This window comes from Mercenaria mercenaria, chromosome 3 (genome assembly GCF_021730395.1).
Source record: "Mercenaria mercenaria strain notata chromosome 3, MADL_Memer_1, whole genome shotgun sequence".
NCBI classification, from domain to species: Eukaryota; Metazoa; Mollusca; class Bivalvia; order Venerida; family Veneridae; genus Mercenaria; species Mercenaria mercenaria.
Window position 1 is genome coordinate 93,926,067 of NC_069363.1, and position 72,089 is coordinate 93,998,155.

At 34.1% G+C, this 72,089-nt stretch overlaps 1 protein-coding gene across 1 annotated transcript; it reads left to right on the plus strand.

Moving 5' to 3' along the window:
* Positions 1 to 32,845: 32,845 nt before the first annotated feature.
* LOC123525587 (endothelin receptor type B-like) lies at positions 32,846 to 51,696 on the plus strand. The gene is made up of 6 exons (XM_053539841.1): positions 32,846 to 33,499; positions 39,788 to 39,911; positions 43,041 to 43,261; positions 43,975 to 44,158; positions 50,633 to 50,758; positions 51,209 to 51,696. Exons 1-6 carry the CDS (start codon positions 33,078 to 33,080, stop codon positions 51,443 to 51,445), a joined length of 1,314 nt encoding a protein of 437 aa, XP_053395816.1. The 5' UTR covers positions 32,846 to 33,077; the 3' UTR covers positions 51,446 to 51,696.
* Positions 51,697 to 72,089: the final 20,393 nt, after the last annotated feature.

A 72,089-nucleotide genomic window follows, 5' to 3' on the forward strand; every position in this document is an offset into this window, starting at 1 on the left:
GTTCTTTCTTAACATTTGGTAAATGTCAAGTGAGTATCAAATAAATATATCGAATACAAATTAATGATTTCTCAATATTTTCAAAATCTGATATACTTTCAGACCTTGATTGCAACAAAATCTGCCGTGTATGATACATTAATGTGTTCCATTGTGACTTAGAAATGACATCAGGATATAGATGTCTATCTTTACCGGCATGAATGGCACAGGCGATATATGTACGCAAGGAATCCAGCTTGACACAGAATCAACACACATACTTCTGTTTGACCGTTGGATTCTCAGGTAATTCCGGGGGAAGAACTGTTACACGGGACTCTGTTATGGAGGATATCATGTTACCGAGTTAGGATACTGCTGCTACAGTTTTCCCGGACAACAGTTCAGTATTAGCCTGAGAATACAGTCTGACAATTTCTAATAAAATCTGAAAAGTAGATCCCTCGGAAGCACCGAAAACAAAGCAAACAGTGAAAATTGCAGACTCGGTTTGATTGAGTCTGTTCATGAGCAGTAATGGAAAATGCAACACTGCCCACGCCCTCTAACCTGTTTTCTACCTGCAAATTTACAATAATCAGAAACTCGACGAATGCCAATTAACACTAATTAGCGCAAATTAAGTAGGATCTTTACTGCATAGATACAGGTATGAGCACGAATATTATCAACGGCTTCCCAGGCTAGTACAGTATATGAAGGATAATAATCGCCTGGGGTGGTTTGTTCACAAAAGAAATTGTTAAAATTTATCTCTTTTTTTTGCGACTATATAAATTGAATTTCTAGAATAATGGTATGTACGTCATTTGAGACATGACTTAACATGCGAAAGACAGTATATTGAAGTCAGTCAAGCGTTTTATGACAAAACACGAAAATTTGATATAAAATTATCAAAAACGAATTGATTAAAATTTATTTTAACCATATTTTATGCTCATTTGTATCGACAAAAAAAAACAAAAAACATTCAGGCATGCACTTACAATACCAAGTAAAAAAATTACTGTGGATCTGTTTTCCTGGGTTTATAAAATGTTACAGTTTAACATGATATGTTACAGTTGTGGGGTGCTACTTCTGGATGTGTTACAGAGTTGGGATGATACTTTTTGGAATATGTTTAGGCAACATACAACACCAGAATAGTAAATACAATTTAACCATCATTAATAGTGTGTTTATATTTCTAATATGTAACAAATATATTATACAAAGTGCATTTTTTTCGAAATTCCAAATCAACATCTGTATAAGCTAAAATGATATAAATATTTTCAATGGAAAGCTGGTGTTCTATATCCAATATGCATGGTACCATAACCACCAATTCGCGTTGAATCGTCGTTTGCACTTTAATCAACTGATCCTATATGAAAATACCTGATAGTCTACCAAACATCGATATGTCCTAGCTTCAGTAGAGATCTATATATGTTTCTGTGCGTGTCTTTTATAACGATTTTTGTTAATAATATGCTTAAAAATCCCCTCAGAATCGGTAATGGAGAACTTTAGAAATTAATTGACTTTTAAAGGAAGATTCGTACATGTGCAATAAAACTTGATTTCAAATAAGAAAAGATACTCTTTTGTGTGAAAATAATTATACATATTTACTGTTAGAACACCTTCAGTTTGTTGAATTAAACTTGACCTACTTATATCCAATATTACGTCAGAGCCTCGGTGTGTAAAACGGTGCACCTGCAGGATATTCCAAAAAATTAAAAAAAACAAAAAGGTATTAATCATTTCCAATCAAAACCTATTTCTCTCGGACATCAGGTCCACAGAACTGATACTTCTGTCTAGAATACAAGGAATGCGGGCAACAAAAGCCAACGTAATGTTTTTAAGAGGAGGTTTCATTTTTCCTTCTGTATTTTCGTAAGACACTTTTACCTTTACCAAATCACAAGCCATAAAAAACATAGTAAAGCATTTTTATGTTTGGACTTTTGAAGATTGACACCAGCGTCTATATCTAAACAAGGCCGTGTGACATTGTTTCCGCGCACCTGTCAATTAGGCAATATCAGTGTCTGAAAGGTGTGCATGTCTCATTTCCGATATTGTGAAAGTAAGTCAAACTCGGATAATCGACTGTTGTTTCGTGTAATTCAGAATATTTGTAGCAATAATATTTTATTTTCAAGTTAAGAAAGATGACTGTACCTTTATTGACCTGATGCCATTAATGAAATATTTATTGCAATTAAGTAAACATCTGGGCCAAGTAGGAGGTCTTTCAGCAAAATACAGAAGTAAAAAATACCATTAGCATTGACCTTTCGACCTGGTCCGTGCATTTTGTAAATTATCTTATCGCCACTTACCCATATGTCAATATTAAAGAAAATACCATGAACTGTTAATAGGTTATACCCGTACACGAAATATAACAGACAAATTTTGTCTTGCGCACAATTTGTGATCTTGACCTTTGACCTATTGACCTAAAACATGCGCTATGCACGTTGTCGTACCGCCACCTACTTAAATTCAACGTTTGAAGTCAATGTCTTAGAATGTAAGTAAGGTCAAGAATTTGTTGACCGTAGAGCTCCTTTTGTGACCTTGGCCTTTTGCATACGGACACGGTTTTTCCCCTTTGCACATCTTCTCATCACCAAGTTTAAAGTCAATATTTCGAATTGTTATTAAGTTCTGCTCCTTACACGAAATATGACCCAAGGATATACAGATTACATACGGACGGACGAATGCACTATCTCATAATATGTTTGTTCCTCCAAATGGGCGTAGACAAATATAAAATGCAAGTTCCTATTCGACAATTCCACATTTCATAAAATTAATTTGAATATAACAATTCAAGCTGAGAAAGTCTAATTGTTCAAGATGGCACCAAAGTTGTTGGCGGTATTATTCTAATGTTTTGCCAATGTATTCAAAAGTTGCTGGTGTTTTGCAAAGCTGTAGTATTATATTCCAGTTGATATATTTTGATAACTTTTGACTTTACAAATATTAAATATACCATTACTAGTTAGAAAGTTTCGAAAATTGTATCTAACATGTTTTAAAAATAAAGGTAATGTTGTAACTGTTGGAAAGGGAATTAATGGTGAATGTCTCATTAATTATAGTAAGGACATGATTAAAAAGACATTAATATATTGTATCCGTTATGGGCCCTTAAATATGCCTTGGTTTTCCAATCAAACAATGTCACTTAACAACTTTTTTCAATACTACATATAAATATTTACTTGGATGACTTTTTCATTTTCGAGCGATAATTCAATACCAACTGAGCAGTTTTAGAATAGTTTCTAGTCAATATATTTTTATCAGGCAAATCAGCACAGAAACCTGGTAATCTAAAACTTCGTTAATTATCTATCATTAAACAAGAGTCACGATTTCAAACCAGTAATTTGCTTATGACACGCAGTAATACAACGTGGACTTTGTTCTATTAATGTGATAAAGGTTATTTAAAAATGTCCAAAGTCCGAAATTCGTCTTTCAAAAATATATTTGAACCAATGTTGACAGGCCTTCTACAGGACTTTGTGTATTGTTTACTCCCCCTTGGATATGGTGCCTGCTTTTTAATTTTGTCTTTTGACAGTTTCTGTCATATGGAGGCTCCATAGCCACAGATTCCCTCTCTAAATTTCGGTTTGTTTAGTTCTGCCCATTGTTTTCTCGTTTAGGAAAAAGCCATTATTTTTATCTGGGGACCATGCGCCGTTTTTCAGGAATTGCACTCTGTGCATCATTGAAGGTTCCATGTGCACTGCCGTATGAATACATCTGCGATGTCTCTAAATTGTATTCTGGAACTTGTAACATGTGTGTAAATGTTGAGTTTTTCTTAACCCGTTGCTACAGGGCGTGGACGGTAGCTTCCATTTCCACTACCGTCTATGAGCAGGCTCGATCAAACCGAGCCTGCAACATTTTCGTTTATGTCGTGTTGGGCGACCTGTAGTTTTCCTTTTTTATTTCAGTTTTACGAGACAACTGTATCAACAAAATAAGAAAGTTTTTTTACAGTTACTGCGGTTTTGCAACATTGAATATTTTTTTGGCATAAAAAAGCATGATCTAAACAGTAAACATCTGAAACAAGTAAGGTAGTTTGAATATCTGCCTCTTTCCTGTATTCCGTGTTTACTTTTATATTACACTCTGACTCCTGTTCTATCCTTATTTTTGAAAGGTTTAGTCGTGATAAAAATCCATTTGGATGATTGTATACCCATATGTCACTCATTGGAAATGGTGATGATAAAATAGCGTTAATAGTGAATAAAGTAGATAGTGGTCACGGAAACTTTTTCTAGAAACATAATGTACTTTTAGTCCAATTAAGTCCAATCATTTTGGTAAAAATTGGAGATAATTTATCATTATTATAGGTGTCGCTTCATACTTTTCATATAATTGCAACATATTAAAACGAAAAGTGAAAAAAGAACTATCCAAATGTTTTTTTTTTATAAAAAGCTGTTGTATTTCAGGTGAATCCCGGAATAACGTAGCAGTACTATCTAGACCAGATTGCTACACATAATTTAATAAACTTCGTATAAGTGACGTAGGCTGGTTTCTGTGTTATAGACCAATGATAAGCAAACATGTTTGGTTTCAGACGTAGCTACTCAAAAGAAAAATGTAGAGAACAATTTTGAGTATATATTTTAAAAATAAATGACTGCCAATATCAGTATTCACAAATGTTTGATGTTTCTGACATAGAATGAATATTTATTTTATAATTTCCCACTTCATAGGCCATTGCTCCGAAAAAAATTGAACGAAATTAATAGAAGAACGAACGTCTAAAATAATAAATAAGATAAATACTATAACACACGTAATATGAATAATTAATGACAGCACATATCTGTCACTGATTACAAGTAGTGTTCTAATAAAAACAACATTGCAAAGTTGAATGGTTGAAACGGGCTCCTTTTTGTTTGAAGAAGAAAGCAGTCCATTACATTACAACGTGCAAAATAAGAACCAAGTCAAAATGGCAAATTCTAATATAACGCTACATTTTTATTTCCATGAGACTATCCCATTTACAGGGGAAATACACTAATTAGACATTACATTATTTAAGAAAAGCTTTCGTGACCATTATGTACATTATTCGGTCTTAATGCAAATCCATTTCCTAAATGGTAAATTCTGATTATTGCCCTCTGAGTAAATAAACTTTCAAGCAGCAGTATCCATTTGTAACTACGTATACGATTTGTAACTGTAGCTTGTAGCTTCAGGATGTATTGTATCTGTTGAGCTATTTTTTAGTTTGACATATACTTGTGTCATAGTTTTAACAGATCCTGTGTACATTGTGTATAGTTTACAAAGTACAGCTTGGATAGAAACCTGTTCATATATAATCAAACGGGTTACATGTCGTATCTTACTCGTTCCACGAAAGTGAATTTGAATAAGTACTAATGAAAACGCCTTTTATTTAAATGCACCAATCTGAAAGGAAAACTTTCAGCAACAATAAGGAACCCGTTATTTGAAGAAGTGTGGTATCATTGGATGAACACACGATCTATAAAGCGAACATTAAGATAAGCAACGACAGAATGCAACTGCTCTGCAATGGATTTACTGTCCCTTTGTCCTGTCTCCTCGTTATGCAAACAGGAACAACGTCAGAAATACCATTATGGCTTCGTTTTATCTTTTCAGATCCCTTGACATACAAACAAATGTTTCTTTAATGAAAACATCCCATAATTTTATAGTTTGTGAAGTCTCCATACACTTGAATATAATATAGTTTAGCTGTAACCAGTTAAGCCTCTTATTTAAGAAACTCTTAGCACTGAATTAAATTTTACATTTCATTTTTATTTATGATTAAAAACTATAGCAATCTGATTATAGGCAACGAATGTCGGGGATTATGCCAAAACCATAAATTTCTGTCACATTGACGTTGATGTCTGCCAATTAGGACAAGGATGAATATAAATTGCGTAAATATTTAGGACTAGAAACATGACAAGGTTGTCTCCAGTAATGGCACAGTAAAACTTTAAATAGAGCTCATACCAACCTGTATTTATCGAAGACATATCTAAGGCAATGATTAGTACAACGATACTACCTCTGTTTACGATCAGTGTAATGGCAAAAGATCTCATTAAGCACAACAGTAAAAGAAATTTCTGATTTAGCTACTTCAGCAGCTCAGGATGTCTATTTTTAATCGAATCTACCATGAAATATGGACTGCCTTTCTCCCGAATACAATTATTTTCGTCGGGTTAAGAGGGGGAGATAAATGTATTGGGGATGTGTAAGGGGGCATAAATATGTTAAGATAGCTTTTGGCCCGACCCATTTGTATGTATTTGATTGAATGCTTTTATAAATGTGATGTATGCTTGTGTGTGTATATACAATTAATTATGATTAAATGAAAACTAATAAAAAAAAGCAAACATGTATTTTATTACCATTTAGTGCTTTCAGGCTTACGATGGCAAGTAAAACTATCTATATATTTTCTTTACCATATTTTGTTTCCAAAAGCAGGGCCTCCGTGGCCGAGAAGTTAAGGTCACTGACTTCGAATCAGTTGCCCCTCGATGCGAGTTCGAACCTCTCTCGCAGCGGCGTTGAATTCTTCGTGTGGGGACATCAACCAGCTGGCGTACAGATGGTCGGTCGTTCTGATGAAATAATACATTGAGGGACATCTGGGGTCTTCATCCACCAACAAAAGCAGCACAGTAGCCATATGACCTTCAATTGTATCGGCGTGACGTAAAACCTAATTAAAAATTCAAAAAGCAAACACTGGCATTTATGGTCTGTATCTTTATTCAGATTCATTATATACCTGTCTAGCTGCACTTTCAACTCATTTTATTATAAATGACTTATGCAGGCGTAAATCACCTACCAAAAATGATATTTCACTCATCCTTCTAATATCGAGACACAGCGACGATTTATCCGACAATAGTTGCGTTCGTCTAAATACTTTTGTTTACAATCAATGCATCGTAATAAATCAAACGTAATTAACCCTTCAGGAAATAATTTCGCATTGCAATACAGAAGAGAGCAATAGCCTCAATTCATCAAAGAATTAACTGTAAATATACCACTTCTTTTCAAAACTTAATTACCATAATATATTTTAGCCTATACTAGGATAAACAATGTTTCTAAATAAATATGGGAAAAAGGAATAACCACGTTTCCAATAATCCACACAAATCTAAAAACGAAATCCTGCAGTAGTATATAAATATATAGATGACTAATGTTTACACAAAATACATGGGCAAAAATTAGACAATACGGATAAAGCAAACATATAAAATAACACAGCGGGGTTTCACACTTGATCGGCCAGTTACTAAAACATGACCGCGGTGTTTAAAGTAGTTAATGGTCTGCAACATGCTTTACAAAAGCTTGAGAACAGTGTCTTAGAAATCGTATGAATTCTCATAATTATTCTAAGATAACGTAAGTGTCTACTAAGACTTCACATTATGACTTTAACTGAGACATACATGTAATAAAACTTACAGTATATCGAGATTTTTACTGTATTGTATTTCTGTACTACTATTTCAGGTTTAGGAGTATATATCATCAAAACACAGAAATATTTGATAAACGAACAACATCTTTACCAACAATCTTCCTGACCATTACATGTTTTGCCGTACTGTCCCGTACGATGGATACTTAAAATATTCTAAAAAGTTGTTCTCCTTTAAAAAAGAATGCCATTTGTAAAGACATAAAGATAAACAATTACTGAAAACTACGTTCCACCTAGTAATGTGAAATTTCAGCACTGGAGCATTATTGCAAATGCATCAAAACGAAGATTTGTAACAGTTCTTTGAAAACGGAGAGTTGAACTGTCCGAAAGTGTGGCCCTTTATGCAGTACTTTTCTGGAATTCAATGTATATATCAGTAAACTGACAATTGTTTTGTAGAGTAATATACATGATTTATCTGCTGTTTAATTTTCATGTGAATCAACCCTTTCTTTCTATGATTTGGTGTTGATTGATGTTTTTCTCTTAGAAAGAAGGCTAAGCGTAAAGAATCCTTCTTAAATACAAAGAAATTGCTTCTTTAAATAATCAGTTCGTGCGTGATCTATATTATTACACCACTGCTCCAATAAGCCAACGAAAATCGGATTTAGTCTATAGTATGATAAACAGACTTTCCCTTATAAGTTAAAGGTTATAAGTTTCTATACAGCTACAATAATTTCATCAAGGGATACTAATAAGGATTAAATAAATTCTGCATGATTTCTACAGAACAAATTAATTCTAGCAGGACAAAATCTCCATATAATAAGATATTTGATAAGGAAGAATTGGAAGAAAAAATAATATTAAATGGCTACCTTACTTAGACTTGAATAAACTTACATTAAATCAACTGCCCATTTCTTAGACACTTATGTGCTATGCGCAGTTTAAGTCGTGTATAATATCATTTGAAAAGTTGTATCACTGTTTATAAAAACAATTAAAAAAATACGTTATTAGCATTTGTAATTTGAAATGTCGTCATATACATCTATTAAGTCAGCTATTTTCCAGCGGATTTCACATGCTAACTATCCTAAAACAGGAAGTTTAACAAGTTTGACTTATTTGTTTCTGTCTGTGCAGGAAATAATCTGACTGGCAGATTCAGTGTGGTGGAAGAAGATTCATTTCTGTCTCGTATCGAAACAGTCTTCTGTTCTGTAATATTCCGAAAAAAATGCCTTTAAACCGGTTAAAGCTCCCCAGTGGTGGTTTTGCCACTGACCGTTCCAAGGCGGTGCCCCACTGTGTTCCTATGTTTGTTTTGTCATTGTGTGTTTACGTTGTGTGTGTGTGTGTGTGCGTTTGTGTGCGTGTGTGTGTGTGTGCGTGTCGTGTAGAGATAGTACCTAAGTTTTTCAGATAATAGGTTTGAAGTTAAAAAGCTTTGAAATGAAGACAAATGTCCATATATTTCTCAAAAAAAACAACAGAAATATACACAATATTTTAACCAGAAGTGTGGAGTTATGAGCATTTAATATTTTCATGTTAAAGAAAATTTTGTGATCAAGGAAATGTAACTCTTCTTGAACATGGATAGCATAAAGATCAAAGGGACATAATATAGTGAATATTTTCTAATTGGGTGCATTTAATTTAACATTCAATTTTGACCTGGATTGCTAAATAATGATCCATGATACTGTGTGCTAAAAAATGAGAACGTCTGGAGCAGTCTATTAACAGCAAAACTATGCTTTAGCAGAATGCAAATAGTGAAGCTCTAACTGGGCCTCCAACCCAGGACCTCTCACACCTAAGGCAGACACTCTACCACTTCCGTATAACAGCAGCAGCTAATAGCTATGCAGTTCAATTGCCTGGATTACATTGCGTGAACTGGAACAATAATCGGTGACTCCGGATTATCGGCGTATTCGCTTTGTTACCTAACGGCAATTTTCGTGTAAAGAAAAAAAATAATCTAAAGCTGCCAACATCATAATCGGTCAAATCTGCCCAAAATTCTCTGACGTGTTGTTCAGAGTATGAACTTACTAACTGGTAATACCAGTGAAATATAACTATGAATCTTTTATATTTGCTCTTTTAGCAGCTGTCGAACGGAAAAGACCGTGAGCTTTGTCCAAATATAAGTAATTATTTTACCAGTTTTGAGAGGATTTCAATTGACGGGAAATTACAGTTACAAACTAAATACCTTTCTGTAACACATGGAGTCATTAGCATTAACTGTCAATCAGTATTATGACTAAGACTGAGTGTCATTCATACATTCAAAGATTATAGACAGAGTCTTTGTTTACATCTTTTATCGTAACCGGTGCATTTATAAAAATCACTTTAGTTTGAAAAATCAAAGTATGCGAAGAGCTATGGTACGGTCTCTATGTCGTGTGCGCGTCCGCGTGCTGGGTTTACGTTTGGGGAAGCTGCGTTTTAGAACGTGGCTTTCCTTGTTGGATATTCATCCTTGTTTTTAAAGACATTTAAGAATCTTCTGATAGATTTTATCATCTGTGACTTGCAAGGACAATGTTCATCAAAATTAAAACCCGTCACTGCCTTTTAATAAGCTAATGCAAAATTTAAGACCCTTATAGATGTGACTCAGAAAAGAAATACAGTTGGCTTTTTGTTACATACTTGAAATTGTGTTACATACTTGCATGCAACACAAGATTAACAGGTATGAATAGTTATTAGGGAAAGTATGCATTTATCCGAACACGCGCCGGGGATAGATATTCCTGTCTTTCCCTAGGGAAAACCTTGTCTAAAATAGCGTGAACTAAGGTGACGTCACATAGTACTGGTACCATTGTGACGTCATAAACTTTATAAATAATGTCAGGGAATACCCAAACCTATTTGTCTCCGCGATCTATTTCGAACATGATAGGCAAGAAAAATGATCTAACATGTCTGCCTGTGTAAGGTAAGACAGCTGTTCTCTCTCTACCCTCGGGACAGCATAGATAAAAAACCCCGCTAACGCTCGGTTTTCCATTCCACACTATCCCTCGGGTAGGAAAAAACCCGTCTTACACAGGGAGGCATGTAAGATCCTTATAGTCTATTTTGGAAGCAATTAATATTATATGATTGCCAATTCCATCCTGTGTCATTAGAAAGTAGTAAAACATATTCATAATCATATTTTAGAAATTAGACGATTTTATTTGCAATAAATATGCAATTCTTTATAAACTCTTGAGCAACTTTAAAAAAGGCGGCAAAATATTTGCACCATTTTGAATAAGATTCTTTGGAAGCACAGAATGAATGCAACCAAGCAGAATAATACCAGACTCGGTTTGACTGAGCCTGTTCATGAGAGGTAACGAAATGTCAACACCTCTCATGCTTCCTAGCACCGGCTTAAGCGGAACTCTATTACACATCTATTGAATAGAATCCATGATCCCAAAGGACCAGAAAATATAACAACACCGAATCCAAGTACGGCACTTAAAGATTGCTGTTGTGATAGTTAATAGTATCTGTAAAAAGATCCTTTGGAAGCATAGAATGCACCAACCAAGCAGAATAATAACAGACTCTGTTTGTTTTAGTCTGTTCATGAGAGATAATGACATGTACAACACCTCTCACGCCCCCTAGCACCGACTGAAGTCCAGATGCCCAGAGATCTATGCAATAAAGACGGTGCATAAGGGTTTTATTGGATAAATGATTGTTATAGAACATGCACACATGGACTTGTTTTCCAATGAAATCATTGTACTATGCGATTAATAACAAAGGCATGTTTTATTTCATTTTACATCAAATGTGATTAAAATGTCAGAACATTAATTTAGGACGCAAATTAAAAGTAAATAAATTGGTATATTGTTTTCTGTTGAAAGCTTCAAGCCGATCTTCAAGTCCATTATAAATGGAATGATTTAAGATACAAAACAGTAAAAATAAGATTAGTCAAGAATGTCATTTACAAAGTCTTCAGGGTATTATATCTCAATATTCTGTCACTCGTTTTTAGAATCATTCAGCGACTTGGAACTGAAACAAACCGAAAATATATGTTTCTTATATGTGTCATTCCCTGTTTAATATTTATCCTTGTTTGTTGTTATAAATAATCTTTACAGGTTTCACGGTTACTAAGTGCTAATTTCAAAGAAATCGGGATAATGGTAATTAGATATGTTCTTAGGTATCAATCAATTAGGAAATATATAATATATATCGGTATATAAATAAACCGGCTAATTTAAAAGACACTGACTGCTGACTTGATGTCAGAAATTTCAAAATATTGGTTCTCTTACACAAATACTATACTTTAGTCTCATATTGGGTAATTGGGTATGTTAACATTATGCCGCATATCACATATTTGAATCGTAAAGTGAAAAATATAAAAACCTATTGCTGACTTTTGCTAATTATGGTTGATTGAACAGTCATGAAATGTTTTATATGTTCGAACGTATTAATTAGACAAACAGCTGAAAAGAAACTCAACATTCTGATATTATATCTACAAGTAAACAAATCGACTTGCATTTTAAACCGAAACCCTGCTATTTGTTACGTCAGGGCAATCAAGACGTAAGTTATCTGCAATGACTAGTGTCCTTGTTATTAATTCTAAGCTGAAAATTGGTTACGAGGAGAGGACAAAAATATCATTAGTTTGTCTGAGAAACGGATCGGATATTGAAGAATATTTCCAAGAAAAGGCAAATCGTTAATATCATTTCTGGTTGTATTAAAACATGAAATATTGTGTTCAATTATTCTGTTTCTTTGCACATTCCAATATTTAGTGACATATTATGTAACAAATAGTGAAAATCATTAACATTCAGAGAAAATACTATCAACTTGAGTTTTAGTTAAAGTTAGCAGAATCACAACACCTTCTGTAAAAATATTTCTAACTATTTGAGTCGGTAGTACTCTGCACGTATCTGATCCTGCAGTTTCCGGTTCATAGCCGTCAGGTGAACTTTGAACCATCGATGATGCACCGTCAGATGACCCAGGCGATGGAACATTTATATATCTTCTATTTATCTTCAATCAACTAAATTCTAGCCGTACATACTTCCTCTGACCTGTTTCATACACATGCGTGGCTGATATACAGGGATCTACTCTAGCGATCAAATTTACCTCAGGCGCGTAGCGTGGCATACTCGGTTACTCGGCTGAGTATCATTTAAAATCTAAAAATAAAAAAGGCTAAAAGCACCACAGAAGCAATAAAAAAACTTACCAGGAGTGGGTATGGAGGTAGGGACAATGTCATAGCAGACTGCTGTTTCTCTTTTATCAAAAATTCTAAATTTTGTTTTTCTTGCTCCACTTGCACTTGTTACTGTAAATACTTATTTAAATCTAAATATATTTAAAATTCTAAATATATATATGATTTCAGATGCATATATACTATAGCTTTCGACCATAAGAACAATCTGCTCAATGGCAATTGTCCATCACTAGTAAAATTTAGAAGGATAAACAACTGTGTCTGTAACAACTATGAATCCCCAAGCACTATTTCCTAATTCGCTACGCTCAAACAAAAATAAAATATCTATCCCATAATCAAAGAGAATCAACGGGAGCAAAAAGAACAGACTCATAATGTGTTATCCGCATTGCCATAGTAGGATAGTATAACACTCAAAATTCAGTCATATAAACTATCAATTCAATAATTTCTATGTTATAAATATACTTTCCGGGTCATTATGCTGCGAGCAGCTACTCAGCCCTACTTCACTCCGTCATGGGAGGGGGTAGTATAAAGAATATAATTTGAAAAGTAGATCCCTAGGAAGCACCGAGAACAATGCAAACAGTGAAAATTGCAGACACGGTTTGATTGAACCAAGTTTCAACACCAGTCACCTTCTTCTTATTCCCTGACACCCATTTCCCAAAATTTATTGCCGAAAAAATGCAGCAATCAAAAATATTTAACGCATGAAATAATTGTACATCCTACATCTCAATACCTTTGAAATACGGTAATACCTCGATTTCTTTAAACCTTGGATACACATATGTAATAAATGCTCATAACCATCATTTACGGTATATTCCCTGTTAAATATTGCAGTTATAGGAAAATGTTTTAAGCATTATATTGATTTCTAGACCACGGTAATTTTTGCTATCTGTTGCATGTTTGCATGTTGCATGTTGCATTTTAATATAACAAGCGTCCTTGACATGAACGTTAATTTTCAAAACTTACAATTTCCATGAAATGTATCTCTACATTCTTGGAAATCAAGTAAATAATGATATAGAGACAAAAGTCTTGTAACTGATGTGTAGGCTGAAATATAAAATCTAAGTTCACGAAACGATAATAAAGGATGTGTAGACGACATTAGTTATTAAATATTTGTACTTCAAGAAAGAAATAAGAATCTATTGAAATAGCTTCACCATTTTGTCTGTTTTGAAATTGTGCATAAGTCAAAGTTTATCCTCAGCAGTCTAATCAGTTCATAGGCGATCGAAGAAGACACACCGAGGAGTCAACTAATAATTTATCCCAGTACCTTGATAAGGAAGTTATTGCAACTACCCTGTCAGGGCGGATAAATTATTAAAAGGAAGACGTTTGAAGTTCATAGACTAAAGTAGAGTTGCAGAATTTCAACAAGGTTTCGAGCTATAGAGCCAGCGCATAGAAGTGTTTTACCTTAAGGGTAGCTGGATGCTACAGACGATAGCAAATATAGGCTGAACATCGGAAAGCTGAGACAGAGACCCAGAGTTTGGTAATCTGCTGAGATAGTAGGAGAGTTCCAGCTTATAGACGGTTCAGCGTTATTGGAGAAGTACAGCCAAGGCATCAATTATACCTATATGGTAGTTGAATGCTACACGTGATAGTATATAGGCGCTGAGCATCCAGGAGTCGAGCAATCATATAGAGTATATAGAGTTGCAACTTCAATTAAAAGGACAGGGACCGAGCATTCATGTGATAGGACTCGTTTGTTGTTTATTCAAAGACATTGTCTGACGGGAACTTCAACAAAAAGACCAGTTAATTACAGAGTCTCTAGCCTAAAGGGGTTTGAGCTAATTATTTTTAACTGAAGATTGTTAGTTTGAAACATTTAGTGATTTGCCTGATCCCTGAAATTATCTAGCTCATAATTGAAATCATTTACAAATCGTTGGTACACGAATCATTTAGGCAAGGTAGCCAGAGAAAAATTTATGTATGAGATATTTGGTCTCACCAGCTATACGTTTTAACAAGGGACATTCTATATCGTTTGTCAGCTAGTCACAGACATAATCACTGAAGCGATTGGACTCATTTCATTGTTCAAGATACTAAAGGCGTAGGCACTTCCCTGGGTCATATACCTCGTATCCTGACATTTATGTTAGCTTCAGTTTATTGTCAATTCAGAGGTTGTTACCCTTAGATTACTTAAGTAGGTACCATCTCTACATTCCAATTGTTTCTGGTACGTTAATAAAATATCTAAACAAGAACAGCGCAATGCGGAGCAATATACGAAGGTATGACCTTCGGCCCCTAAATGTGACCTTGATCTTGTAGCTGGCCATCCAGAACATACGCTCTGCACATCGTCTTGATGTGGGTGAACATTTCTGTCAAGTTTCTTTGAAATCCTTCAAGGGGTTCAAGAGTTACAGAGCGATGACCTTTGACTCCTAAGTGTGACCTTGACCTTAAAGCGAGACATCAAGAACACATTTTCTGCACGTTGTCTCGATATGGTGAACATTTTTGTCAAGTTTCTTTGAAAGCCTTCGATGGGTTCAAGAGGTACAGAGCGGACACGAAATTGCTAACGGACAGACGGACACCTGGGGTATAACATAATACGTCGCTTCGGGCGTTTAATAAAAGAGCTGATCACCCAACTTCTTTTAAATATTGCATGTTTATTGTTCAACACTGTTACAGTTAAACGCTACGCTTACCTTATCGATTGTGTCTGAAAAGTTGGGTTGAAGACGAACTGATAGGCAGTGGGACTACGGTGCTTTGATAGTTTTCTTTAGACCGTTTTGGCCGGGCCCTTTACGGTGTTTTCTTTTGTTTCTCTCCCTTCTGCAAAGGAGTACAGACATATACAGTCCCTCAGGCTTTTTACATATTTTTTACACCATCATTTTACTATATAATCTCATGAAAGAAAACCTGGTAGTTTTAATCGAGAAAACATTTACAAAGAAACATGCTAATTATCTGGCATGCAATGAAAGAAGATCATTTCTTTTAACAGTAAGCTAAACAGATGCATGCACTTTTGACCTGAGATAAGGTATGTTAAGCGTCACAGTTTCTACTGGATAAAATGTTATTCAATTCGGAACAACATAAAGACAAATAATAGAAGCAAATTGTAATTAATGAACTAAACTATGTGATTAAAGAGACGTTTGCACTTAGTAACAGGATTTCAATTATAGAAGTGTTTATATTACAAAAACGTTTCTATGACAAGGTTATCCCTGTAACAAACTAGATTTTACAACAGACCGGCCACACATTTAAAGAAATACAACACAAAGTTTAAAACATTTATACCCCGTATTCTAATGGAATGGGATGAAGATTATAAACTACGAGAGACTAAAAGGAATGTTAAATAGAATAGTATATATTACAGGTACTTGTAAACTTTATCAAAAAAGGATACAGTGTAAAACTTGGAAAGCACCGCAAGGACCAGCAGAAGACGGGAGCGAACAACTCAAACACACGCACGGACACATACAAAGCAAACACATGAGGACCAAGCAAGCAAACAAAAGAGTACATTAAGGCACCGCCTTGGTACTGTCAGTTGCAAAATCATCACTGCACTAGGGAGTTTAAACCGGTTTATGGTGCGCACCTAGCCTCACTTTTACCCCAAAATTTAGCATTTAACCTGTCATTTTGAACTTACCGCTAACAGTCCACACTGTATGACGTCGAACATTTGAAAGTTTTGTTTTTGAGAAACTAGTCCAATACATTTAGAATTCATATTTCGACAAGCGTATTTAATTCATATATTCTGTCGCATAACATTAATAAAATCACATTTCAGAAATGCTGATAACATTTATGTGCTATTTAACTATTCTATATCTTAACAGTTATAAGGAAACCAACACAGTGGCGTGATGAAGCCCATTGACCTATTTTAGATATATCTATGACGTAATCCGATAACTATCGAGACATAAAAAGTAAAATAATCTCCGTTTTATGCATGTAATTGTTTAATAACATGCAAAAATATACATGTGTAAATCTATTCACGTCTTCAGTTTCTGAATTAGCTTATTGTACGAAACACAAATAGCAACATAATGGTTTTAGTTCTCCGGAAAAAAGAGAAAGAAAAACTATAGAAAAGGGGTTGATTCGAAATAAAATCCGTAGTGTCTATTCGATATTTTGCAAGAATTTTGTTAAAGGAAAAATACTAACTTCAAGCTTGGGACGGGTGGCGAAAATGATAAACTATGTTTCGAGGTCTCAAATGTAATTAAATATGAAAATGTAAATGTCATTGTTTAAATTTCGATTTGGAACCGTTACGGCAAATTAAATAATTGATATGTCTATCAAAAAAACCAACATCAGTGTATGATTAAGCATCATACAGATAAACATAATACAAACATACAGATGTGCATATTTAGTTATCTTTATTTTATTGTTTTATATTCGTTACAGTAATTAATTATTCTGCTTCGCTTTGACCAAGACGTCAGTGATCTATCAGTAGTTCAGATGTCTCGTTATATAATAGGCTATAATGGCAGCGTACAGACATCTTGAAAGACATTCTTTGGAAAAAAAACTGACATTTCTATTTCTAAGTCTAAAGATTGTACAATGTCTGCTAAGTTGTATAGAAAGATGTGTTGTCATGTTGGAATTTGAAAGAGTAAAACGAAATCAATTGGAAACAGATGCTAGACACAGTTTCGTTATAACCTGGGTCAAGGTTAAATGCATGTTGCTAACATTTAAAGTATGCGTTAGATCAGTTGTTGAAAATTAGTAGCTCAGTATTTTCTTAGGACGAGACTTTTGCCTAAATAATAAAGAATGCAACAAAAGAACCAAGCTTAACAATATTCAGTATTTCATGTTCTTTGTCACGTTTTCGAACATGACACTGCCCACAGAATATACCAGAGTAGAACATATCATCAGTTCGAACTCCTTTTGCACGATTTCTTATAAAGCCTCCGGGAAGTTGTATGTCGTTTGTTGAATTGTGAAGTGTTGAGCTAATGACGCAGTTTTCCTTTTTTTTCATTAATTAAGAAATATAACAAAGTAGCTAATGATATCTTACTTCCACTAATACCTGTTTATTAGCCAGTAGACTGACTGTGGAGATCATACAAGCTAAATACTTCAGTTTGAAAACTCCATCTTTACTACTTTATTAAAGTTTACTCCAGTTATACAGCGGGTTTGGGGAATTATAATTATAGAAATGTTATGTTAGAGCTTATCTGCCATATTTCGAATGGAAACTCAATCACAGTGCGATCTATTTTTTCGTCATTTTTCGCGCACCACATAAAAAGTTTCGAATCAGAGTACATGCATCTATAAGATATTATAATCAAGGTATAACTATTATAAAATTGTAATGAAAACAACAATTAAATTGTCATGAAGATAACAATGCAGTGCATGTATTTCGCAGTGTTTGTGTCAAACACCTGTGTAAAAAGTTATTTGGACCATACTTACTTCGTAACTGTATGTTTACTTTTTATTACGGTGTAATATTAGGTTATTTAACATTGTTCTGTACAATACGAAGATATATTTGGACGAGTACCCGGATGTGAAAACCATATTGGACGAGCCGCTAGGCGAGTCTAATATGGTTTTCCATGCTGGGTACGAGTCCAAATATATCTCGTATTGTACAGAACAATGTTAAATAACCTTTTTATTCTATATCTATTTTAATTGAGTTTAAATTAAGATGATTCACTGAATATTGTATTCCTACCTCCAGCTCGGCATAAGTGCAAATATATATTATACAGACGCATAATCAAACTTTGTACATAAAGCGCCTACTTCTCCCGATTTACATTCGAAACATTTCCACGCGTTTCGGGTTTTATCATATGTTTAACATGGGACTGTTGAACCGTCCAAATACGGAAAAAACAGGGCTTTTTTGTGCACACGCGCGTCTAATAAAATAATTTATTACATGAGTACCTATAAATAGTAACAAATTTGTGCTGAAAAATATCCCATTATCGCATTGCGTCATGCATTATCACATTATCATAATAAGCCCCGGGGCCATTATCGATAATGGCCCTGGCGTTAGCGCGGGAAATTAACGTCTGTAAACAGAAATGACGTCATCGCGTTTCGTGGAGGTAAAACAGCGAATATTTCCGTTTTATTTTATCATCTTGAGCGTAACATCGTGTATTATTCGTGAAATATCGTATTTTTATCCCTAAATTATGGAATAAGCAAGAAAGTACAACTATCCAGGTATTTGATTTTATACAGTAAATAGACTCTTATTTATAGAAACTGAAAAGCTGAAATTTATTGTTCCAGAAGATGCAAGTACCCATAGAAATGACACAAAAATACATTTCTTACTATATTATAGGTAAACATGTAATAAACAGGTAAATACATGGGAGAGCGGTGCCTTTGAGTGATAATGGCCCTGGAAGAAGATAATAGCCCTCGGGCTATTATCACCTTGCCAGGGCCATTATCACTCAAAGGCACCGCTCTCCCATTTATTAACCTATACATATCATATGGTCACGTGTTGCAAATAAACGTACACGATATGTTAAATAAAATAGATATAGAATAAAGACAATTATGTAATGCTTAATTTACCAAGGGAAATGCTATAGAAAAATGCAATCAGGTTGCTTGTATAGCCGGGGATGCTTCATTGGATTGTTACAATTTGGATAATGTTTCAGAAATATAAACTTGATGGCACTTCCAACTTTTTTGATTATCTTACACTTTTGTACCACGAGTATGCATTGATTTTGTACAATGTCCTGGGTGAAGGGCATCGAACTCATGAACGTACCTTAAAAAATTATCCTCTTTGATAAGAAACGGAAAATAACCAAATAAAGGGAAATAATTTACCTAAAATCGTGGAATTTCCTTCGCCGTTATGATTTATGAAGAACATTTTTTGAGAATTCATTTTGTAGTGTGTCTATTAGAAATACATAATTTTTAGTCAGTTCAGTTTATACAGTAAATTATGATTCATTTACATTTTCATGCAATAGCTCCATTACATATTTCTTTAATGAACCAATTAATTAAAGAAAATTTAAGTGATTATGCAAAGTCACTTAAATATATGACAGATATCATACAATAGTTTCTGCAATGAATTTCTTTTATTCTAATGCAAGCAATTTTAAAAGGCAGCAACATCTAGTAAGAAAATTTGTATATTGTACTCCGAAACAAAGTCCTTGTGAAAAAAACAACAACCCTCAATAAGTACGTAGGTTTAGCATGTATTATGCCCCAATGATAACGTGATGTATTTTTACAAAATGACTTTTAATAGATTTAAATGTGTCATAGAGAATTCAACATTTTTGTAAATTATCAAAATCTAAATATTTCACTGTATTGTATCGATTACAAATAAGCTCAGAGGTAAAGTATACTATTTATGTTTAACAAATCGTTTGCCATGTGCGTTCGAAACCCAGCGAGGAAAATTAATGTTCTTTTCATTTTGCATAAAAAAGTTAGATTACTTCGTCTTCTCTCTGACACAACAGATAAATATCTACAGCCGATATGGCAGATGAGAAAGGTTTATGGAAATGAAATGAAAAATGAATAAGAAAACAAATCAAAATCAATCTGAAATTTTTTTTTTATTAGGATTCCAACTCATACAAAACAATTTGTTGAATTTCTGTTGTTAGCTGCATTTTACCCGGCTGTGCTATTTTGCTTTGTATTTACTGGGCAGTTAATGTACTGTAAATATGAATTGTTATTTTATCAGTTATCACATGAAATGGACGCGTCTTCGAGTTTGCCTTGGAATCACGTTATCATTGGGGATTAGTCTACGTTTTGACCATTCTTCAACCTAACTCTCCTTTTAGTAAATTAAGATAGTAAGAAGGCTCTAAGGTTACTCATTGTGTAGTCATGTTGAATACTTTTATAAACGTAATAAGTATGTTACTAAACCTGCTTCTGCTACCAACAACCTGTCGCTACAGTTGTCAACAACCGCAATTTTACTTTCAGAATTCAGATTTTGTTTTAATTTTCATAGTTCCACTACAATGTGTATAACAACGCGTCTTAAATAGAGCTTTGTACGATACTGGTTATGCAAGATTTCAAATTGTTTTTTGGCAAGATTATGAAACATTTGATTAAAGAGGTTATGAAAAAGCTATTTTGAGACACTGCATTATATGTTGTTCAGCCATTTTCGCCATTTCACACCGAACTTGTTTATGCTTTTGAACTCTATACTTATTTGTGTCTAACGGAACTGGTGGACACTTCAAGAAAGGCAGGGCTGAAATCACACTTAGGTCTTGAAGTCTTCCTTTTTATTCTGCATTTTGTTGCCTTTTTTCACCATTATGTGTCTAAGAGGTTAACCTGGCGGGAAAATATTTATTTACACCGTCCTGTAATGCCGGAACGTGGTGGTGATTTAAGAGTATGAGTTTTGCTCCATTAACAGGTTAAATCTCCCCAGTGGCGTTTTATTGCCAATGACCTTTCAAAAACGGTATCCTACTAGGTAGATGCTTTATGTCTTGAACATGTTATGTTCATTTTAGCTTATACATTTAAATTATCGGTTTAGCTTTTTAATTTAGGAATATAATAGGAGAGATCGCCGTGACGTCACGCATTTGTTTTGCCATCGTTTGTGTATGGGATAAGAATTTTTAAATTCTAATAACTTTTTCGCTCATCTATGGACTTTCAAAATTCAAGAAGTTTTGAAATACTTACAATTTTCATATTTTCATATTTAAATATCTTTTTAAAATGACTAACCGTTTCAAATGACATATAATTTTAATGGCTTCGAAGCGAAGTTTAAAACTTTTAGAAAAACTCTGTAAGTTACGCTTTCATAATTAATCCATTTTATTTTGAAATAATAATTAAAAGTAATTAATAAATTCCTTGTTTTATAACATTTCCATTGATCAAACAATTATTGATATAATTTGTATTTTAAGAAAGTTTAGGCCGTTGGAAAAACATCACTGTTTACAAAAAAAACATGGACGTTCGGCGTTTGCCCACCCGATCACTGTCTTATCAGTTCTAAAAATAGAAAATACAACGGATTTGTATACAAACAAGATCTCTCCTATAATCTATCATATTTGAATGATTAATAAACAGTCATATGCGGCAATTCATGACGAATACAACTTATTGATTTGTTTACAATTCTCAGCAGAAAAAGGCAGATATTAAACCCTATAGTGATAAATGATAATAAAGACAAAGGAGATTAGACTTTGTCTATTGCGTAATATTGTTTTATGTGCATGTCAAATCCCGCTTTGGCGAAAAGAGAGTTTTGTATGACAGTTACTTCTTGAGATTCGTATACACAATGGAGTCGAGATATTCGGCATACCTATACGTCTGTATGGAAAATAGATAACAAATGTAGATAATATAAAATATTTTGATAGTTTAAGACAAACGCTATCATATATTACGGCTACAGAGTAACCCCATGGAATACACTGGAGCACATGTACCTAAGTAAAGAGTTGCCTATTCAAAGCTTTTTGATCATCTGATTCTGTTGGATAGATTAACATTTAAATCAATAAATTTGTACCATATCCTTACAAGTATTGTTACAACACTCGTCGGATATGACACTTTGAAAAATTCTATCCTAAATTTATAAATGAAATCATGACTGCCACTCCTTAAAAGTGGCTTATATAAACGAACATAGAAAGTCGAAATAAATGATACTGTATTTGTCTCATTTGCAACATCTACCTTGTCATTACCAGTTAATTCTTTTATGATTTCTTTCTAACTGTGGAATCCAAAACCATACATTACAATGATGAAACTGCAGTGTCGTGGATTAGGCCTAGTTTAAGTTCAGTTTTCATTCTATCGTTTTTAGTGGAAGATTTAGATGAAAACTACTTGAATTTATATTGACTATTGAGAGAGCTAGTGAAAATCTAAACTAAACATGCGCTCCAGTACTAAACTACTGTAACAGTTACAGATAATATCAGCCAAAGGATGTTCCTGGGGATAAGATCAAACTGCCACAGCTCAGGTCATGTTGCCACTTTCCAGTATTAGATGCAGAGGAAGAAATGTGTACACCAGACATTTCAGGCTTTGGCTGGCACCCTGTAGGGGCCGGCCCCTTTGACTTTCTCACATGTCAATCCATAATCTATGTTGCCTAGGAAATCACATTTACTTAACACTGACGGCATACGTGATATACAAAACAGTTTTACTGGTTCGCCTTTTACCTTGAATAAACATAAATAAATGTTTATTTCAAATATAGTCTCATATGCATTTTTTCCTTTAAATCCTTAAAACACAATAATTGTTATTGTCAGAGAGAGTTTATTTTATTTATACAGATACAATAAATGAACCATAAAATCTCGCTATCAGTAATGACGTCAGTTCCGACTGTCTGTATGGAAATCCTACACTTAGTATGCGGAGAATGGATGGCAGTGTAATTCATACTACACACCTGCCGGCCTTATATATTTTGACTTCAGAATTGTTGAATATTGCAGATTACATCGAGAAGCATCCAAATGAATTCGTTCTGTGATTTCTAATCGAAACTGTCTTGGCTAAATGAATTTTGATTGTTATTTTTGTAACGTATCTTTAATTTAATGATCATATGAAATTGTGTCCAATTATTATTTGAGGTGGTCAATGTGTGACGCGAATACAATGTATCAAAAATAAAAAATTGTAGAGCTTGGAAAGTTGTAAAGTATGATTAGTGATTCGTATGTAATGTAACTCACGTATTTTCGTAAATATCACAGATATATCGCATATGATAAATGGAAATTCTTTACTGGTTCAAGAGTACATTCGTAAGTCATAAATTGCTCGGAAGGACATTGGCCATTCACATTACAATAACTTTATTTATCGATGTGTCTAGTGTTTACATTATTAACCTCAGAATTTTGTTTTGTACAATATATTAATGCTGAATATTTATGTACATTAGAATTTATTTATAATAATACTAGTTTAAATATCTTTTTGATATATCCTCTCCAAACTAAACGTTATTTTGAGGAGGGGATATGAGGTTGGTATATATAGAATTTACTTTGTCCCATCCCATCCTATCCAATCTGTGGAACCGACACATTTGTATTAGGTGTTTACTCATATGAAAAGTTGATACAACAAGTCCCGTAGCTTTGAATTCTTTTTTCAAAACAAAAATTCCCTTTTTTACACTTTGATAATGTCCAAAAATTGATATTTCTTTTAAAACTTTTGAAACGTTTTTAGTGCATTTAATTTCAGAGGTCAAACAAGCCTATAAAATCAATGGTAGATTACAAAACAAGTTCAATAAACAAATCTGTCTTTCATTTTTATGAAATCGGGCCTCATTTATTCAGAAATGTAGCAAACGTGTTGTGTTCTTTAAACATCTCTAAAATGAACAAAAATTGATAATCAAAATTAGTTGTAGAACTTATTAGGCAAACTTTAATACAGGATTCCCTACTTCTAACATTGATTTAAAAAAAATCCCTTTTTGCACTTACAAAATTAATACTTAAAAAAAATCAAGGCTCATTAAGTCAAGTTCTAAACATAACTTAAAAAATGTGTTTACTTATTTATATAAATTCTTTTAATATTTTTTTCGCAACTTCAATGTATGACTGGACTATTCATACTTTCCAGCAGGTTTTATTTATTACAACATAATCGTTTTAATGCACCTGATGTTGAAAGAACATTACTCGGATGTTTCAATGTCCTATGGAACACATTATAACCACAAGGCTGTGATCACTATTTACTTACAAAATAAAAAAGAAAGAGAAAACGAATAGCTTATTAAAGCAGCCGCAACCACATTATTAAAAAAATATTTAAAAGAAATTGATGCATAAGCAAATAAAGTACAACTAAATTTATTTATATTACACTGGCATTCGATTTTTACAAAATTAGTTTCCTTAATAGTCTGCTTTTAAAGATAGTACTTGTTTTAGATACTCACATTCAGGTCTTACAGGTCACCAGTTTAAAAGATTTTTTTTTTAAATCATTGACGTCATTTTTGTCGGTCAGGTGTCACTGTAACGTAAATATCGACTTATACGTAAACAATATCTTCCCAAATTTGATACCACTATAAAGGTCTTTGATTGGTAAATATTAAGAGTGATAAGCAACTCGATCAATAGATCCATTTACTAAAACATCCTGACAAATGTTTATCACGCTTCTTCTAAAATAAATGTCAATGTGCGTTTCTAAAGGTTTGCAGAAATATCAAAACAAAAAGTAAAACCTGCATTAAACTGGGGATAATTATGCTGAATTCAATATCAAAAATCTCGGAACGGAACAAAAGTCTCCTCTTACTTCGATTCACTGTTGTTAGATTTTCTGGTCCTTTGGGATCATGAAGTCCGTTCATTATATCTGTAATAGCATTCGCTTTAGCTGGTGCTAGTGGGCGTGAGGGGTGTTGTATTTTTCATTACCTGTCATGAACAGGCTCAATTAAACCTGGTCTGGTATTATCTTGCTTGGTAGCATTCTAGGCTTCCAAATGATTATTATTATTATTATATACCACATTTATATAGCACTCTTTTCATATAAAAATACGTTCAAAAGTGCTTTACATAAAAACATTTATATAATGTTCAATAAAAAAATGGGAATTGAACTATTATAGAAGAAATTAAATTTACATTACGGTAATAAGATACCAAGCATTTTAAATTGGAAGGTAGGCAGATCAAAACATGAAACAAAATACAATATCATAAAACATTAACTGACCTATCAAAGACACAGGTCAGAGCAGAATAGAACAGAAGATATCTTACATTTTGAACAGACAGAATTAAACGGTATGATGTCTGCGAAATGCATCACAGCATGCAAACCGTCCCGGATGACTGGGCCAATCCCTACCTAAACGGTCCGGAGAACATCCACGATACATCCCACAGAAAAAAAACACCGCCAATATTATTCTGTCACACTGGAGTTCTTAATTAAAGTAATTAATTGGCCGGCAAAGTACCTACATTATAAATCAGGTAATCAGTGAGATGTTAGTTGCCAAAGAATTGTATGAAATAATGCGTCTTTAGCGCTTTTTTGAAACTTTGCACGGTCTTGCACTCTCTTATGCCAGATGGGAGGGCATTCCATAACCTCGCAGCAGCTGTCTGAAAGCTCCTGTCACCAAATCGTATTGTTCGACATTTGGGCACCACTAGTTTTAATGCATTATTCTGCGATCTCAGATTTCTGGATGGTGTATATATTTGTAGCATGTTCGCTACATAAGCTGGTGATTGATCTTTGAGTGCCTTATATGTATGTGTTATAATTTTGTATTCTACCCTACATTGCACAGGAAGCCAATGGAGTTCACGCAGAACAGGCGTTATATGGTCGTATCTGGATGTTCTGGTTACGATTCTAGCTGCTGTGTTTTGGACATATTGCAGTTTGTTCATTGACCGTTTTGGAATTCCATATAGAAGAGAGTTGCAATAATCCAAACGTGATGTAACAAGAGAGTTGATTAGAGATTTGGTTGCGTTTGCGGTTATATATTGTCTGATGTGACTAATTTGCCGCAACTGTGCATAGGAATTCCTACACACACTATTCACATGTTGCTCCATCCTCATGTTTGAATCCAGGAAAGCACCGAGGTTCCTGACACTGCCTGATTGTTTGATTTCAGAGCCGTCCACTTTCACAGATATGTTTGAAACAGATTGTGTCTTGTGTTCAGATGAAAATATGATAAATTCTGTTTTTTCAGCATTGAGTTTCAACATGTTAGTATTCATCCAACTTACTATATCCTTTAAACAACTTTCAACGCGATGAATGGTCTCTTCAATAGACATTTTATTTATTGGTTTGAAGGATTGATATAACTGCGAATCGCCCGCATAGAAATGATTGTTCAGTCCGTGCTTTCTGCAGATAGCTCCGACTGGTTTTGTGTACATTGTGTAGTTCTTTGGCCCAGGACAGACCCTTGGGGTACACTGTACTTCATTAGCACTGGTTGTGATAGCTCGCCATCTATGCATACGGTCTGGTAGCGGTCACTAAGGTATGACATCATCCATGCGAGTGGCTTGCCTGTAACACCAAAGTGACGTTCAAGGCGATGAATCAACGTCCCGTGGTCAATAGTGTCAAATGCTGCAGAGAGATCAAGCATCACAAGAATAGTCACATTGTTCTTATCCAACGATTGAAGAATGTCATTTTGAACTTTTAATAGGGCGGTTTCGGTTGAGTGGAATTTTTTATAAGCAGATTGATTAACTTCATGAAGTACGTTGTTCCTCAGATGATTTTCAATTCGAACATCTACCACTTTTTCTAAGATTTTAGACAGAAACGGCAAGTTTGACACAGGTCTATAGTTTTTTAGGACATTAGAATCTAGGCTTGGCTTTTTTAGAAGAGGTCATATTCGTGAATGTTTGAACGCTTTGGGCACATACGCAGCATCTAGAGATGCATTCATAATTGTTGTTATCACTGGTGTTAGTTCGTCAAGACATTCTTTTAATAACCATGTTGGGATAGGATCTAGTTCGCATGATTTGTTCGCTGACTTTTTGATAATTGATTTCACTTCGTCTTCTGACGTTGAGTAAACTCTACATAATTGACACCTGTGTATTCAGTTTCTATGTCATCTAAATCAGATACAGATTGTGTTTTGCGATGCTATATCGTTTCTGATTGTTTCGATCTTTCCAATAAAGAAGTCACTGAAAACTTGTGCGAGATGCTGTGGAGATGATTGTGATGGTAAAATCACCTGATTTGTATCGCCAAGAAGATTTTTGGTAATCTTTGATAAACTCTTATGATCACTGCCACATGAGTCAATTTTGCCTGTATAGTATTCAACACGAGCTTGTTTTAGCATCTTATTCACTTCAGCACACTGTGTTCGGTAAATTTGGTGATCGATTGTGAGCTTACTTTCACGCCATTTCCGTTCTAATTTTCGTTTCTGATGTTTTGCTTTGTGGAGTTGCTCGGTATACCAAGGACATGAAGGTCTTAACACAATAGTCTTGGTAGTCAAAGGGGCGTGTTTGTCTACTATAGAAATTAACTGTTTTGAATATTCCTCACAAATTCATCGATATCAGTATCAGATGGAGTGCATTGTGTGTTAAAGAAATCTATTCTTCGTATGTCTTCTCGAAATGAGTCAATGTCGATCGAACGTAATTTCCTGTACGACACAGTTTTTCGTACTGGGGGTGGTTTGGAAGCTTTAGCGTCAAATATCACAGCAAAAATGATCACGTGACATCTTTCCATTTGAATCAGAGAGTCCAGGATCTATGACCTCGATATTTGAAACCGTGACATCATTATTTTTGGTTATCACTACATCCAACGTATGCCCAGCTACATGTGTTGGTTCTTGTACATGTTGACGCATGCCACATGCATCTAGACTGCTTGTAAACTTTTTTGTGTCACTATTTTCCGGTAAATCAAGATGGAAGTTAAGGTCCCCTACAATGATGGTGGTCTTGTCAATTGTAGCATATTTAGTTAAGAAATTGGGCCATTCTTGCTCCAGGAAAATATTTGTGTTTAAACCGTTTTCTTTGGAAGGGGGTGGCCGGTATATAATGGCAAGCCCTAGGCCTATGGAGTGTCCGCCTGTAACTACATTGCAATCCATATACTCAAATTGGGAAAATTCGTTGTCTTTGCTTGATGTGACAATGTTCACTTGTATGGCTCTCTTGTGAATAATTGCTACGCCCCCGCCGCGCCTACCACTACGAGGGACATGTTTCATTTTGTAACAGTCGGGCACGAGTTCGCCGATGCACGCTTTGTCAACAGAGCTACCGAGCCATGTTTCAGTTATGGCACAAATGTCGAATTCATTTGTAAGGATGAAGTCACATATGGAGAGTGTTTTATTTTTCACTGATCGTGTATTGACGGAGCAAATTTTGATGTTTTTCTGCCCCTGAACTAATGTACAGTTCAGGTTTTATCCGTATCAAGTTGTTATTATTTACCCCATTGTTAGTGTCCCATGCTCGTCTAATCTGGTTTTTCCCACCTCGAGTCCCTCTATATTGAATTAATCGAAACTCTTTCAATCTTTTGATAATCATGGGATTAGGTCTCTTTTGTGCACTTGGTAATTGTCCAATATTGTGCAACTCTGATCTTTTATAAATAATCCTCGGTGACATTCGCTCACTGAAACACATTATTGCTGCAGGCTATGCTGATATATGAATGTTTGGCAATTTAATTGCAATAATGATTTTTTTTTTAAAAATCAAAATAACTTCAAAATCACAATTATGATTCACCTTAAATTTACAACACTCCAACCACGACTAGATGATATCCAATATATCCAATTTTCAGAATTCTGAACAAAGTATAAATGTCAGAAAACTATCAATATTTGAGAGCACTGAAAAATGCAGCCTACACCTGGCGCATAAAACTTATAACATGTTATTATAATAGATTTTATTCAGATTAGATAAATTCCATCTTAATATGTAATAAAACTTTTATATAACAAATTTTGTATTAAAGTCTGTTCAAGAAAATACCCGACAAGAACACATAACTACGCAAATCTACTACAGTGTACCGTCTTCTTACATGGTCATAAAGGAAATTCATTGCGTTATCGGATTATGATAACATATCTTTAAACTATTCATTTGAGATATGATTAATACACTTTGTATGAATATCTTCTGACATATTACATAAGTGGCATTAATTATGGAACATCCCTCGGATATATCAAATCAACATTTGGAATGGTATGTGCTTACACCGAATATTTAAATAGCTTCAGTACCACTGGCACGTTTCTTAATGTATTAACTCTGTTTACATTAGGTAAAAAACAACGATAAATATCAATCAGGGAGCCATAGTTACCACATTTAATACTCAAGATTTTCTTTTATTTCATTAAATGTTGAAATGAATTAATTTCTATTGTATTACAATGCAGGAAAATATTGAAACGTGTTCAATATGGTAGGTAGATATTGAGAATATTTTACTCTATTTTCAAGTTTGTAATAACTGCATGTAAGCCATATTCTGTACCTGAAAGTAAACTACGGACCTAATGTTCATGCTTTCTTGATATCGAAGTTGTGTTGATTAGACTTTAATACACAATCGACACTTTCCTTTGAAGGTCAAAATATGTGTTGCTACTTTGCTAGGCACGAAGGACAAAGTATCATCAATTTCAAAGAATGTAGTATGTCTCTACATTGACTACTTTGCCACAATAACTGTAACATTACACGAAGTCGGAGTATATAGTCTTAATTGGCTGGTTCAACTTCAGAAGGGATTTTATCGATCATTCCCTTTTTCATTCGCTTAGCTGTACAAATAATCTAAAAGAAATAAGCAGCGTCAGTGGCACAAATACAATTATGCAAATTTTAACCTAGAGGGCATTTATCGGATATATCCTCTGTTCAGATGTATGTCTATAAACTAAGACAAGATGAAATGGATTGTTGTCATACAAATGATAACAAGACAACGCACTCAGTGCACTTTTCCATATGAACTATTTATAAGTCTTTCTTTAAACTCGGTAACTATGGTATCGTTGGTGTTCCAAATTGTTTAAATGGTTGTATCTTTGAATATGTACATGAGTATAACATTTGATATGCAAAAGCACTTAACTGGCCTGGATGGTGTACTTTTTATTGAAAAAATCCATGTTTCTTATTTTGAAATTTAAAATTTGGTTACAGTTATTTGTTTTTACTTTTGCGAATTTCAATAAAATCTTTATTCAGCTATAATTTTTCCTTTGATCCTTAGATTCCTTTACTTAAGCACTCGCCTCTACCAATCATTCAGTGTTTTCATTGCTTTCAATTCATAAACAAGTGATTATCCATTTGTTTCGATATAAAATGTTGTGTTATTAGCCTGAAAAACAAAATTCAGTAAAAGTAGATATTCTGACGATCTTACAGAAATTTGTATGGTGGGAGTCATTCATCTCCTAACTCTGACATTTGCGGGGAATTGTCTATTACTAGGCAAGAGTAGACCAAGGATTCATACATGAAGTTGTTAAATACTTGACACAGGCCACTGATTCTTTCATGGAGTTGTCAACAACTTTAGGAGGAGTCTTCAGATTTCTACGAGGCGTTATGAATGACTTAAGGAAAAGACGGGAAATCGTCAATGACTTAAATAGAGCAGACCAGTGTTGTTAACGGCTTGAGGAGAACAATTCACTCATACCTACAGGGAGTTGTAAATGACTTGAGTGCAGTATGTTCCGTTTTTATTTCATGCAACCCTTTCTCTTTCCTGGAAACCAGCTTCATTATTCTTGTCCAACTCTATAATTCCAGTTAGTTTACATATCGGCTTGGATAATTCAAATGGTTAATGAATTGGAAAACGATATATATGAAACAAAGTCCTTTCGAAATACGTCAACTTGGTAGCTTAAAACTGACAATTCGCTGGACCGTTAAATGCATTTTATATATATATCTTGTTACATTTAAACGCCGCGACTGTAAAAATACACTGTTATCGCTAGGTACAATTTCTGTCTATTTATATATATAGTAATAAATATCATGGCACAACATTTGCATTTAGTGTACAATTGTTTTTCTATATTGGAACCTCGCGTTTGTGTCTTTTGTTTCAATCTTAATTTAAAAAATCATTGCAGTTATTGTAGCATTAACGATTTTCAAAAATTAGCATAGTCCACTCTCGAGTCTAAAATGATTTTGTTAGATTTAACGTCGCACCGACACAAGTATAGGTCATATGGCGACTTTCCAAATTGATAGAGGAGGAAGACCCCAGGTGCCCCATCGTACATTAATTCATCACGAGCGGGTACCGTGGTAGAACCATCGATCTTTCGTAAGCCAGCTATATGGCTTCCTCACATGGAGAATTCAACGCCCCGAGTTCAACGCCCCGAGTAAGTCAGTGAAGGACAAGTGATTCTTGGTCAGCGACTTCAACCACTCGGGTAAGGTGGCGCCTATCAATGTAATATAATATATTACTTATATACTAGTATAGTCTTTTGTATTTCATATTTTTGTGTTTTTCTTATTTCAGTTTCCAGCATATTTTCATAATTTATTTGCATGTACATGTATTCTAATATAAACAGATAACGCCTTTTCATATTATCAAGTTTTCAAACAGATATAAAAAATATTTTAAACAGATGTTAAGATCGGCGCTATCTTTGGCCAGAATATCTCAAGTATGTCTTTTTTTATACAATGTACTGTTGACACTATCGCGTCAAGCTGGCCCAGTTTTCTGTCTGCAAGCTTAATTAAAATAAACAGGCTAATAATGAAACGTCTAAACCAGGCTGGCGAAGGACTGAAAACATTTGCCTAATTTTTAAAGAAAATATTTTTATAGTACTTTACATTTGCACTGTTTTATAACGTAACACCTTGTATAGTTTCGCCTTAGTTTCTTTTACGAGGATTAAAACTCATTTTGATTACTCGTATTGCTACCCATTTGATAAACGTATATACGATATACCCATAAACGTATTCAATGTATGCTTTTCCCTAATTATGTGTAAGGATTAATCAAAGAATATTCCATAAATTGTGTTCCGACATTACGTAAAAAAAAACACAAAAAAAACGACAAAAACTGCACAGTCACCTACGTTCAGTCAAAGAAATGTAATAATTAAACAAACAAATAGTGTTATTCACTCACAATGTTGTTTAACAATTAAAACAAAGCACTTAGATGAAGTGAGTGTAGGCGGATAAAATGTTATAACTCTCTGTATTGATAACTTTCGCGTTTCTAGCGCGCCGTTCTTTCAAATCTAAATATCAATATAGAAACAACAGAATCCACATCTTGCGACAGTGTCAATGCAGCAACATAGACAAGTGTACATGCGCACTCTCGCGTTATTAATTGGGAAAAGTTATATAAATAAACAGATGGAGATTCTATAAGATAACGCAGCTGTTTTTTTAGAGAAGGTTGGAACAAACTGTGACACGAATGTATAGTATGAACTAAAAAGTATAAACTATACATAGCATTTTTTTCGGGGAAAATATTACATATATATAAATAATCAAAAACGCCAGATTAAATGCTGGAAAGCTGAATAAAATAATGAATAAAACAAATAATACATTTGCGGACATTTATTCCTACGAAGATTTCAAAATGGATTATTATAATATTTATTATGATGGAGATATAGAAAATCTTAAGTCGCTATGGGTACGCGAACCTCATTTTATACCTTTGATAACAATTTACACGTGTGTGTTTCTGTGTGGGGTCGTCGGAAATGTGCTTGTACTGTTTGCTATACTGGGAAGCAAAAAGACTCGAAATGTAACGTTCCTGTTTATGATGAGTCTTGCTGCTGGAGACCTGCTCTTTGTCTTAGTATGTGTGCCTGTAGACAGCCTTGGGATGTTAATAGGACACTGGGCTGGAGGTCGCGTGTTCTGTAAACTGTCAGGATATGTGGAGATGCTGTCGGCAATGGCCTCAATATTAAACCTAACTATAATCAGCGTGGAAAGGTAACTAAGTAAATCATTTTGTGTATTGTTGTAGATTATTCTGATATATATTGAAATATTCAAATAGTGTTTGATGTGTTTTAAAACGAAATATCCTTAAGATATGTTATATAAAAGTTTTGAAAGTTTCTCTTTCATTCCTTCCTTTTTTGACAAGGAATCTTTTTCATTGAACTTAGTAATTCATAAGATTGCCTGCCGACACAAGGAGTATGACCCCTCCCCCCACCCCCCCATAAAAAACCCAACAAACAAAGAAATAGCAGTTTGGTATGATAAATCTGTTCACGAGAGGTAATGGTAATGATATATGCCGCATCCCTTAGCACCGGCTTAAGTGGAAATCTGTTATTGCATTAATTCCATAATCCCAACGCACAAAAATGAAAGAACACTTGTTTCAAGTACAGAGAGACTTTTGACGGAGGTCACAGGACAATTAAGACAATTAACTACTAATGTGATATTTTATGAAATTGTTTGGATTGATCCATAGAACGCAACCAAACAAAATGTTAGGAGATTGAAAAACGTGAATATTAAATAGATACCCCAACACACGAAAAAGTAGATAAACAAGAAAAGATAAAACTGCAACCAACCGCTCTTTATGGGTAAAACTGTATATGGTGCTTCTTTAAATTTTATTCTCTTTGATCTTCTCTCCGGGGTTATTTCTTCCGTTTAAAGAATGTACTTATTCGTTCGTTTGAAAACTTTGACTGATTTCAATTAAAGATACCACGTATATAGCTATATCTGACTTACACCTAATTCGTGTTCCATTGCCTTTCATCTCTGCAGGGCTTTATGATGTTATATTCTTGACGCCAGTCTGTCTTAAGTCGTTTGTGTCAAGTGTATATATATATATATAGATGACAGGAAAAAGACATTGATATTTTCATGAAGCACACAATTTTAAAATGAATGTCTTAAATTTTCTTACTGTTATTCTATTATGTTATTTATGTATGGAAGGCCGGTGCGTTAGTCTTATTGCCAACAACTAAATGATAAACTTTTAATACTAAATGCCAATTACTGCATATAGAGTATTACATTAAACTATGTAACGCTACATGCACTTACTTGATGATTATAGCCATAAATTTAGTTCCAAAAAAATAGCTAACGCTTATTGCCAGTTGAAAATACTAAATTCTTTTACTTTTTCTGTATTTCTTAAACTAATTAATGCAATTACTTCAAAACGTATAATATAATACCAGTCTGCTTTTATACAATAACATGTTCTTCCAGTCATGGTAACAATTGATCGAAACGGTTTAATTTAAAATTGTTTCGAAAAAAAGTTTTTAACAGAAACAAAATTTACTCAACGAAGTCAAACAACTATTCAAAGCATACATTCATCCACTCATACATTCAACTCTTTATTTGAACAGGCACTAAGCAAAAACTTAATGGCATTTAGCATTTGGCTATAAACATGTCGCACCGGCCTTCCTCATGTATGGAATGCGGGTTGGGTCTGCCAGTTGTCAATTGCTAAATGCTATTTTTGATTTGATAATTTTAATGCGCGGTTGGTAATAGTTATTTGCTTAGTCTGCGAGTTAAAACATGCTATTCGCCAGGTGCCAAATGCTCACTGGTTTTATTGCTTATTTCCAGTTGCTATTTTCTAACTGCATATTTTCAAATAGCAATTAGCAGATAGCAATTGTCAAAATGTATCTAGCAAATGACCAGTCGACAATTGGCAACTGAAAATTGCAAAACGCATATAGAAAATAAGCAATCAACCATTGACAAATAACATTTACCAAATAAGCATTCAGTCAATAGCAAACAGTAACTAGCGGTGTACAAATGTACACCTCATAGTTAGCAAAAAAAAAGTCCAATCGGAAAATGGCAATTGAATAAAAGCAAATAGTATTTAGAAATTAAGCAATAGACTATATTTAAAGATAAATGCCATTTAGCAAATGAGCAACCGGCAAATCGGAAAAAGCATTTAGCGAAAAGCAGTTGGCAAATGACATTTTGTATGTCACGACCCGCATTCCATAGTACTCATTTACATTTGCGAAAAAATGATGAAGGATGCGACATGACTCAAAACAAATTTTATTGGGGTATCTATCTTAGTTATATATCAAGTACAGCTTACTGAAAAATTAAACATTACTTTGAAAACGATACGAGTATGCCTATGGTTTAAGCGGTAATACACAAAATTTCACTCAGGATGAATGCTGCCGCAATCAGGTTGTTCGTTCTGTCAGACAATAACTGTTTCGAGTCGCTGTCCAATGTGTTATGTTTACAATACTTCTTTCGTAATCTACTAGTGACATATTTTATTGGTAATAGAACAGGAAAAGCAAATTTTGGTTCTTATAAAATGACTAGTTTTGACATATAGTGGTGATTTGAACCGCTCTTCGTGTTAATAGTTGAGACGAATATATGAGCCGCGCCATGAGAAAACCAACATAGTGGCTTTGCGACCAGCATGGATCCAGACCAGCCTGCGCATCCGCGCAGTCTGGTCAGGATCCATGCTGTTCGCTAACAGTTTCTCTAATTACTATAGGCTTTGAGAGCGAACAGCATGGATCCTGACCAATCTGGTCTGGATCCATGCTGGTCGCAAAGCCACTATGTTGGTTTTCTCATGGCGCGGCTCATATAAGCCCTATTACGTTGAAGTCTATTCATGCATATTACAGGGAAACAAGTCCTGCAGATTCGTTAAAATATGTTTTAACTTTACAAAAGAAAGTAATTGTTCTTACTGAAATCCCCCCAAAAATGAACTTTGTAGAGAGATTTTAAAATCGGTAAGATGACAGCGACAGTAGCTGTCGCCAGTTTGTAAAGCTAACATCACTGGAACTTTTGTTCGATATGAAAAATAGAAACGACACGTGACTTTGTCACTTTGTCAATTATATCCATTTGACAGTGAAAACAAATCACAACATGTACAACAATCAAAACTGATTAATTCACCTTTGCAGGTTTTATTACCGATTTTGTAAGTTTATAATACGTGTAGATGAATTACGTAAGTAACCGATTGTAATTGGGCCCCTGTCCAGTAAGACACACCGACGCAACTACCGATAAGCCTAATTGTGCATATTGTAAATTCATGTTTGTTACATTTAAATAGTAATAAGATAATCATTGAAAGAAAGATGACTGAATTTTCTTTTCCGCGATGTTATCTTTTTTTTTAACAAACACATGACGATAGCTGAAGATATATAAAATCAAGGGACCTTTCAAATGTCTAAATATTTTTCTGATTAACCTAAACAAACAGATAACACTTTTACTTCCTTCTGTTGAAACCAGTTATTGTTATCTGAGAAACCAGTTATTGTTATCTGATCATCCGGCAATAAAGGGAAAGTCTTTGATTCACAGCTCTTAATTTTTTTAGAGATTTTTTTTTTTGCCCCGCACATCCCGCACATTTGCAACGAAATGTTCCCCACACCGTGAAAGATTAAATCATATGGCATCTGTTGTCATTACGAAACATTTTAATGTTATGTAAAAATGCACACGTTTCCAGTGATCCATTCTATAATATAATCTATATGAAATAGTGAGCAGATGGTCTGTCATTTGCAAAACGGTTTTCTTTCCTACAATTTGTTTGCAAGACATAAAGAGCAGTTTGCAGTAAATGCAAGGTAATATAATTTGATACTTATAGAAACCAATAGAAAGGAAAGAAAAGTAAAAAATTCAAAACACTAAATATTTTTCACCTGTGTTTTAAAATGAATGCTTTCAATTTTACATTCTGTAGTGCGTAACCAGATGATCAAAATATAACATCATTATAGACATTGGCTTTATATGTACCAATTCATACTTTTACGCGCTATTTCATTAAAAAAATTTTTAATGCTGACTCAGTGGATCAATAAAAATGCTAGCGGCTATACTTTAAGTATCATTTTGATATTACACATATATAAACTGCATTCAGAAACAAAATCCGTTGCGTGTTTTAGTCGGGTTTTATTTCAGAAGTAATATATTCAAAACAGTGATTTGTCGTAGAATGAAATCATCGTTTTTGAGTTCAGGTGTGAAGGAATGATATCAGAAAGGCACAGCTCGAGTGATACTAGCAACACACATCTAACGACAGACAATGATTTTATTGAAGAGCAAAACAACAAATGAGATATATTATTTTGAGTCTATTCATCCTCGACGACGTTCACCAAATAATTGCCTCTTTTGTGTAGGTTTCTTTGACGGAGCGCCTCTATGACTTTTGCCACTATCACGTAATAAGTGTGACGTACAAAAAGTGAATTGTTGCATAATAATACAAAATGATAAGGAAAACAAATTGGGTCATGTTAGAATTAAAAATAATGGAAATTATGGAGCATTTCATCATTCGTTTCTCAGAGATATACACATCGTAAATAATATATAAAAATGGTTTTGCTCGTTATTAAATGTTGTTTATTTGCAAATTTATGACAGCTATGGACTATGAAATAAAAAGATTTTGTGATATGTCAAAGCCCAACTACTACTGTAAAAGCACATATTTTACGCTGGGTCAAAATTTCGCGAATTTGAAATTTTGAGTATATTCGTGAAAGTATAAAAATGGTGTCTTAGTTGAACTTGAATGATACTAATAGTGAATATTTACGGGAGGATTAATTTTCGCGATGTGTAGCGCCTCGTGAATATATCGAAAATTTAACGCTCGAGAAAATTTCTGCTTTTACAGTAAACTGATTGACGGAATAATTTTAAGACATAATGAAGGATTTACAAAAATCACACACAATTTGAATTTGCTATAGGTTCTACAAATTTAAAACGACTTTGGAGACATTTGAAAAGGCAAAGAATAATGTACACTTATTTTCCTCTTTATCAAGAACTAAATTTCAGAAAGTCTCAAAAGAAATTCTGTTTTTCTAATGCAGTCAGCACATTTGGGAATATGTTTTCTGCAACACATTTAGGCGTATTTTGTTATTTCTAAAACAAAGGCCCGTTGTTTGCAAATGCTTTATTTCTTTCTTGCTAATTACACTTCTCTTATTTGCGCAGTGGTTTTTGAGTCGCCAAATTTGCACTTATTAGGCAATATGTTGACAACAACTCTGTTTAAGGTTTGAACTGATAGGATACTTATGTACACAACAGGTAAAAGTTATTAATGAAAAACAATATTCGTCGAAAGACCCTTTTATTTGACAGTATTTCTAAAGTTTCCACTTGAATTATCATAATTATACTCTGATCCCACGACAATCAGCTCAAACCTAGTAAGTATGCTGCTGAGAGAAACGAAGACTTCAATCATTATATAATCATTATTAACGACACAAATATCAGTGACATGTTATCTTTCAATGTATTTTCATTTTATCGTTTAATGAATGCGTCATCAATCCTTCCATCTATCAATCCATCCATCAGGGAGACACTTCATTCATCCCTCTGTATGTCAAAAACAGGTACATTTTATTTTGCTATTTTGCAACACTTCCATAGAACTACAGCTTGCACTACCATATGGACGTCCTGTCACAGTCAAATTGCATTCATAGAGTAGAAGCTCCATGTACAGTTCAAAGTACTGGTATAGAATCCAGGAACACTGATTAAGTTAACTGCCCGCCGTTACATAACTGAAATACTGTTGAAAACCGGCGTTAAACCCAAAACAAACAAAAAACAAAGTCCTTACAAATTCCGCATGGTAATTCTTCAGCTTATAATAGGGATATAAATGGAAGTATAAAGACTAGCTCACAAGACAGTGTTTCATTTATACACTGTTATATGAAAGTTTGTGCCTTTAATTTTTTTCTAATAACCCGTTTCTGTGAACAAAATCTCACAAACCGAAATTTCTTGATATGAAAGTGTAGAACATTATTTTGTTCTTAAAGTCTTTTAATAATTTTATTTTTGTTTGGGTAAACAGCACATTTTATATCTGTTTTTTTTTATGTTGGTTAATCTAAAAATCTTGTTTTTAATTCGTTATAAGTGGCATTTTGGAATGTATTCTGTAAAGCCCTTTTGCATGTGTATATATACAAGAATTACACGAAATATTGTGCTATAGATAATTATAAGCGATAGTAATAATAGTGATAAAAGTAATAATGATTATCATGATTATTATTATTGTCCATAGTCTCATATAGAAACATTTTACTCTGTGTACGTTGTCAATGTTTCAGTGCTGAAGTTATTACATAATGCATATTAATTATATATTTTCAAGGAATTTATTTTACCTGTTTGTAGATATGTCGTGATAGTGATGCCTCTAAAGTCGCGACGAAATTGTACTGTTGGAAGGACCAGACGTTTACTCGTTCTGCTTTGGCTTGCTGCGATGGTATTGTCAGCACCCAGTGCGATTGTCAGGGTATGTGCATCTCTTCAATGTTTAAAGGCTCATAATGCTTTTGTCTATAATGTGGCTTCCACATTTTTTGTTATCAAATTGAATGCAAAACATTAAGTTTTTGGTAAATCCTATTTTCGTTAATTGTTTTCTCTAATATTTGACCAAGATTTGAATATTGGTTAACGTGATAGAAAGTTGTGTTTTGTCCATTGCTTTTAATTAAGGGAGTCAGTGGCGCAGTGGTTAGCAGGTTGGACTACAACGTCAGCGGTTCGGGTTCGATTCCTTGTCGCGACTGATATCCCGACTAATGTTCAGTGCTGGGTGATTTACTTAAATTAGTACTGTTTCCAGCAGTAAGTTGTTCCATCCATTCCAGGTGGGGACTTTCGTCGACTACCAACGTAAAACAAGAAACCTTTTTTTAATACCTCCCTTTATGACTCTAGCTTTAAAAGTTCATGTGCAGTATTAAAAGTAGTGTTTTTCTAACCGTGTAATTATGCATAACGTCTATTTGGACGGTATTTCATCCCTTTTTAACATATCATTTAAAACCTTATACCCCAGTCACACATACGGCGCGGATAGCTACGTCTAGCCACTGATAGAAACATAGTAATCCGTATCGATCCGTATCTGAGCCGTACCTTAAAGTAGTAATATGTATCAATCCGTACCAATCCGTACGGCTCAGGTACGGATCGATACGGATTACTATGTTTCTATCCGTGGCTAGACGTAGCTATCCGCGCCGTATGTGTGACTGGGGTATTATGGAACTTTAAAAGTGTAGGGTATACATGTGTACCTATACGTTTCCTTTTATGTCCAACAATAAAACTTCTAGGTCATACTATACATATCTCCACAGCAGCAAAATCAGCTTGTAATTACTCAACAAAAATGTTGCATGTGATGTCGAAATTGACATTAATCATTTACGACTAACCCTTCCTTCCCGTAAAAAAGTTATGCAGGACATTCTTATTTCACACGTTTGCTTTTATTCCAGAACAGAATTACTCGTAGCTTATGTTCAAAAGCAATTGTTGTATGAGACAAAGTGTACACGTAGGTTATCTTAATGTTATCTTAAGAACTTGAAATTGAGAACATATATCAGAATGTAATGTTGCTTAAAATGTGGATGAATAAGAATATAACAACTGACTTCTTATAAAATAAATTGATAAGCAAAAATAGAATTAATAGAAATTTTGTCGTGAATTAATTTGAAATTTGTCATTTTAATGACAATCTCTTGACGATATCTTTGTCATTTCATGCTCAACAAACAAATTTTAGAAATTAATTGCAAAACAAGTTACAATTTTAGAGATAAAAGCCTGTGGTATTTAAAGAATCTTTAGTGAAACAAAATTCGGATGTCAAATGCAGTCATGCCGTTTTGATATCAATATCTATTACAATATTCTTCCTGTTCTACATTGATGAAAATAAAACTAATCAAGAAAATGTGTTTCGGTTAAAATATTCTTTTTAAAACGAATGAGATAATTTTTATATCTAAATGCGTTCTAAACAAAGTGTTCAGTGTTCTGATTATAAATATAAGTACCGCCTATCGCAACTTTAAAAGCCCTAACTTCCAGTCTGTTGCTAATCACGGCCCTGGGTTCGAACCTTGCTAATGGTGTACATTTCTTTCATGTGAAGACGAAGTCCAAATGGCTTATGTAAGGTCGATGGTTCTAGCCAGGTACTAACCCGGTCTATAATTTTGTCAGGAGGGGCATCTATGATCTTTTTTACTACCATCAAAAGCTAAATATTTGCCTTATGACTTAAAAGTGTGTCGGAGTTATTACTTAAACCATAACTACAACAAAAATGACCCATACACATTATTTAAGTTCTAGTATGTACTATTTAAATAAAATAAAAGCTGTTAAAAAAGATTCTTTGGAAGCACAGAATGCAACCAAGCAAAATAATAGCAGACTGTTTGAGTTTGTTCACGAGTGGTATCGGAAAGTGCAACACCTCTCACGACCCTCCATGATCCCAAAGGACCAGAAGTTATAACAGCACTTGAACCAAGTACGGGGAATCTTTTTACGGCCGCCACACTGCACTTAAAGATTGCTGTTGTAATAGTTAATAAAATCTGTAAAAAGATCCTTTGGAAAACTAACTGAAAATGATTAAATCCTTAATTTCTGTCAATCCATATCTGACATATGCGGCGCACATGACAGAAGTTCCACCATTTAGAAATTATTACATATTGTTACATCACATTTAGACCGAAACAGTAGTAAAAATAACCAATGGTGACAAAAAGTGCCCTTAATTTTACAAAGAGGGAGGTCAAACATTTCAGTTATCTATGTGTCGACAGGTGACTAATTGACAACAAAAATGAAAATCATAGATCTTACAAAAATTTCGAAGACGTGTATTTTGATGTCTTTGGAGGTAAAATTATTTAAATTTGTTGAAAGGAAATCTTATTGTCTGAATACATGCTGTAAAAGTTTAGTAATGTATAACATAGCTTTAATTGTTAGATTTAAATGGGAAAACTTATATATAATTTTATAATAAAGACAAAATTCATATTTCCTATCCACATAATAAGATATTTTGTATAAAGTGTTTTGGCTTTTTGGCACTTTACTTAATTAAGCCAGATTATTGGCATTCGCAATAAAATAATTTATTAACCAGCTGCAATAAAAGCTCTTCTTGATAAGCATATCCGGTGAAATTGGTTGGATGTTTGTCGCTAGTTTGTTTTTGAGTTTTTCCTGTGCAAGTGATGCTAAAATAATTTTGAATACGTTTCCTCCAACACTGCCTAATTTTTATTTAATAATATAACTACGATAACATTGTACCCAGTCTGTCCTCCTATTATATTTCAGGACGCGGCTCCGAGTTTGTACTCATTTACATTTTAGGATATACTTACTGTATCCAGCATATACTACAGTCTGTTTTTTTTTGTTTCAGGACATAGTTGTGAAAGTGTTGCAACACAAGTCTGTACTAATTTTATATTTCAGGACATACCTATAGCTGAGACAACACTGTATGCAGCATGTAGTAATTTTGTGCTTCAGGACATATTTGTGATAATTTGCAACAATTTCACTAGTCTGTACTTATTTTTTATTTCAGGACATAGCTGTGACAACATTTTTCAACAACGAAACTGAAGTTCAGACGAGTATTTGTGGTGAACATGCCAGTGACGATATTCTACTTTCATTTGCTATATACCAACTTGTGGTTATGTTTGTCCTTCCGTCTCTTATAATGGCGTATTGTTACACCTTTGTGATACACGCATTATGGATAAGCAGACATACACTTTCTACATTAACATATAAACAAGATAGGTATGACATCATGTGACCCCTTATTCTTATGCTTTTATCAGTAAGGTCTCCTAAAAAGTATAAGTGTCCAAAGGCTGCGAACCCATATTAATTACAGTCAAATCAGTAATAAAAAATACAAAATTGATTAAATGTGACTTATCTCACATCTCATATCGACATTGCTTAAGAACGTGTAATTTGTTCTGGTTTCCTTTATAGTGCCACAATATCAATGAATTGCGAAACTCACCTTTTTTACAAACGATCTTCTCCAATAAAAGTAAATAAATATAATGCATGCAAAGAAAATATATTTCTTAATTAATTGAGAACTGCGAGTTTCGACAAGTACTTTGTGTTATGTAGCAACGACCTACCTCCATAGGTATTCTGCGAATATGTTTGTAAGACAATGTGAATGCTATTTTGCTAGATGCATTTTCATGCTACACCTGGTACCGGTTTTACTAAGATTATGTAAGTGTGCACAAAGATGTTCCTGAGTTAACCTAGTAAACGATGCTAAAACAAAGCTGTTCTCATATTGTTTCTGAATATTATCATCATTGACTTCAACGGCAAAACTGATACTTACTGTAAGAACTTGTATTGACACATTTCAAGATATTACTGAAACTTTCGGCAAACAGGTTATAAATATAGTGCACATATAACCACTCATTGGCAAACAATGCATATCAATAATTCTAATTGCATTTTATTACTTTCAGCAGAAGTAATTTGTACAGAAATAACAGGTTCACAATGAATTCCCAAAGTCTTAAAGTAAACACAAACGGATTATCCCCGACTCAGAGTAGGATGTCTGTAGCGGCTTCACCGTCTGGAAGTGTGAAGATAAAAATGTGTTTGGCAGTCGACAACAGAAACAAAGCCTTAAAGGCAAGAAAACAGGTAATAATAAAGATATTCTACCAAATCTCTTGTGTTTTTCTAAAATTGTTGCCTATCAGTTTCGGGTTTGGTTAATGGCTCGACACGCAATACATGTTATGCATTATTTTACTTAAAATAAGATTACACTGATTGAAAACGATCTTGATTTGAATTTCAACCTCTATTTGAAGATGCAATGTTGTTTCTGTTTGTTTGCTTTCCTTGATGTATGTTATTCCCGTAGTTTTGATACTAGTTCAGGTATATCTTTCATCTGATTTTCAGTTTCATATGAAATACAAATCTGATATGTATATGGAACTTGTATTACATCTATCAAATGGCAAGAAATACCTGACAATAAGTTAATTTTGTATAAAAGCCATTCATAATGCTGAAATAATTTTTAAAATCGGACCAATACTGAAAAAGATATGGAAGTTTGAAATTAAAGAAAATGGCTGATCATGGAGGCAGTTATTTTAGTGTGTTTATGACGTCATTTGCACAATGCTGATTTTTTTATTTAGCAAATAACCTTTTAAATAGATTACTTCCCAATGTTTTGAGTGTAAGATGTAAATGATAATTTCTATTATAATTGTTGGAAAAAGTAGAGAAATGAATTTATAGAAATAAATCAATACAGTTTATATATACATGTATATATAGAAATTTAATTAATCCGCCATACTGTTTGATGTTGCCATGGAAACTAAATGGCCGTCGTATTGATCAAATATTAAAATATGCATAACTTTCTCACTTTTATGGTAGTTCTGCACGTTTGGATCTATTTTTTTTCTAAAATGTAGAATTTGACTAAACTGGTTTTTTCAAAACTTCAGATATATATAGAAAGTTCAGCATATAAAATAGATAAGGTCGTGTGCTAGAATTTCTGCTAGACTGATTTGAAAAATATGGTCTATGGGAAAATCATCACTTTCATAACATTTTTGCAAATAGAAATGTTCCTACAAAGTAGATTTTGATGAAACTTCTCACAGTTATAAGTAAAGACATGGCCTATAATTTGATGAAATAAAATATATAGGTCCGTGTGCTTATTTTTAAAATATTTGACAATGATTAAAGCGTACCGGACATTTCACGCTAATTTTAAGACGTTATTTTGAATTATCTAACGTGTTATATGTTAAAACACCATATTTTGGCTTTAGAAATATAGCAACAGTGTCATTTTAATAAATTTAGTCACAAGTTTTGATTAATTCATAAAATGATTTTTCATTTCCGTACGCCGAATCCAGGCTTTATTCTACGTTTTCCGGATAAATGACGTTACGACATCACTTCCAATTTATCAAACGTGCAGAACTACCTTAAGCTGATATTGAAAATTCTTCCACTTCTTTAAATAGTTTAAGAAATCATAGCAGCAGATGGAATTTACTCTTAAAGATCCCATGAGATATTTAAACTGTTTAGCTTCAATAGCGCCTTTTAAATCAAATTTCTCGTTTTGAATAGAATGCTTTGCAAAAGGAATATTTGTGTCAATAAGAAACTCAAATTACACACTCAAACTGTCTTTAACTTCAAAAGTTCTTAACTTTTAAATAAATTCTGATTTTTTTTCCTGTTAGTGTTAAAATTCTATTTTATAACAGAAACTCTTTATGTTTCACAATTGTTTGCAAGTCACTTGTGCAATCACAAATCAGCCCATATTGTTCACGATACTCTCTAAACGGAAGTGATATCTCATACCTTTATCTTTAAAGAAACTGCCTCTATTTTTTATGGAATTGAACACTGAGTATCATTGAAAGTTCCATGTACACCGCCATATGAACACATCTGCGAATGTCTCTACATTGATTTTTGAAATTTGAAACGTATGCAAATGTTGAGTTCTGCTAAGCCCGGGGAAAGAGAGCATGCATTTTAACTCACTTGACCAGGCTCAATAAAACATTTTGAGAAACAGTTATTCTGTTTGTGACGAAATGTTCAGATTTTAAGTTTAATGATAAAGAAATAATTACACATTTGTAGCCATCAAAAATATGTTATATGACATTATTTTAATACTCGAAAAGATTACAACTAAACCGTGCTTTGTACCTTTTAATAACTACACGATAGGATTTTATATTGTAATGTTAATATTTCAATATGTTACAAATCAAACAAATAAAATATTTACTAAATGAATACAAGGGTGGGTAGTTATTGGCCGCTCAAAAACAAAGATGTACTTGACGAGGTATCTCGCCAAGTATGTGAATAAAGTAACCGGAAGGAGACCAGGCGCGTCTTGCTAAAATTTGCAAACTATTATAATGAAACTCTGCACTGTCACATAATTTACACTCTCATAACGTGGTAGCAACACCGGCTAATTTCAACATAACGTAACTCTGCACTGTCGGACATAACGAGGTAGCAATACTGACTAACTTAAACATAATGTGGCAATTCACGGCAACTTCGGTGCCAGTAGTCACGGTATGATAGTTACCGGACACGACCAGGTATCAGGGAATGACGGGTCAACACATATCAAAACCACTGCGTGATGGAAAGCAGTAAGTTGCATGCTAGAGGGTTGATAACGCAATACAAAGCAATACGCAATACAAAACTAGATTTCGCCAAGTACTATGGGCAAAACCTATTCAACCCTAGCCACATAACAACATAAGAGTAACCACATAAGAGTAACACACGCCGAAAATACAGTGCTTTGTAATTTCTCGCCAGACCATAGATGTATTTTTATGAAACAATATTTATTTCCAAATTATACTTATCAGTTTATTGTAAACTAATGTAAGTAGTGTCGCCCGATCACCTTCCGGTTTACAGAATTTTCCGCCACAATAAATTGAAACAATTTATCCCAAAAAATTCTATCTAATTAAATGTTTAATTTATACAATGCTTGAACACGGAATCTTCAGCATTTATGTTTACTAAATTGTCATACTTATATTAGCTTTCTAATTGAATCTCTTAAATAATCTAGGTAGAATTCTAACCCTACGAGATTTAAATGAACGCCGTCGTTTCTAAAAAAGGCTGTTTCTGCGTCAATATCAGGGCTTATGACGTCACTTTTCCCTGATTCTATTACTATTTTCCGCGCTATGCGGTTAAGGCGTTTTCTTTTCTTTTCAATTGGCCTTTTACCGCCTAATGCCCCTTGCCAGTTTTGTCTCTCTAATATATCTATCCAAACTATTGTTGTATTTGGGAATGCTTCACGTAAATAGTTTATCTCTGTCTCAATCATTCCTCTTAATTCACAAGTATTTTCATATACTAGGTCATTTCCGCCTAAATCAATGTTTATTATTGAAGGAGGAGATGAAAGTAAGACCTGAGTTTCAATTGTATGTCTGAAACCTCTCCAACGAAGACCTCTGACTGCCCACCAAGCAATAGAAATGTTCGGGATACTAAGATTTGGTTTCCTAGTCATCTTTGCATGTTCACTAGCCCAGAACGGGATAGAGTCACCCAGAACCCATACGTCTGAATAAAAAATAGTTTTTATTTATAGCTGGTAAAAAAAATTAATGAAAATATTACGTTTAGAATGGTAAATACGGTTGTGAAATAAAGTTGATAATGATGTACCGTATATGACCTGCAGATTAACATCATGTTCGAACATAAAGATTAACACAGTTGGATGTCCATCTACCAAGTTTCATTATGATTTCCGACGGGTATCCATCGGAAGCTAGGTCAGTGGCTCTACCAATCCTGAAACTGTGTGTTTTGTATTGTGCACCTAAAAATGTGTTTTACTGATGGCTTTTTCTTAGACTGCAGAAAATTGAGTCCTAGTTGTAACAGACCCATCCCGATGACAGAAAAGCGGGGCTTGGATGCCTGGCCTCACTGACAGAAATTCCTCAATTGCCTTAACTGGGCACAAATTACCAGCCTGTCTGGGCAACTTTAAGTATACTGGTTTACCCCTTTGATTAGTTTTAAAGTGGCGTAACCGAATGATTACACAATCGTCTTTTGTGAAGCGTAAATCGTTTCGTTGTAGGGGATTTTCTGACAGGTATTTGTTAACATTGACGAGTTCACTGACCCAAAACAAACCGAAATATGCTAAGGTAAAAAGTGAATGAAATAGCTTCACTTCGTAGTTGTCATAACATACTTCAGGGAGTGACCTACAAACAGCTTACAATACAGACTTGGTCAGCGGAGCACGCTTATCTCGTGTAGCGCCACTCCTGTGACAACCTTCAAGCAGTTTCTTAACTATAAAAATACTGTTATGATCATAAAATCCATGCAGTTTTTGATGATAATTGATGCCCGCTACATAAGTAGATATTGATTTTGGTGATAGTCCCTTCTCAAAGCAATAAGCTATAGTAGTCGCAACTTGACCGCGATGGTTGACCTAAGGCTGATTATTCATATCAATTATTTCATTATAGAAATCAAGGGTGCTTAGGATAGCCGTGTATATTTATACGGAATTAGTTTGTATATATTGAAGTATCAAAGTATATATATATTTTGATCAGTTAATACTTTCCAATACACTAATTTATATTTACGCAAATTTATATTTCCTTTTTCTCGTGCAGCTCGTGTTTCACATACACTCCTTTTCAATAATAGGTCGTGCCTCATTATGTATTATAATGCAAAGGTCAACCATCGGGGTCAAGTTGCGTCCACTATATAAACAGTGTAAGTTGTTGAACGGGAATAGGAAATTAATTTGTAAGCCCATAAATAGACCGAAAGTTTGTAAAAGCATTTATAGCTGTGCTGTATGTTGACCTGGAATTATATGCAATTCGTGATCGAATGAGCTGTCCAGCTCGGCGTCGAAGACTTTCCAAAGGAAGTGTGGAACGGGACATGGATCTTGATCCGCATCTGGGACTGTTTTTCTGAATCTGTTCAACGGCATCTATTTGTAGCAACCTCTCGTCTACAGCATCCTCAAGGTCAGCCGCAGGCCTTTTCTGCCCCCTTGTGCCCCTGACGTCCTCGTGACCTTGGTCATTCTGCTCCTCTCTGGCAGCGTTCCTTCTCAAGTTACGCCGGGCATTCTGCACATTCAGCTCCTCGTCCTGCTCAACGGCTCTCTCCTGCCTTTCCTGCTCAACGGCTCTCTCCTGCTCAACGGCTCTCTCCTGTCTCGGCATACGCCTAGCCTGTGCCTGTCTTCGGTGACCGCGTGGCATTTTCAAGCTTTTAAAGTCAAACTTGATCACTTGAATACAACTGTGTAGTATTATACATGTAAGTTTTCTCCTGATACAACCGTGTAGCAATACAAAGTGAACGAAGAGCACGGGTTTAGCGGTATTTATAGTAAACTACCTGTTCATGCGTATTAGCTTGAGACCGGTTTAAAGTACGCCGGTACCCAGAAGATAAAGAAGAGCTACGGAATTAGCTATTCATCGATATTATTTTGCTTAGCAACCAATAACGTGAATTCTCGAAAATAAATAAAATTATTTTTATTCAAAATAATTTACATTATTTCAACACATTTATTTTTATGTTTATCTAGATACATTTATAAAACTTGTGTAGAATGTGTAGTCATTTTTCAATAAACAGTAGTGAAACACATAAACCAGTATGCAATAAGGATAGATATATGCTTTGCTTCCAATTCAAAGTTATGACAAACATTTGGTCATTCATCAGTGCAAAAAATGAGTAAAAATATCATATATCATGATGCAACACTTGACATATGTAAACGTTTACAAGTAATTACATTTTACATTCAAAATATTGACAAAAGATTACAATTTATTTACTGTTATATTTCGTGGGGGATAATTTTACCTAATGGAACGACGTTGTAACGTAACATTATTGAAATCGCCACAGCATCTGATAATACTATATGATAAATGTGCTTTATATGCTAAATGTGCTTTTATTATTACTCCATGTCTCAAGCCAGTAAACAAATATCAAGTAGAATAAATTTCTCCCAGCCAGGAGTCATATAAATGATCTGATTTGGACTACATTTTGATACAATGGCAAGCCAGCACATTATATATTTGTTTAAAAATATCAAAATATAAATGATATGATTTGGACCATATTATGACACAATGGCAGGCCAGTGTATTATATATTTGTTAACAAAATCTAAATAAAAACGTTATATTCGTACTGCAAATCTTAACGCTAAAAATATACATGAGACATCAAACAAATATGTGGTAATGTAATAGTGATATGAAACTCCCCAGTGGTGTTTTTGCCACTAACAGTTCCAAGGCGGTGCCAACTGTGTTACTTTATTTGTTCGTTTTGTCCTCGTATGTTTGCTTTGTATGCGAGTGTGTGTGTGTGTGTGTGTGTGTGCGTGTGCGTGTGCGTGTGCGTGTGCGTGTGTGTTTACAGTGTGCACGTCTGCGTGCTGTTGGGTTTCGTTTTGAGGAGGCTGTATTTTTGAAACATGGCATTCTCTGTTTGATATTTGGACTTGTTTTTTTTTATAACCAGGTTGTGAAGATGTTGGTTACAGTCGTGGTGATGTTTCTACTATGTTGGGGACCAAAGCTCATATTACAGGTTCTGAAAAGTTTACAACTAGAAGCTCTGTACTACCCTGAAGTATTTCAAGCCCAGGTAAATAAGCTACATTTAGAATTAATTAGCAGCCTGACAATAAAGTGTGTGTAAAGAACAAGGTTTGCATTTATGAGAAATGCTTCAATTGTACTTTTAATGTTGTTTTCATATGATGTTGTTAAAAGGTTTAGTATAATCAGACTTCGAAAGTAGTAATGTACATAATGTAGCTAGCTATGGTAAAGTTAAAACGTTTTGTGATCGATTATAGTAAAATACATTTTTGAACGTAAACAATTGATGTATATTTGTACAATGTTTAGCTTGTCCCGCCCCTAGCCTCATCTCACTACCGCCTAGGAAGCATTTCACACTTGCCTCGGATGTTTGGTTGAAACAAATATTCCTAGTATAAAGTATTAATAACTGAACTCAGAAATTTAGTTAATCAGATAAATTTAAAATCGCAAGTTTATCACCAAATAATTATGTTTGTTTCTTTTTCAGATTGGCATATATTGCCTCACATATGTACAGTCTTGCGTAAATCCTATAATTTATGGACTTATGTGTAAGAACTTCCGCACATGTCTACGACATTACTGCAGTCGTATCTGTTGCTGTAGAAAATCTGAAGACATTAATGTATTGACTAATATGTCAGGGGAGATGGACTCTAGAAACAGTTCGGATTCTTGCTTCAAACAAAATCGTATTGTAATAACATCATTTCCTTCAAGCTAGTGGCTGGTTAAAACCATCATATGAAAAATAAGAGAGGTGCATTCAAAAGCACGCGTAAGAAAGTGTGATTCATATTCTTGAGGGCATTATCAGATAACGTTTCGTCCCTGGTGTCTTTATTTTGACACCCTATAAATGTTCAGTATAACAGTTTATGTAAGCCAAAAGGATATAAATGACCTCCTTTTAAGGCTCATTTATGAAATCAGTGTTTGAAAAAGCAGCCCTCAATCACGAAAGGAGTATGGCCATTGTAAATGGGTAGTGATGATTTAGATTATGGAAAGATAGACATTATTTATTCATTTTCAATAAAGTTTAAAAAACACAATGCGTTTGCATTTGCTTATCTGTACCATAACCTTATCCCGGTAGTTCGAAAGTACAGACTGCTAAAACGAATCTCCTGCAGTCCATGTAAGAAATGACCTAGCATTTTATTCAAGCGAAATTGTATGAAACGGATGTACAAATGTTGGCTTTGCATTATAAGGTGATTCTGGTTTATTGTTTAAATATGTGTATTTACAGTTAGAAAAAGGAGCAACCTAGTTTTTTTTTCTTCCACAAAAACGAAATTCGAGATACTTTACTAAAAGATGATATTTTGCCAGCAGATTGCTTATATATTGTGACGGGGAAGCACAATAAATACTGTTGTAAGATTTCTTTGTAGATATACTTGATATATTTATATCCGGGATAGGATAAATCAGTGAATAAATATATCTAGTATTCGGCAGATTTGAAATAAATAAATCTATGAGAACCTTGATATTTTGAAATAAAAAGGGGTTTTGATGCAAACGACGTTGAAGTTAGAAATTATGCGACGTAATGTAGTTTGCACAAAATCAGCACATCCACACACAAAATTATCTGCATTGTAATTATTATTTACTCAGAACAACCCCAAATTTAATTCATTTGTTTATATAAGCAACACAAACAAGAAATCTTTGGATTTTTAATCGAGTTATATAAATATGCAATTATCTATCAGAGGAAAAAGAATAATAAAGGGTCTTTTATCTTGAATCTATGAAACTGAATATATTATATATAAACTTTCTTTTAATTCTTCCAGTTATGAAGGTCTAACATATTTACAATATGATAGCTACAGACATTTTAACAATGGTGCCAGTAAGTACTAAACAAATGTATCAGTTTAAAAAATGTACAAAGTATTTGTACAAACAATGTGTATATTAACTGCAAAATAATACCTAGAACACAAACCAAATTCCAAAATGAGAAATATCTGTAAAATAGATACATTTAATACACGTTATTTCAGAACAAGATGTTTTCCATGAAACGGATCGAAGACTGTAAACAGTACAAAATGATTGGGTTAATCGTTACCTAGACTTTACAGTATCTGCATTATCTCTAACGCTGTGAAGTTACCAAAGAATCTTTAAAAACAGGCCAGAGTAATTGCTTCAGTAAAGGCATATCATTTTTCATCCCCGTCAGGAAAATAAAGAAGCATAAATTATTAAATTCACGTCCTGTTACAAAGATATTTTTCAATGATGAAGGAAAATGATATGCCTTCCATTAGAAATATATATTTTGTAATTCAATTCTGCAGCGTGCAGCAGTTGTTCCTGACATCATGTTTAAAAATAGGGCATAGCCTTGAAACAATATTAAGTACGTCTTGGTTATTGACAACACCTCATGTAACCATACCATGCTTTCTTAACATATATTTTCAATCCTAAGAGACATATGGTAAATTATATACCGTTAAACTATTTTAAAACCTATTTTAAAACGTTTTTGAAATGGGTAAATGAACCTTTTCTAGTATATTTATTACACGTTGCTGCGCACTTTATATTTCAATGGCTAATTACGATTCAGAGGAAGTATTATTAATTTCATAAACAAGACAATTTTTTGCCCTGAGTGAACACAGGAACATCTTTTTTTGCTTATCTGTTTGAATATCTATCTATAGAAAAACAGTGTTACCTTATAAACTGAAACACTTGAAACACTGTGGCCAACCCATCCACGACTTCCCTTTCCAGCATAAAATAAAAGGTTACGTGAGGTTTAAACAATTACAAAAAGTATTCAAATTGTATATCCGACTACATTGTCTTTCTCCCGCCAACACTTTGCACATAAAGCTTTTGTATATGATGTTTATTCGACGAAAGTGTTTTCGACCTTACTCTATTGGAGGCAAACAGCTATGTCTTTATTTTTTCATGAAAAAGATAAAAGGTAAGGATAGATTTTTTCGAAAGCACAGAGCTTCACAAAAACAGCCACAGAGCAACGTATTTGCAAAGCAGTCCCACAACAAAAACAAACTGTAACGGAAAAATATCATAGACGGGTTGCTTCAAAAATCCAACGAGTACATTTTAATTTTTTGCAAACTATAAAAAAGGGGGAAACATATATGCTGTAAAACTGCCGCTGATACAATTACTAAATTGTTATATCGGCAGATACTGCATTAAGAATCGCACTTCAAAAGATGATGTATTACCAATTGCGATAAAAATACACAAAACCAAACTATTTTCCTTGAAATCAAATTAATCAGGTTTTACACTGTTTCAGCTTGTTTCGGAAACACATCATCTGATTTTCTGTATAACGTTATTTTTCAAAATGGATTTCTAACAACAAAATTATATATCCTGGCAATTTTACTGTATTGATATTCAATCATTTAAACTAATGTTACGCCGTCACTACAGAATAACACAGTAAATATATGAGTAATACTGTTGAGAAGAATTATGGTTCTACTCAAGTTCCTGCATCACGTTCTGGCAGTTATTTGACAGGACATGCTACTGAAGTGTTACAGTTTTATAAACTTCAGAAACACACAGTCATGGGCATGGATGATCAGAATTTCAAGAAGAAAGGTCGGTTATTTGTTGCTACAAAAAGCGTTGCTTGTATATAGTTCCTGAACAATTGCGACAACTTTTTACATTTAAAATATCAAAATGTAGGCCTCATTCACAACCATATGAAACAATTTCATTGACGGAATAATTGAAATCATTCCGACATTGTAGTCGACATGAAACAGAAAAATATATTTTTATTATCTTATTTCTTAAAATCCGTTTTAAATATGTCAAGCAGTATCTTTCGAGAAGAATTCTTAAGTTTCCAGTATACATATGAGCCGCGCCATGAGAAAACCAACATAGTGGTTTTGCGACCATCATGGATCCAGTCCAGCCTGCGCATCCGCGCAGTCTGCTCAGGATCCATGCTGTTCGCTTTCAAAGCCTATTGCAATCAGAGAAACTGTAAGCAAACAGCATGGAATCCTGACTAGACTGCGCGGATGCTGGTCGCAAACCCACTATGTTGGTTTTCTCATGGCACGGCTCATATGTCATTTGAATTCATTGAACAAATGCAGTGCATTATGTACGTTATAATTGTATTTCTATTTAATATGTAATGAAACAATAGGACAATATTCTGTTGATGATTTAAATGCTGATGATAAATGTTGTGAACATGTTACTTTACATTTGTATTAACATACATGTAAACCACTGTCATTATTCTCAATGCTTTCATAGCTTCGGTGACTTTTCTAGAGGCCCCCTGCTGATATTAATCAAATGCACACAAATGGTTTTCATTCATGCCTAATCCTGTGGTATACACTTCAAATTGCGAGTGTATAGCATATTTTGATTGAACTGAATCTGCGGTACCTCATTTATTTTGATACAAAATAATTATGGATAGTACACTGCGCGAGAGTACAGGGTAAATCACTTGTCACAACATCACGCTACATCACGCAATCAGAAACAAAAACAACAGTCCTTTAACTTATTATTTTTCAGAAAGAAAGACAGTTATTTCAGTTACGTAGACTCTCAAAATTATCTAATGTATAATCATTTTATTATCTATAACATAGTTTGTAATCAAAATAACGTAAAAATATCAATCTTAAGCGAAAATTTCACGAAATTATACATGATGCATTTAATAAGGTTTAATTTTGAATCTTTGCTCTAATCCAGTGTTACAGTTAGTTGTTAGGAATCACACCTCCAAAATTAGAACTGGTACAAAAACCTTTAAAGATAGCAACAATAGATAATATTTTTTCCAGGGAAGTCTTACAGCGCGTCCGGAATATGCATGACAACCATGACATTAATCGACCAATTGCAGATTACTTGTTCAATACCGTAATTATATTGAATTGCTTGATTTTGTCATGAAGGCAAATGCAATCTGATTCATTGAGTCTAATTTACAATTCTACGTTTTAACATTTTAACTAACATAACCAATTCGTGCCGGAAAGAATGCAAGAAAGAATGCAAATCATACAAAACAAGAAAGTATTCTTACAGCTCTTTCGACAGTGGGTGTTAAATCATTCAGTTCTAGCTGTACACCAATAAACATAATGCATAGAAGGAAGCACTGGCATTGCCATTAAATTCCGCTGGGTAAAATGAAAGTGTTGTATTATGTGTTAATATAAATTAACTCAATAAAGAAGAATTGCGCCAAGTAAAGGTATTGTATTGCGTGGTATTCGATACAATCACAACAAAGAGGTAATGCACAAAGTGTGAAGGTGTTGTCCATCTACCCATCTATCAAGCTTACACCTCACTTTTGAGTATCAGTGACTGGAGTGTTTTCCATGAAAACTGAAGGGAACAATTAAATTGCTACTGGCAAAGTTCGCAGTAGATAGTGAGAGTATGGAATAGAAGCAGATAGCATGTTAAATGCAAAAAAGGTAGAAGTTAAAAAGAAACTTAAGTATTAAAACATTCTTTGCTGACCTGATAGTTCAACTGTGAGGCAGTCTGCTCGAAATAGTACAGCATGGCAGCGGCGTGACGATACCGACCGTAGTGGTACGTGTTTAAAACTTGCAACACGTACGTTGTTTTGATTTATGTATCTTACATATCTTAGTTTTCCAAGGTGTTCCTGCGGTTACAGTTAATAATAAACAGAGATTTTATTTGTAAGGATTACACTGCCTTGTAAAACAGGAACAACCTGGAGTGAAAGTTTAAGTCTAAACTCTCCAGTGTCGGTCTTGTCAATGATAGGTCTAAAGCAGTGCCTAGCTGTGTTCCTTCTTCGATTAATTACATAATTATGGTTGTTTACTATTTCTGTGTTCGTGAATATGGCGTTTTCAAATGGACCTTGACCTGGCATTCTGTTCTAAACATGTGAATGAAGTATTGCCACGCAATACAAAGTCCCCTATTGGAAGGCACCTAATTTTTGTACTGCAGTATAACATAATAAATTGATGTATGTCAATGATGTATAAACAATATTGTACTATTTATACAAGATGTTATAACAAAACACTTGGACTAAAATTTGCATACATAAAAACCTACAGTTGTTTTCATATGGATTTATTTCGGCCAATTATAAAAAAGTTATCATATAAGTTATCTATAGTAATAACAAAGGGAAATTAATATAAAAAATATCTATGAAAAAATATATATTACAAGTCCACAATACCCTTTACCAGGTAGAGATAGGTCAAAATAAATCTAAAAATTCGATGTAACATGCATGTTGTATCACAGAAAAGTGGTCTCGATTTTTCCCTATGGCCAGTAATTAAAAAATAACAATATAATCTATTTATAGTAAAACAAAGGGAGGTAATTCTTAAAACAAGGGTGCCTCATAGCAATGAACATTTGTGCCAAGTTACATCAAAATCCCTCCAAGCATGAAGAAGAAATGCTCTGGACAAAGTCATTCTTAAATTTAACCTTTGACCTCTAAGTATGACCTTGACCTTAGACCTAGAGACGTGGTTCTTGCGCTTGACAATACGTCTTATAGTGATGAAAAGTTGTGCCAAGTTTCATCAAAATCCCTCCATGCATGAAGAAGAAATGCTCCCGACAAAGTCATTTTTGTATCTGACATTTGGCCTCTAAGTGTGACCTTGACCTCAGACCTAGGGCCCGGGTTTTGCGCATGACATATTGTCTCATCCAAGGAAATATTTGTGCAATCTGGTATTTAAATCCTGCCTTGCATGACAAAGTTATATACCGGACAGGAAAAAAATCCTTCTGACCTTTGATCTCAAAGTGTGACATTGACCTTTAAGCCAGGGTTCTGGGTGGTGCACTCGACATGTCGTCTCATCATAGGGAACATTTGTGCCAAGTAATATTAAAATCCCATTATGGACCGGACAGGAAAAAAGCCCTGCTGACCTTTGACCCTCAATTTTGACCTTGACCTTTAAGCCAGAGGTCCATCTTTTGCGCATTACACGTCATCTCCTCATGGGGAACATTTGTGCCAAGTGATAATAAAATCCCTTAATGAATGACAGAGTTATGGACCGGACACGAAACAGACCCTGTTCATGCCGTATTAACATTTGACTGCTAAGTGTGACCTTGACCTTTGAGCTAGGGGTCTGAAAGTTATGCCTGACACATTGTCTTATTATGAGGTGCATTTGTGCACAGTAATATTAAAATCCCTTCATGGATGGGAGAGTTATGGACCGGACAGTAAAAAAGCCCTGTTGACATTTGACCTCCAATTGTGACCTTGACCTTTGAGCTAGGGATCCGGGTCTTGCGCATAACACGTCGTCTCTTCATGGGAAACATTTATGCCAAGTGATATTAAAACCCCTTAATGAATGACAGAGTTATGGATCGGACACGAAGCAGACCCTGCTCATGCCATGCTAACATTTGACTGCTAAGTGTGACCTTGACCTTTGAGCTAGGGGTCTGAAAGTTGTGTATGACACAACGTCTTATTATGAGGTACATTTGTGCCATGTAATATAAAAAATCCTACTGGATGGCAGAGTTATGGACCGAACAGGAAAAAAGCCCTGTTGACATTTGACCTTCAATTGTGACCTTGACCTTTGAGATAGGGACTAGGGATCCGGGTCTTGCGCATGACACGTCGTCTCTTCATGGGGAACATTTGTGCCAAGTTATATTAAAATCCATTAATGAACGAGAGAGTTATGGACCGGACACGAAGCAGACCCTGTTCATGCCATGTTAACATTTGACTGCTATGTGTGACCTTGACCTTTGAGCTAGCGGTCTGAAAGTTGTGCATGACACATTGTCTTATTATGAGGTACATTTGTGCCAAGTAATATCAAAATCCCTTCATGGATGGGAGAGTTATTGACCGGACAGGAAAAAAGCCCTGTTGACATTTGACCTCCAATTGTGACCTTGACCTTTGAGCTAGGGACTAGGGATCCGGGTCTTGCGCATGACACGTTGTCTCTTCATTGGAAACATTTGTGCCAAGTTATATTAAAATCCCTTAATGAACGACAGAGTTATGGACCGGACACGAAGCAGACCCTGTTCATGCCATGTTAACATTTGACTGCTATGTGTGATCTTGACCTTTAAGCTAGGGGTCTGAAAATTGTGCACGACACATCGTCTCATTATGAAGTACATTTGTGCCAAGTAATATTAAAATCCCTTCATGGATGGGAGAGTTATTGACCGGACAGGAAAAAAACCCTGTTGACTTTTGACCTCCAATTGTGACATTGACCTTTGAGGTAGTGGTCCGGGTCTTGCGCATGACACGTCGTCTCATCATGGGTCTCATTTGTGCCAAGTAATATTAAAACCCCTTCATGGATGACAGAGTTATGGACCGGACAAGAAATTGCGGACGGACGGACGGACGGACGGAAGGAATGACGGAAAAGCGCATTCCTATAGTCCCCGAAACTAGTTTTCAACCAGTAGGGGACTAATTAGCTACTGGCATTTTATTCTATTCTTAATTAGCTACTGACATGTTATTCTGACATTTTATTCTATTCTAAATTAGCTATATTATATACAAACTTCCATAAAACGAGAAATGATATCGCCGTATAAAAGGAATCCTGTATATGTTCATTTTAACAAAAATGTAACAACCGGAATGATTATTTCCTATTCCATTCGTAAGGAGGATTTTGATCAAACAGTTTGAAACAAGTAGTACAAACGTTCAATCTCCTTACATGCAGCTGCATCATACATCAACTTAAAAGATGTCATTTCTATCTTTATTGACAGGATAAGTAAAGCAGATCCATACCTTAAACAAAAATAGCTCTAGTTATTTATCATAGTCAATTTTCTATAACTTCAAGGCTTAATCACGTCAGTTTTTTTCCGGTAAATATAACGTGAAAAATTAAACCACGCGCAAAATATAGTGTTATATGGTTGCATTTATGGCGGAAAGTTTAATATGTCATATTCTCAGAAAAAAGCAAAGAAACTTATATACTTATCAAGAAGAATGGTTCATAATTACAACTCAGGAAGACTTCTTTTATTAATGGACAAGCAACAACGCTTTTCGTTTTATGTGTAAAAACTCTTATGTTAAAGGTGCATATTTTCAGTAGATGAATTTCAAGACCTAGATGGTTTTTGAACTTTAAAGCATGCTCCTAAACGTAAGGTACAAATAGTTTTCGGATGTATCTTTAAACTTACATTTTCGTTCTAAAGACTAAATACCGTATAGCGGGTTATTTCTGCGGTCAAAATATTCTACGTTTTGGCCCCAAAAATTGCTGAATAAATTTTTGCTTGCTTTATTTCTGCGTTTTCACATAAAAGGAAGAGAAAATTCTGCGTTTCCGATGCTAAGAAGGAGGTAATTCTACGCATACTGCGTCTTCGTGAGAATGACTAGCGTGTGAAAAAACAATAAACTAACGAGTTTAGCAGAGTATAAATGTATTCCAATGCAGTTCCAGAAGTTCCCGGGGTGGAGAGAGAAGTGATTACATTCCGTAATTTATCATTTACTTCCTGAAGCACACTATCGCCAGTTAGATCCTTTACCCGACTTTCATTTCAGTATTCATCGTAAGATACTCATTCTACCGTTTTTAAGGCCAACAAAACTTGTACAAAATACAACTGCAAACTACAGTATGTCCGGTATAAAGGTTATATAAAAGGTTACTAAAGTATAGGAAGTAAGTTCTTCACAAGGCACTATTAAGAATAATTTATGTAAAATACACACAGTTTATGTTATCCACGTTTTCTGTTGGATTAACAGTTAGCACTTTGATTGACCATCACACTCAATTATATCATTATCTGTAATTGATAGATGGCGATGGTAATTTTCAATAATTAGATATTGTGAACTTCGGATTATATCTGGTAACAAAGCGTGAACAAATGGTGAGAAAAATGCAGATTGTTTTGCGGTTTAAATTTTTGCTTGGTAAAAATTCTGCTGGAAAAATGTTTGCGATTATACCGAGAGATCGCAGAAACGCAGAAATATCCCACCCGTAGAAATAACCCGCTATACGGTACATGGTAAAATCTTTATTAACAATATGACATATGAACCCATTGACTTTAAAATAAAGCATTACTCAAACATGGTTAAGCGAATTTCAAAAATATCAAAACACTACAGTTATTATGTTTTCTAAATAAACAATATTGAGATTCAATGTGTTAGAAATAAGAACAACGACAGTTTGTGAAAAACAACACTAAAGTCCATAATGAAAAAAAATGCAATTATACATAAGTAGTAAAATTGTACAGAATGTGCACAATGCCATTGGTCTGTACCTTATTTCTGTACATTAAGCCCAAAATGTATATATTGCAGGAGTGACTTATACCAAATTCAACCAAAAGCATGATAAATTTAAGACTATTTCACTTTAAGTGCTGTGTAGTCATTTCCTATTTTGTATCAACATTCCTTGATTATAAATGTTACTTCTTTTTTTCCGGACATTTAGATCTAAACTAGCTGTGATATCTGTATATGATTAACTGACAAGCAAGGTGAAGCAAATAAGTTCTAAATGTCGGTTTTAAACGTTGGGAGAAATGATACATACGAAAAACATGCATTTTAGTTTTGTAATATTTTGCTCATCGTCTGATAACTTGGTGTTTGTTACTTGTAATTCTAAAGACTTACAACGAGCTGAAAATATCGCCTGCATTTAAAACATTAATTGCTTTCAATATCTACGGAATCCTGTTAGTGCCATGTGAAATGTCGTTCGACATCGCGGAAATGCGATACGACGCGCGACAATGCGATACGACACACGACAATGCGATACGAAGCGCGACAATGCAATATGACATTCGTCAAAATGTCGCGATGTCGCCTCGCAATGTCGTGCGTCGAGCTGGCAATTTTGGCACGATATGTCGCGATGTCACGTCGCATTGTCGTGCGTCGTGTCCTGCATTTTAGCGACGCGCTACGCGCGACAATGCGATACGACACACGACATTCTCAAACGACATTGTCGCGATGTCGTGTCGCATTGTCGTGTGTCGCCTTTGCGCCAATAGCACGACGCGCGACATCGCGATACGACACACGACGATAATAATTTTCAAGTCAGCTAAATAAGTTAGTTATGAAATGTTCTGATAACATAAGGTTCTTAAACGACTCCACTAGACAACACGGTATAGATCGATAGATTATTAATTGATATTCATCACTATTAAACTAGTCAATCGAGTACTTGTTGGAGTTTTGGAGCAACCCACCTACAATATAGTCCGTTACAGCATGATTTTTTGTTGTGGACCTACTTTGCGATGCATGGCTCTATGGCTGTGCTTCCGAGAAATCTACCCTTACCTTTTATCTTTTATTGTTGTGAATTGTATATATTAAGTTTAATGTATTCGGGCTTGTATTGATCTTTTCTCTTGCAATTTTCGAAAACAAAATTCAACATGTCTGGAAAGTTATGAAAAGAAAAAAAATGTTAACGTCTGAAACTGATCAAGATCCTTCTAGAACGACCTTCAAATGTCTTTTAGTTAGATGAATAATGAGACATCTCGGAGCATTTGCTAATTTAATAGGTCTGGAAAAAAGATTGATTGTCCGTTTAACATTTAAAAGTTCGAAACAATCTTTCTCTTTTCCTGCGTGTTAGTTTCACATTCAATACATTCACATGACTTTCTGGTATGATTCAGGCTTTAAAAATATACATTAATTGTAATTCAAAGGTATTTGCTTACTAACTGCTTGATTTTCTTTATATTTTAGTCAATTAAAACACTTAGAAAGAGAAAAAGTCATCGACTGAAATCTTGCTGTGATAATCGCTGCATGATTACATGTGAAGTCGCGAAAACATGTGATAAATCGTCAAATTAGGAATTTGACCATCAAACATTGTTACCACTATTATGTTTTCTAATTGGTAAAATTGGTTACACTAAATAAAGAAAGATAGATATGTTTTTATTTCATGACAATTCCAAGGGATTGTCCTAACAGATTGAGGTACCTTGCACGCTTGTTTTGCCCATCAAAAACAGAAATTTTGAAATAAGTTTTGAACTACGCACGACATTAAAATTGGATATTTGAGTCCAGTATTTCACGTGTATACGTTGTTGCAAATATGTTATGAAAAATAAAGATTAAGTTCTGTCAAAACTTTAAGAGATAATATTAAGTTAAAGCAACTTGATTGGCGGATTCAATTTTAAATGTCATACCGTGTTTACTGAATTCAGAGAAACATCATTAATTTCTGAATATTTGATCCCCCTATTAAAATGGTTTGATGGTTTTTAAGGAAATCAATGTTTCATACTTTAAATTTCTTGTCTAGTAACTTATTTAAAACAACTGCAAATTTGACAACAAATTTTGGTACTCATATTCAATCAAGTCAGCATGCTGATTTTGAAGTGCTTGAAAGCACATTTACTGTAAAAAATTAATTTAAAAAGGGTTAGCCAAATTATGTCGTTTGATGATGTAAATAAATGAGAAGTGTCTCAGGGATGCCTGCTTTATTAGCGGATGTGCTATAAACAAATATAATTACAGTTTTTGTTTTACCGTTTTTATCCAATAACTGTTCTTAAGCACAGACACTTGGGTTCAGGAACCCCCACCCACCCAACTGTTCTCAGCCCCTGCCAAATGTTGGCGAATATTTTGTAGCATTTTAACACGTATTGCACATAGGTTACGAACATAAAACGCATTTTCTTTTACAATTTCAGCTAGTTTTAAAAAGGGTAGGATAATCGTTTCTCCAACTTGGTGGATAAATTTAAGTTAAGAAAGACAGTAACCTAATATTCTCTATATATTGTGATAGAATCGAAGTAATATAATTCAAGCAGCGATTTTCTCTTGAAAAGACATTGTCAGATGAAAATGTCACACATGCAATTGTAACAGAATTCATGGTTACGATCATAAAACGCATTTCTTTTTACAATTTCAGCGTGTTTTAAAAAAGGGTAGGATAAACCTTTCTCCAGCTTGGTGGATAAACTTAAGTTAAGAAAGACAGTAACCTAATATTCTCAATAGTTCGTGCTAGAATCGAAGTAATATAATTCAAGCAGCGATTTTCTCTTGAAAAGACATTGCCAGATGAAAATTCACACATGCAATGGTAGCAGAATTCATGGTTTGTAAATTAAACATAAACTTGTAAACAGCAAGGCTGAAGAATACATGATTACAAAAGCTCATTCAATACCCATTGTTTTCACTTTTAATTACAATATACATATTTATTATGTACAAAAATAATCGAGACATTTACCAAGGAGAAAAATATGACTTGACTTGTCTCAAATATAAACAAAAGTCAAGCTAACTAACATTGATTTGTACAGTATCAATAAAATGTATTGGAAATGTATACTTATTTTTGTTTTGTTTTTTATGTTAGCTTATATATATATATATATATATATATATATATGTTGCTGTTCCTAGCTCGTCTTAAACACTTATCTAGAAAAAAAGTATGTTTAAACGTATTTCTTATCAGTTGCATCACAGAGTTTTCATCCTAATTTCTTTCGATACAAAATGTTTGTGATTTTGATAAATCTTTCCCTACACAGTAACACAACCTCAATGACTTTTATTCAAGACTGAAAAGTGTGTGAAACTGAAACTGATTTGATCATGCAAGACGTTGTGTAACAAATTACTTCGAGATTGTCAATGTGTACAATTCTCGTTTATTTTTATGGACGTGTTATTCGCCAAATTATAATTTATAAATCCCAAAAAGGAAATCCGTTTTATTTTCCTAGTAAAAATAGGTTTTACGATAAATTAATCTGCACTTTAACCTTCATCCTACTGATGGTATTATTTCCAAAAAAACCCGTAATGTTTTTGTCTGCGGTTCTATAAGCGCACATCTGACATCTTTAGCACATTTTGTGCTATAAAATTGCGAAAAAGAAGACAAAAATGGGATTTTTTGCAACGAATTTCGCACGAGATAGACATCAGTATCGCACATACTGATTTATGTTCAGTTGTAAAATAAACCCGTGTTATTTCTAGTAAGCACGAAAGGCTATATTTTCTGCTCATTCTGTTTTTCATTAAAATCGTTCCTACTCAAATTGTATATAATGTCACGAGCTTTTATATCTATTCAAAGATTTAACAGTTTTTGAAACCTGCTCAACATTACACGGGGGATCTAATTCTTTAATGTGTATTTCATCATTTCGTGGATTTTTTTACTCATATTACTCAATTTATTTTTCTCTTTAAAATAATATGAACGTTTTGCATTTCGTTTATTGCAAATTCTCTTCTACTGGTAAGAAATTTTAATTTATTTAATTCACTTCTATCTGAATTGAAATTCTCTTATCAGTTTGAAAAGCGACCTTTGCCTGTCTACAGCGGTCATTAAACCATGGCACTTTTTTATTTTTAGTACGCCTCCGTCTATGACCAGTATAGCACCTGTCATTTACCTGATATGAAATATCTTACACGGATTTGGAAAAATAATTAATGCATTCATCAACTCATCAAATACATGTTTATTTTATCATTCTGAAAACCGGACGAGAACCACATGACAAATGGACAACAGACACCGGCAAGATTTGATGTTTAATGGACGTTGCCGCCACGGCGACAGCATAACCTGTGACGCTCTAATTATTTCTGGGCTGACGTCCATCCCCTTAAATATTGACGACAGATCTTTATATGAGCGAACGGACTGACGGACAGAAGCTGATAAAGTGATACCTTTGTGTCAGAACTTGACACAACACAAAACCAAAATCCTGTAAGTTTAATAATTTATTACGGCCTTTACTAGCCAAGATAAGATAAAATTACACATTGTATAGTCATATTTATGAATACTAGTAGTAAGCTGCCATAATTATTAATAGAAGTATGGAAGATATTGGCCACTTAACAGATGACAGGGAATGCCGAAGCAACTGTCAACTGAAGAGAAATCCTATCAGCCGAGAGAAGAACAAGCCTACAACGAATTACCGGCAATTAACTAAGCTAAAAGCGAATACTGTTGCGGATTCATTTAGCAAATGGCAATACTGTTACGAATAAGGCGACGCCTAAGTACAAAACCAAGACACGTCATTTGGCAAGCGTAACAGTACAAGCAAGCTAGGATTGCCAGCACCTTATGGGCAAAACCTAGAAACGCAACATGGAAACTGTGCAAACGCAACAGTTTACTAGATTAAATCAACCCGATTACATACAGCTACAATAAAGGAAACCAGCCGCCTTTGCTCCATGACCGACGGGAATGAAGCCGGAGCCCCAACGACGATCACTGAGCAAACACTGGCTGCATTGTTACTTCTAATTACATTATGACACGTAAACTACCCTTCCTCAAGTCTACCATTATCAATAACGATCAGTTTCCTTACAAAGGGATAATAAACAGTTACCAAAACCATTCACTTGGTTATTATGCCCGGGATACCGAGTAGAGACTGGTCATTCTCGTGTAAACCAACATTACGGTCAATATTCATATTTTGCACAAAGTCTGGTTTTTGACCTGTCTTTGAATCCAGGTCATCTAACGAGAGTACTATTCTTTCTTATATCTTCTTATATCAGATTTCAGCTGATCAAAAATATCGTATACATATAAACGAGAGAGACGTTTTATACACGCTGGACTCCTCAGGCGGCATATAACACGTAGTAAAATACAAATCATTGATTGTCCCAAATTATTCTCTTTTCAATTTAAACCATGCAATGTCGTTTGAATTTAAGCTATCTATCTCTATTTTATTCAAGTATTCTTCTCTATAATATATGATAATATCTCCACTAAAACGTTTCGCTCCACGATTTGTTTTCGGACGATCACAAACAAAATAACAATATTGACCAATGTCAGTATTTGCTGATTTTGTTTTGATTGTTTGGGTTTAACGCTGTTTTTCGACAGTATTTCAGTTATGTAACGACGGGCAGTTAACCTAACAAGTGTTCCTGGATTCTGTATTAGTACAAACCTGTTCTCCGCAAGTAACTGCCAACTTACCCACATAAATGGGGGACGAATGATATCAGTCACAATGTCTTTTATCAAATGTCACGCAGAACATACGCCTCGCCCAGGGCTCGAACTCACGACCCCGCGATCCGTAGATCGGCACTCTCCTTGTTGAGCCAAGCGGGCGGGCTTGCTGATTTTGAGTTCCATGTTTCATTAAATAAAAAAATGTCTTACGACTTTATAAAATTCAAAAAGTCTGGGTCATCTTATTTATTTTTTTTTTCTTGAACATTCCATAGTAAAAACTCAGCTGCTTCTAAACATTTCCCTAGTCTGAGGATGAAACAAATTTACGGCCTTCAATATACAATTTGTCGTAAACCAGAACTGCGGTTTTGTTTTGATTTTTGGCTTTAATAAGTTCCGGAACCAATTTCTTTCTTCACATTGATTTCAGTGGATTCACGTTTTTCAAATACTTTATGTTGAACGTTAATTTTATCAGGAGTGTGGCTTAAGTTAACCGCTATCGGGCGACTCTTGGCTCTGTCATTTCTTCCAAATGCGATGGGCACGATTAATTATTATTATATCTTTCTTTCCCAGATCTTTCTCGCAAAAATCAAAAAAGTTTTCAAACAGTCTTCACTTTTTCTCTCCTTAGCTATGGTACATTCATCAAAATTATAGAATAAGAAATTGTCTCTCATGGATCTTGATTGTAAATCTAATAACTCTTCAGGAAAACGATGATTTTCTTGCTTTAACGGCTTGATATTCAATTTCAATATCTTTTATTTTTGAAGGTTTCTATCAATTTCCGCTTGTTTGGATTTTATCTCGTCACAGATTTGGGTATCAAAATGCCTACTGGCTTCAATTTCTGCAAGCTGCAAACAAAGGTTGCGACGTCAGTATTCATCGATAAATGGAAAAGATCCGATACTCTACACGTCAACAAATTACGTCCATATCAAATATTAAGGTTTAGGAGACAGAAATATTTGATAAGCGATCAAAAAATTTATCAACAATATACCTGACCATGGAGACTTGAAATATTCTGAAAAACCTATCCCCTTTTTAAAAATGAATGTTATTTGTAAAGAAAGTTCCATCTAGTTATATAAAATTTCAGCACTTGGACATTGTTAAAAATGCATCAAAATGAAGATACGTAACGGTTCTTTGAAAATAATAAGTTTTTAAAGGCGTTGAACTATCTGAAAGTGTGGCCCCTTTATGCAGTCCTTTTCTGGAATTCAATGTATATATAAGTATACTGAAAATTATTTTGAGTAATATGCTGTTCAAATTTCATGTGAAACAATCATTGTTTTCTTTGATTTGGTGTTGTTTGATTTTTTTCTTAAAATGTAAGGCTTAGCGTTGAGGATATTATGCCGCTTTAACAAATTTGAAATTTGAAAAAAAAGTCTTGCTTAGTGTTTGCTTCTTTCTTTTCGTTTTTATACAAAGTCATAAGACTTTGATGAAATATTCATTTCAGTATTTCAATGGTATACAGATGCACAGACATACCCACTTCTTTAATTTATGTTCTCTCACAATGAAATATAAATGGCTCACCTTAGACACCATACAATAAGACAGTTTGTTCGCCACGAAGTTCAGAATACACAGGAGTTTCGTGATAATATATGCCTTGGATTCCACGTGCTTAAAGTATAAACAAACAGATAAAAACTACTTGTTTAAGTTTTAAGGGAGAATAAAATCTGGAAAGTAGAAAGTTTTAGAAACGAAATCATTATTATAGAACATGTATACATTTGAAGCTGCAATTCACTTGTTTTCTACAGTACTTAAAACTAAAACGTGTAAGTACCCTTCATCCCACAGAATTTTTTCAGGTGAACTTTGACATTATTAACAAAGAGAAATCTATTTCGTGATATATATGCTGTAATGGCACATGCCACTGAAGTGTATAGTTTCCAGAATAATTGGTTTAGTGTTTAAATTTTCATACTTATACATTCGGTACGATGTGCGAAGTCCCGAGTTTTCATAAGTGTTTAAATTGAAAAAAATTCCGATCTTGCATTATTGTTTTACCTGCGGATGCTTGCAATTTTTAAGTGGGAGACTTTATTGTCCAAGAAAGGCGTGAAAAACGATTAGTACATTTATCATTTGAATGTGAAAAATCGATAATAGATCAAGAAGAACTTTATTCAAATATATACAACATTCAATAAGGTGACAGGCCAAACTTGTGAGAAAAAAACGGTGCATGTGTTTTTGTATAAACTGTTAAATGGTATTTCATGGAAAAGTAACGGTCGTACGAATTATTCTGGTATTTTTTTATTTGGAAACATGTATTTTGTCGCAATTTGAGTTGCGTACGGTAATAACAATCTTCTACTGAAAATGCCAATTCTCTTTCTTCCAATGCTATGTTGACACAGCGTTCAATGTAGCTTTGGTACTTATTTCAATTTGCGGGATATTTTTAAAGCGTGGTAAGTCATGTCGTCACAATTTTTTTATTATTTAGGATAAGAACACATCTTTTTCATACTGCAGACAGACAAACCTGTAAGAGTAAAAATGGTATGTGTTGCTAAGTCGTCTTTCCAAATTTATTTCATCTCTAAATGGGAATAGAAATTATTGACCTTAAAGAAATTTTTATAGTAGTGGCCATTTTCAAAAGTAGCCTTAAGTGCGGGTGTGACTGTATGTAGTTTTTTTATCTATTGCCTATAGAGAGTGTAGAGCTATTTAAAAAGAAAAAAAAATGTTTTATAAAGAACAATTAAATATATCGTCTTTTCTTTTCGGTGTCGTAATACGGTCAATTATTTTTAATGGAATTATGCTCTGTCTGCGCTTTTTTTTTTTTGACTTTTTCGAAAGTCTGTCCGAAAGTTTAAATTGCGCTTATAGCGGCATCTGAAAAACATTTTTTTATTGTCTTGTGAGATTTTTTTTCGGTATCTGTAATTTTTCGTAACATGTTTAAGTTATTTTTCTGCAAATTCACCTTTCCGTTTTCGAAATTTGAACAAAAAAATGCTAACGTTGCTAAAGGCGTACTGATCTATCCAGAGATAAAATGACAAAGCATCTTTTAAAATGAATTAAGATATAGGTCGGTCTGCAGGGCACTGAGCACTTCTCTTTAAAGACAAATCACTTGTTAGCTCAGATGTATGATTGGTTAGTATTTTAACAGCATTATTTTCACCACTGTACTGGAGAAAATGTACTTTAACATCACATTACATGGAATGTATTTATATTATATATCTAAACTCCACTATTTTTTATATTTGTAATGAACACACAAGTGGTTATACTCTACTATCGACTTTGGTTATATTTCCCTGCCCTCTCGATCATCGCGTACTGTTACACATAACGGATTAGCAGGAACACACTTTCTACATTACTGTATAAACAAGACAGGTTTGTTATCATGCTATGCAATATATAATACTTAAGCCTTTATCAATAGAAAATCTTAAAACAACATGAATGTTTCCATAGCTATAAAACCTTTATAATTACAGCATCATATTGATTAAATGTGACTTATCTTTCTTTGATCTTTATTATGATAGCTAAAGCAGTTAATTTGATCTAGTTTTCTTTTAAGTGTAAACTGCATTATCAATGAAATGCAACAATCAAAGTTTTTTTCAAATTGCGTTATTTTATAACAATATATGGAACCAATGCTTGGAAAGAAAAAGGTGGTACTGCGCGTTTCGACTAAAAGGTTTATCATAAGTACTGCAACAAGGAGTTGCAATATTTTGTGCATTTATCAATGGCTATGTATCATACACCAAAATGTCCGTAGGTACTGTAGGTTTTGGAGCTTCTTCGTGGAGTTGTTAGTTCCGTGGCAGAAAGAGAGATGGCTTCCAAAATAAAATAAAATACATAAATAATTTGCATTTTGTTTCCCACTTCATATTCAATTGCACACTTACAAAGGTTTGCTTCTTACTGTTTTACATTTCAGATATTATTCAACTATAAGTCAATGTTTGTTGGTATGATGTTCTTCGATAAAGGGGAGATAATTCCAGTCTCTCGCTTATTCCATGAATATCAAGATACATGTAGCATTTAAGTGCTCAATTAGTATGATCATCATGCTGATTGCTCTCTTTCAGAAGAAGTAATGTACAAAGCAGCAACAAGTTTTTAATGACATATCAATGTAATAACGGAAGTAAAAATGGTTTAATTCCTTCGTAAAGTAGTGACAATTGACTTTAAATGGGAGAAAACTAGGTTAAAGCAACAGTTTTATCAAACGCCTACGTACGTTTTACTGTTATATTATTGCCAGTAAGATGTGTGCTTGGCTAATAGTTCAACACTGAGTGTAATAATATGTAGTGAAGCAGCATTGTTCTACCTTTCTATGAATACAGTGATTACAAAAGAAAAAAACAATATGATACATTTGAATTTCGAAAGTCTTTTCGAAGACTTTTTATTCTTCTTTAAATACTTCATTCAAATCAACAAAACGATGTAATATTCTGTGTTTCGTCACAGTTTGAAATCAAATGCAAATATAATATCAGGACAGCATCAAGTAGTGAATTTCTTGTACATATTTCTGAATCCCAAGAAATGTTAATTTTGTCCATCATTTCAATAACTACTCCGACATGTACTTCTTTTAATCACTGCTTTTGTTTTTCAGAGGGAGATTCTTTGCAATACAGTAAATTTGAAGAAATTATCTTCACTATTTAAAGACTTACAATGTTTTTAAGTAAGTCACCGAATGCATTTAGAGACTTGACGTTAAAAACATCAAGAAAGCAGTATGACTTGTACTCTTCATGTGTTTTATGCGACAAATCATGCGCATCGCTAACTAAACATCATGCATTTAAATATGTAGAAACAGTTTAAAATTATTGAACTGAAAAGTAAAGTAACCATTTATTTTGGTTTCATCACGGGCCTTTTATCCGTCACCTCTATATTCTCATGATGCATGGGTGCTCTGGAATTTCGATTGTCATGACAACACAAATATATATTGCTATTATGGTAATTATATTCTAGATAACTGAATTACAATCATAGTTCTAGTTTCTTAAGACCTAAAAAAATGCTTTCAGAAATATAGAGGATTGTTGTTCAGGATATCGAATATTCCTCATAAGGAGATTCTTTTTCACAACAGAGTGAGTAACTCTTATTCGAAGAAGATAAACCTAAAGTCGTATGGAACGAAATCTTTTTGCTTTGCACTGTGAATTATAAGACGCAACGTATCTCTCGAAGATG

Excerpts from the sequence above, each read along its gene's own strand:
- LOC123525587 (XM_053539841.1), top strand. The coding sequence starts at position 33,078 with ATGAATAAAACAAATAATACATTTGCGGACATTTATTCCTACGAAGAT. Across the intron at positions 43,262-43,974 it reads TTAACATATAAACAAGATAG|CAGAAGTAATTTGTACAGAA; the intron begins GTATGACATCAT and ends TATTACTTTCAG. Across the intron at positions 44,159-50,632 it reads CCTTAAAGGCAAGAAAACAG|GTTGTGAAGATGTTGGTTAC; the intron begins GTAATAATAAAG and ends TTTTATAACCAG.